The 71,334-nt window shown below is 38.8% G+C and overlaps 5 protein-coding genes across 7 annotated transcripts; 3 read left to right on the forward strand and 2 right to left on the reverse strand.

Annotated features, from left to right (window-relative positions):
- Nucleotides 1-19,237: 19,237 nt before the first annotated feature.
- Nucleotides 19,238-26,181, forward strand: LOC121267275 (type I inositol polyphosphate 5-phosphatase 8-like). Its single transcript, XM_041171124.1, has 10 exons — nt 19,238-19,385; nt 19,526-19,609; nt 19,981-20,059; nt 20,147-20,251; nt 22,032-22,512; nt 23,297-23,493; nt 23,953-24,061; nt 24,252-24,400; nt 25,775-25,912; nt 26,013-26,181. The coding sequence occupies exons 1-10, from the start codon at nt 19,238-19,240 to the stop codon at nt 26,179-26,181; spliced, it is 1,659 nt and encodes a 552-aa protein (XP_041027058.1).
- Nucleotides 26,182-29,356: 3,175 nt separating this feature from the next.
- On the reverse strand, nt 29,357-32,594 carry LOC121266957 (ras-related protein RABE1c-like). Of its 3 annotated transcripts, XM_041170823.1 has the most exons (9): nt 32,443-32,594; nt 32,214-32,320; nt 31,237-31,309; nt 31,040-31,140; nt 30,562-30,627; nt 30,256-30,353; nt 30,118-30,180; nt 29,918-30,010; nt 29,357-29,703 (listed from the first exon to the last, which is right to left on the reverse strand). In XM_041170823.1, the coding sequence occupies exons 2-9, from the start codon at nt 32,284-32,286 to the stop codon at nt 29,620-29,622; spliced, it is 651 nt and encodes a 216-aa protein (XP_041026757.1). In that variant the 5' UTR covers nt 32,287-32,320; nt 32,443-32,594; the 3' UTR covers nt 29,357-29,619. The 3 variants fall into 3 exon arrangements, with proteins under 3 accessions (XP_041026757.1, XP_041026758.1, XP_041026756.1); XM_041170824.1 differs by lacking the exon at nt 32,443-32,594 and having other exon boundaries at nt 29,357-29,697; nt 32,214-32,416; XM_041170822.1 differs by lacking the exon at nt 32,443-32,594 and having other exon boundaries at nt 32,214-32,414.
- Nucleotides 32,595-42,865: 10,271 nt separating this feature from the next.
- Nucleotides 42,866-44,314, reverse strand: LOC121267276. Its single transcript, XM_041171125.1, has 4 exons — nt 44,192-44,314; nt 43,926-44,049; nt 43,617-43,863; nt 42,866-43,055 (listed from the first exon to the last, which is right to left on the reverse strand). Exons 1-4 carry the CDS (start codon nt 44,312-44,314, stop codon nt 42,866-42,868), a joined length of 684 nt encoding a protein of 227 aa, XP_041027059.1.
- A 5,573-nt stretch (nt 44,315-49,887) lies between these two features.
- LOC121266959 (soluble inorganic pyrophosphatase 4-like) lies at nt 49,888-60,350 on the forward strand. The gene is made up of 9 exons (XM_041170825.1): nt 49,888-50,115; nt 51,463-51,607; nt 51,713-51,741; nt 53,200-53,265; nt 53,344-53,451; nt 58,956-59,021; nt 59,089-59,209; nt 59,349-59,430; nt 60,121-60,350. Exons 1-9 carry the CDS (start codon nt 49,903-49,905, stop codon nt 60,161-60,163), a joined length of 873 nt encoding a protein of 290 aa, XP_041026759.1. The 5' UTR covers nt 49,888-49,902; the 3' UTR covers nt 60,164-60,350.
- Nucleotides 60,351-63,122: 2,772 nt separating this feature from the next.
- Nucleotides 63,123-64,094, forward strand: LOC121266960. Its single transcript, XM_041170826.1, has one exon. The coding sequence runs from the start codon at nt 63,259-63,261 to the stop codon at nt 63,853-63,855; it is 597 nt and encodes a 198-aa protein (XP_041026760.1). The 5' UTR covers nt 63,123-63,258; the 3' UTR covers nt 63,856-64,094.
- Nucleotides 64,095-71,334: the final 7,240 nt, after the last annotated feature.

Raw genomic sequence — 71,334 nt, forward strand, 5'->3', positions numbered from 1 at the left:
TAGACCGAGTTTTCTCTCGTTTTCACTGGGCGGAGGGGGTTCGGAGATTAGGCTTCGACCACCTCCTCCCTAGCCAACTCCAGAGGCTTTTTAATTTTTATGCTTTCCTGTTTGACTCTTTTCCCTAGGTTTTTCCTTAGTTTTCTCTCTTTAGCACCGATCCTCGCCGATCTACTACTTTCCGGCAACCTCCGACCAAGACGTGACGCCGATTCAACCTCTCTGATCACCAATCTTCTTGTTCACATAAGAAAAACGTGTTTATGCTCAACACGTTCGACGCACGCGTGGCCCTTGCCGTGTAGGTTTTCCAGTTGCAACCGCATCCTAGAGAGGCATTGGCGGCCACGCGCGGCCCCCGGCTTCAGAGGCCTTAGGTCCTTCAGATCTGCTCGTTGGTTTACCTCTTCAGATGGCGCATGTCCTGCACACGCCGCGACCGCCTGTGTTGACTCGTTGCCGGTGACTCGACTTAGATTCTGACAGTTACCCTATATTACCGTTTTTCCTAACCAATGATCTTGTAAAAGGGATTGTGGACCTCTCCAAAAATTATCCCTAGACAATATGTAACAGTGCACCTACCACCTCTCCTCATCCAGCGAAGGTTCCACTGTCGCCAACGGTAATTCCAACGTTCGCTTTTTTGCAAACATATTTCCGTTTTTCTATAAGACGGCGTCCTTTTGTAGGACAGGGGTAGGGATCAAGAAATTGGATCCAAATAAACTCGTTCACCACTTTGCACTGTTTTCTATTGCTTTTTGGGGAGACTATTGGGGAACCCCACCCCCTCCTCATGTATCACTTTTCTAGTTTAATGAAATTAACTTGCTTAGAAGATAAAAAATAAAAAATAAAGGAAAAGAGAGACTGACTTGCATGGTACACTGCATGCATGATACGACAAGTTCCCGCACGAATTAGCTCTCATCCTTGTCATTGAGCTGCATTTGGTTCCTTGAGAGCTGAGTTCAGATAAGATTTATACTTCTTCTAACATCCAAATACCCAACTCTCAAATCATTAAACTCATTTCAACTCAAAACCTCTTTAGACGTGGGATCCACAACATTTTTCAACTCAAACCTCTTTACATGTGAGATCCACAACTTTTTTCAATTTTTCATAAATACATATAAATTCATCTTATAAACATCCAAACATATCTAAACTCATCTTAGGTGTTGGGGAAATCAACACAGTGAAAGGGATAAAAGCGGTAATAAAAAAGTACACTCTACGCACTCAGTGACACCAAGAATATAACGTGGTTCGACAACTGCCTACATCTACAGAAAAGAGTTTCACTAATTAAATAGTGGTACACAAGTAAATATTATAGAGGAGAAGGATCACACTTCACTCAACTCAACTCTCTTTTTTTCTCTCAGAGCTCTCCTAGCTCTTTCTCTTTTCTCTTCTTCTTAGGTGTGTCTGAAGCTCTCGCATGGAGCTTCAATTTATAGGCGAATGTATATCGCATTACCGTATGAATGCATTTAATATGCATTCAACAGACAGTTGGGCACTGGGCGCTGCGTGCTGGAGGTTGAGAAGCAAGCAGTCATTGTTGACTGCTTGCTTGGGGCAGGGACTTCAACAATCTCCCCTTCCATGGCCATTTACCTAGATGCTCGCCATCCCAGCTATGTCTCTGCATAGTTCAAGCTTCTCACTTGTAACCACCTTCGTCAGCATGTCCGCTGGATTCTCTTTCGTATAGATTTTCACAAGCTTCAACAACTGTTGTTCTATTGCTTCGCATATCCAATGATAGCGGATGTCAATATGCTTGGTGCGGGAATGGTACATTGAATTCTTGCTCAGATCTAGAGCACTTTGACTATCACAATGTACTTTGTAGTCTTCTTGACTAACCACTAATTCTTGAAAAAAACGCTTCATCCACAACATCTCTTTCCTAGCTTCCGCTGCGGCAATGTATTCTGCCTCTGTTGTAGATAAAGCAACACACTTCTGCAATTTGGACTGCCAAGAGACAGCTCCTCCTGCAAAAGTTAAGAGAAATTCTGAAGTAGATTTCCTGCTATCCAGATCTCCTGCCATATCTGAATCTATATAGCCTTCCAAAACTGATTTAGCTCCCTAAAACACAAACACATCTTCGATGTACCTTTTAGGTACCTAAGAATCCACTTGACTGCTTCCCAATGATCATTTCCTGGATTTGAAATGAATTTGCTCACCATGCCTACAGCATGAGCAATATCTGGTCTGGTACAAATCATTGCATATATTAGGCTTCCTACTACTGCAGAGTAGGGGACTGCTTCCATTTCTTTGAAGAATGACACGAGCTCTTGCTCAACTTGAAGTGGTTAGCAAGTGGTTAGCATCTCCCATGTTGAAACGTCTGATGACCCGTTCAACATATTTTTGTTGTAATAGCCACACCCTTTTGACTTTCCTATCACGAACAATCTTCATGCCCAAAATTTGCTGTGCTGGGCCTAAGTCCTTCATGTCAAAGGACTTGGATAGTTCCTTCTTTAGTTTGTTAATCTTGGACCTATCCTCACCAACGATTAACATATCATCAACGTAAAGAAAGAGTACGACAAACTTGTCATCCTGGAACCTTTAAACATAGACACACTAATCTGCAACAAGTATCTTGTAACCATGACTCATCATGAATGAGTCAAACTTCTTGTACCATTGCCTCGGCGCTTGCTTGAGGCCATAGAGACTCTTCTTTAGCCTGCAGACTAAGTGATCTTTCCCTGGAGCTTCAAACCCTTCTTGTTGCTCCATATAGATTTCCTCCTCCAAATCTCCATGGAGAAAGGCTGTCTTCACATCCATCTGTTCGAGTTCCAAATTCAAGCTAGCTACCAATCCGAGTATGACTCGGATTGACATCATTTTCACCACCGGGAAAAATATCTAGTCAAAGTCGATTCCCTTCTTCTGCTGGAATCCTTTGACAACTAGTCTGGCCTTGCGCTCTATTAGCTTTCTTTGGCCATCTTTCTTCAGCTTGAACACTCATTTGTTCTTTAGGGCTTTCTTTCCTTCAAGAAGTTTCACCAATTCATAGGTCTGATTTTTCTGCAAAGAACTCATCTCTTCTTGCATTGCTTGCACCCATAGGCTTCGATCAGCATGAGTTTGAACTTCCTGGAAGCTCTCCGGCTCTCCCTCATCAGTAAGCAGAATATAGTCTGATTCTGGATATCTCCTCGACGGAATCAATAGGCGGCCTCTTGCCGATCTTCTTGGTTGAGCTTCATCAACCAAAGGAGGTTCATCACCATCTAACCCTTGTGGTGGTACACCAACTGCTAGTGGAGAAGGTTCTTGCTCCCCTACTCGACACCCTGAGCTTCTTCTTCTGCTTCTGGATCTAGATCCTGCATATCCTCATTATCTGTGGCTAACTGTAATGGTGCAGGATGTGGAGTATAGGAACTAAGCTCTATCGAGGAAGCTTCAGTTCCTATGTTCTGGTTTTCATGGAACACAACGTCCCTACTTCTGACAATTCTCTTTGTCACTGGATCTCATAACTTGTATCTGAATTCTTCATCTCCATATCCAACAAAGATACATGGAGTTGACTTGACATCGAGCTTCTGTCTCAGCTCCTTGGATACGTGTGTAAAGGCTTTGCACCCAAACACTCTCAGGTGAGAGTAAGAGACATCTTTTCCAGACCAAACCTTCTCAGGAATTTCAAATTCCAGTGGTGCAGAAGGTGATTTGTTGATCAGGTAATAGGCAGCACGAACAGCTTTATCTGTTACCTCCTAATGACTCTTCTTCCATGGGACCACATTTATCAGAGTGTATCAGACTCAACAACTCTGATCCTCTCTTTGTAGAGGAATTAAACGAGACTCTGCATTGTTTTCCAAACAAACAGTACTCACAAGGGCTTAACATTGTTCTCAAGCGTATCCAACCCTTTCTCACCCATGTGTCCGAGTCTCTTGTGCCACAGATTCGGTAAAGCCTCGTCTTCCGCTGCATTGAAGCTATCAAAACCAATCTTCACATGGGTTTTGTACAACGTACCGCAAATGTGTCCTCAGGCGACAACCATGGCACCTTGTGACAGCTTCCAAGTGCCATTGTTGAAGTAGCTGTCATAACCCTGTCGATCAAGGGCTGTTCCCGAAATCAGGTTGAGCCGAAGGTCAGGAATGTGTCGAACATCTTTCAACACCATGGTGCAACTAACGTTGGTTTTTATCTGCACTTCGCCAACTCCCACGATCTTCGAGGAACTGGTGTTCCCAATCCTTACCATACCAAAGTCTCCTACTTTGTATGTAGTGAAAAATTCACTATGGGAAGTGGCATGGTATGATGCTGCTGTGTCTACCACCCACTCAACATCATGGCTTGCAACGTGCAGACACGTCTTGTCACTGGTGGAGAGTATTTTCACATCTCCCGAAAGAGTGACAAGGGTTTCACCATCTTCTTTCTTCAGCTTACTGCTTTGACCTTGCTCCTTTAAAAACTTGCAGCAGTTTTTCCTTATGTGACATTCTTTGCCACAATGGTAACATTTCATGTTACCCGTCTGCTGGATCCTGTTACTGTTGGACCTTCCACGTGGTTGAGACTTCCATCTGTTTCTGCCTCCATTTCTCCCTCTATCATCACCTCGAGGCCTTTCTCTACTCTCAGTGATAAGGACATGAGTTTGATTCATGCTTGTCTCTTTTCGTCTAGCCTCCTCATTAAACAGGGCCTCCTCATTAAACATGGCATCCTTAACCATCGTCATGGTAAGTTTGCCATCTGGAGTAGAGTTACTGAGGGAGACCACCAGCGTCTCCCAACTGTCTGGTAACGAACTGAGAAGTAGCAGAGCTTGTTCTTCATCGCCAAGATTCAGGTTGACAGATCCGAGCTGGTTAACTAGGTTTTGAAACTTGCTAGTGTGCTCGGCAACAGAGGTGTCACTCTTCAACTTCAAGTTAACAAGCCGTCTCATCAAGATGGCCTTGTTTTCAGCAGTCTTAGCTTGATACATATCCTCCAACTTTTTCCAGAGGTTATATGCATCTGTCTCCTGGGCCACGTGGTGAAAAACACTATGGTCAATCCATTGTCTGATCTGACCAATAGTCTTCTTATGCATCTTTTTCCATATTTGACTCGTAACTTCATCTGGCTTCTTCCCTTCATCTTCCAAGAGGTTAGACAGATCTTTACAGTTCAAGAGATCCTCCATCTGAGGCCTCCAAAGACTGTAGTTTGAGGTAGTCAGCTTTATTATGGCGCCTGATGCTGAATCCTCCATGGATTTAGATTGATTCTAAGTACAAAATGCAAGTACAAGATCTTTGAGATGGAATATCGTAAAATGGACAGCACCGTTATGTCCCGAACGCTTGATTTTTTTGGAAACGAGTCTTATTTCGTCAAAATCGAACTCAGATAGCACAAGGAATGAGCAAAAGAACCAAAACAGGAACACTGTCGCGCGTGCAGCGCGTGGCACGACTAACAGCGCGTAGGCGTGCGTTCTTCACGCGCCAGAACCTCACTGGAGCGCATGGAACGCGTAGGCGCGTGTACCTCATGCGCCTCTCTTGGGTCAAGGGCGCGTGAGGCAAGTGGACTTCACGCGCAAGGCTCACTCTAGAGCTCGTGCGGCGCGTGTCGAGAGTGGGGATCACGCGCTCGGGCCTCTCCTGGGCACGTGCCGAGAGTCGGCTCACTCTCCGATCTTCAGACTGTGCATGGTGGAGCGTGCGGCGTCCTTCCAGCCTCTGGTTTTTACCGTTTTTCTTATCTCGATGAGACGAACACAATGATATGCTCAAATTTGAAAACTTAGCTACACACTAAAAATAAGTTTGCTGTAAAAACTCTTCTCAACAATCGCTCTGATATCACTTGTTGGGGAACTTAACACAGCGGAAGGGATAAAAGCAGTAATAAAAGAGTACACTCTACACACTCAGTGACACCAAGAATTTAACGTGGTTCGGCAACTGCTTACATCCACAGAAAAGAGTTTCACTAATTAAATAGTGGTACACAAGAAAATATTACAGAGGAGGAGGATCACACTCTACTCAACTCAACTCTCTTCTTTTCTCTCAGAGCTCTCCGAGCTCTCTCTCTTTTCTCTTCTTTTTAGGTGTGTCTGAAACTCTCGCATGGAGCTTCAATTTATAGGCGAATGTATATCGCATTATCTTATAAATGCATTTAATATGTATTCAATAGACAGTTGGGCGCTGCGTGCTGGAGGTTGATAAACAAGCAGTCATTGTTGACTACTTGCTTGGGGCAGGGACTTCAACAATAAGTAGGCTTCACAAAACTCACTCCACCATCTCAACTCATTACTATTCATAAAGAATTCAACTCAGCTCAACATCTATATTATATTAATGTTAAATACAAATCGTTGTCGTAATACACTCACTCTTTAAGTTTTTGGTTTTGATATTTATCTCTTAAATTATCTAATCAGGAAATAAGCTTTGTCAAATCTTTGGGTAGGTGATTGAGAATACGATTAATTGGACATTCCAAAGGAGTTACCTTTGCTGCCAATAATGCCTTATAATATAATATGGTTAATACATAAAATAATCATTAATTTCCTGCATGTACACATCAGTACATGAATGCAGAAAAGAAACGATCCACTTGGCGTCACTAGAAGAGTTAATAAGTTGTATTTAATTAATTGCTAACACACTACACATCATTCCCCTAATAAAATTAATTGGCCCTTCAAATGGCCCGAACATGCATTGGATGTTCCAGCGATAGAGATTGGGCCAGCCATAAACCCACCATCTATATATGAATTTGTTTTTCCACGTATATAGCCGTTATTGCTCCTACTCAAGAGAAGTTTCCAAGAAAATTAAACATGATTTATGTAATTCATAATATATACTTAAAATTATCATACTTTAATGAATATTATATTTGATTACAGATTGTTCTATTATTCAGTGGCACTAAAAGTGATCTTTGCCACCAAATTAATGAAGTCTTTTTAATTTGGACCACTTGATGTAAGAACAAATTAAAAGGATCTATATTTCATCTATGGATCGATATCTGTATCTTGCTAGTAAGTTTTTTTTTTTTTTTCAAATAGTCGAAGGTCACATGTCTAGAAGTGACTCTCTTCAATTTTATTAAAAGCCCTCCCTTATAGCGGAGTTAGATTATATTTCAATAAAAAAAAGAAACCTACTTCTCATTCAACGAGTAAATTAAACAAGTATGAAGTTAGATTATATTATTATATGGATATAATGTATTACATCAAAATGGGATTTGAAAATATGTAATATGAGAATTCCGCCAACCCATGCGAGGGTGGGGAGCGGGATGATCTCAGTAGGGTCCCGTCCAGTTTCCCACCCCGTTATATAAAAAAAATATTTTTAAATATTTATATAAATAAATTGTATATATTTATATATAAATATATACAATTTCTATATATTTATAAATATTTACATAAATATATATTTGTATTCAAGTTGTTGCATACATATAGTCAGTCACACATTACTTAAGTATGATTATTGTTGTTTTGGCCTCCTATATATGAAAACTGTGTTATTAGATTTTAAATTTTTGTTGTATATATAAATTTTAATTTACGATTTAATTATGTGATAATTTGGGTCTAAATATTTTTTGGAACCAGAAATAGTTTTTAGGCTCAATTGGCCATGGGTAGCATTAGATTAGGCGAGGTGTAGGGTTCCAAAACCATCCCCCACATGGTGCCAGCTGGGGTGCAGGGAAGGGTCCACCCCGCCCCGCAGGTCTACCCTACTCCCCACCATGTGGGTATCACCTTTAGGTATTATAACTCAAATGCATATTGAATACTGAATAATTAATCTAATGTCAAAATGGAAGGTTTTTTAGTTATTTAAGATTTAGTTAAATACCAATAAATTTTAGCCAATCCAATAAAGTAAAGAAAATTTTTATTATTAAGTCGATGTATAGAGCACATCTAGTAAAATACATACTATTTACATGACATAATCTGATTTGAAAAATAAGTTTTAAAATTTGTCTTATAAATCAATTAATCTTCTTATTTAAATTATGTAGATGGTATGCTTTACACACCGATTTAATAATAGAAAAACTCTAAAATAAAATCCTTCACGGTGATCATCATTTTTCGTTTAAAAGAGTGATGCATGATCTCTAAAATAAAACCCTTCGTAATTAATGGTCATCATTTTTCTTTTAAAAAAGTGATGGCACGACGTGGATGGCATTGCATGTGAACCAATAATAAAATGAACTTTGTGGTTTGGGTGCCAAAACTTAGTTCCTCGCGAGTTCTCATTCCAATCAAATGCTATAAAAAGATAAAACCAAACAAAAAAAAAAAATGCTATAAAAAGATTGCAATTAATTTAAGTAAACTAATGAGTCTAATTCTCCATCCCCGCTAATTCGTTGTTTGATAGTGTCAACTTATTCCAATCATATTGGTCCAATTAAATTATAAACATATTCATTATAAACATATTCGTCATTTTATAAACTTCTTAAGTCGATTTATTTCATTTATATATTCATTAAATTATAGTGGAAGTAAGACCCTAAGTTCATTATATATATATATATATAATGAAGAGAACATTATCTTTCTAAGTAAAGTAAATTATCGTTATGGCATGCATATATATGATTGTTAATAGGTATTTTTATTTGCAAGATGGTGCCCTTCACATCACTGATATAATTTTTCAAATTGCATGTCAATTGGATAAAAAAAAATATTTTCTACACGGACTTTATACTATGTGTTAATAGATTTAAATAGCGAGCACGATATAAAATAATCATGTCTTGTATCTCTCGTCTAAGTCCGCACATCAGTACTACAACAGAAATGTCTTTTTTAAATTAAAAAGTATTTTTGTTGTAGTGGGGTGACATCCTAGTCTTGAATGGGATCTTAATTTGGCGTCAGATTTTAATATACAATCAAATCAGAAGGCAATTAAATTGGAAAGAGAGATGAATGCAGACGCAAAATCCACACCTTACCCAGTAACGACCTTTTATCAATCCAGCCAAAACAAAAAAACCTACCTTTTATATCAGTAATTTATATAAAAGCTGGTGGATCATGGACGCAACTTTTTGGAGGACCCGTGGTCGATGAGCCTCATCATGTTTATGTCATGACTCCTAGTAAGTATTTATCATGGAAAAGACGTTATATTAACTGTGAGGTGATAAAAATATTTGCCCTGGGCCAGTAAGGGACAAGGGGGCAAGAAGGCATGTGGAGAGGGCTAAAAGTAAGGGCTACGGGACAGCAGGGGACGTGGGGCTAGAAGGAAGTAGTGGGCTGTCAAGGGGGTCAAGAGGTATGTTGGATGTTGGAGCCTGTCAAGGGGGGAGCGGTAAGTCACGCAAAGGTTGGGCCTTACCTGTAGGGGGCACACACGGTAAAATGCAATCAGACAAATAAAGAGGGTTCTTCTTCTTCTCATTTCAGAGTATTTCTTCTCCAGAAAGAGTTTTTCCTTCTCCGGCTTCTCCTTCGAAACCAGATATGCAGGGAGCTCCAGTTAATAGCTCTTCTCTAGTAAGTTTATATACAGTATCACCACTGTACAGTGAGATGTGAGAGATCATGAGAGACTGTAAACAAGAATATTATAATAGATTTATCTTCCCCAAACCCCGATAGACGTAGACCCGGTACTGAACCATGTAAATCTTGGTGTCATCTCTTTTTTCTCTACACTTATTTTTCGTTCACTGCCATGGACGTACTCCCACCATTGTACAGCCGCATTGGAACACTGTCAGGGGCTCCAAACAACACCGAACAAGGCCTAAGCCTAGAATGACTCTTTTTCCCTTTTCGACCTGTTGAGCAATTTTTACGGCATCAACATTAACAAAATGTCTTATTCTCGTTCGGATCTTTCCCTAAAAAATAATAAATTAGCTAATTCATTCGTCTCTAAGAAAGAAGTAGTTCCCCAGGTAAGGGTAACCGGGATCTCTGGGCACTCAGCCTGCACGCGCTAAGACCCCCCCAGCCTCACTCCTCAATGCCCTTTGGGGAGAGGGGGGGCCTGGTCACTCTGGCAACACTCCAGGACGCGCCCTCTCTGCTTTGAGATTTCCCTGTCAACCTCATCGTGAGCCACCTTTGACCGCTTCCTCTTGTTACCAGCCGCGGGAGGATTCGAGTGATGCTTCTAACCCTGGGGTAATGAGAGGTCGCTCAAGAAGCCCCGACCAAGCACGTATGAGCGATCGGAGACGGTCAAGTAGTCCCTGGTGTTGACATCGGACAGTTGCGACGTGAGGGTGGGCTGGATTCGAGTGACGTTTCTGACCCCGGGGCAATGAGGGATTGATCAAGAAGCCCCGACCAAGCACGAATGAGTAGTTGGAGACGGTCAAGTAGCTCCTAATGTTAACGTCGGACGGCTACGTTGTGAGGGTGGGTCAATACCAAGGATAGCACTATCACTAGCCTGACCTCCTCCCTCCAGGACAAATTAACGGACAAGCTCTTGGACAGGGGGACGTACGACCAAACGGCCTAAACAAGAAACTCCTGGTAGACCTTTTCTCCCTTGGGGTACTCTCATCCTGAGCCTGCGACAAAGATGAACTTCTGGGACTAGTCCTTGATATGCTAGTGGCATGACTCAAGGCTGGCGATATGCCTCTCGGCCGTGCACATCTGGAAGCTACACAAACTCCCCTCAAGGCGTAGCACAATGTACACCGACAAGAACTCCCGAGCCTTCAAGTTGGGGTACTCTTCAAAACTATCATTGAGCACCCTCCTAGAGACGATGCAACTAGCCACCAGGAGTCGCCAGGCATTCGAATGGAGCAGCGCAGGGGCCAACTTCAAACAGCTGAGAACGTTGCGAACGGGGAGGCAGAATGGGAGGCGAAGCCCATTCACGAACATGAGGGGGTAGAGCACCACACAGGCCGCCATCCCCTCAGAATCCACAGTGGGCACTCGACGCCCTAGGACCTCCAGGATCGTCGATAAAACCTTTTGGGGCCATTGAAACGGTGGAAGAGAAGGAAAAGGAGAGGAACGAAGAAGGCTGCGATGATGAATAACTCAAAGAAGAGAGCGACAACAATGGGGGAATTGAAGGGAGAGATAGCAATAGTGAAAATGAAAAGGGAATGGGGCCTTATATAAAGCTGCATGTACAATGAGGCAACGAGAAGCACAACCGATGAAGGACTGCACAGACGTGGGAAGCCACGTCGGATGCGTGGTGAGCACGGGCCAACACACGGCCCGGAATGTTGGGAGACGCCCCCACTGAACCTAACCGTCGAGAAGCTGGAGAAACTGGAGAAACTGAGGCGACACAAGCATTAAATGATGTGGGTAGGTGGCCTCGTGGAACTGGCGTGGATTCATGCAGATGTGGGAAGCCACGATGGGTGCACGGGCCAATAAATGGCCCGAGATGCGGGGAAACGCCCTCACCAAATTCAACTGTAAAGAAGTTGGAGAGACTGTAGAAACCAAGGCAACGCAAACATTAAATGAAGTGGGTAGATGGCCTCGTGGAACCCAGTCGACGTAGATCTACATAGACGTGGAAAGCCACGTCGAGCATGTATGGTGCACGGGCCAATGCAGGACCCAGGATGTGGGAAAATGCCCCCTCCAAACCTAACCATTGGAAAGTTGGGAAGACAACGGAAGTCGAGGTACATTCCCAAGGAAGGCACGTCAAGGATGTTTTGAATCCCACCACACATGTGTGCTTAGAATTTAGGGGGTATCATGAGGGGAGTAATCCCCAGGGCTGGGCGAGGAGGAGTAGGCCCAGCCCACAAGGATTGAACAGTTTCAAGGCCCAAGGACAAGGGCTGGGCCTGACCAGGTCGGCCTGGGAGGTGAAACGATCAGACAACATGCGCTGGCTAGGGGATGGAAGGCAGACTTATCTGACACACTTCTGATCGACATTCAGTGGGAGTCCATGTCTTTGGAACCTGGCTTATAGACGGGCCTAAAGGATGGATGCACCTGATCGGGGCCACGCCGCATTTAATGGGACAGAAACGAGCACGCCACGACAAGGAGCCACACTGGATTTAATGAATCCCGAGGCTGGGCACGCCATGACCTGCCTCTTAGGGTATCAATAGCAGCCACGATCGTGCCTGACAGGTCTGCTGCGCAATAGGGAGATGGCGGGGGCACTCGGCCCGAGTATAGATCGGCACACCCACCATCTTTTTCCTGAGGATTGCCCCGACCAAGTATATATACCCCATCTCTCAGCCAAGGGAGGGGTTTAGACACTTTGACACTTCAATTCATAATTTTTATAAGAAAATCACACTAACTTTAGCATCGGAGGTGTCTCCTACCACCCCGAAGCTCTCATTTCTCTCTAATAGCAGATGGACGAATTGGGCCCCCATGAAGTTGCTCGGGCATTGAAACACGACATCAACAATACTTAACAACCTTTTCAAATTGTTTTGCATTTTTTAAGCAAATTTAATATGCAGCATCAATTGAAAATGGTTGCAAATCGACAACGAAAGAGGCTTTCCCAAAAATATTATTTTGCATCAACACTTTTTTTTTTTTTTTTTTTTTTGGTTTTTACCCTTTTTAATGGTAACCTTAGGAGTGTTTAGATAGTGAGATGAGATGATATGAGATAGTTTTAGATGAATGTTAAAAGTAGGATAAAATATTATTAGATTATTATAATATTGAAAAAATTGAGTTGTTTATTATATTTTATGTGAAAATTTGAAAAAATTATAATAAAATGAGATGAGATAAATTGAAATTGTTTCTCAATAAACGACTCCTTAATTAGTCCAGTTGGGCTCCCACTGCATCATTATTTATGAGTGTCGTGATGAAGAATGAGGTTTAACGTGCAGTCTGACAAAGCAAGTTAAGTTTGTTGTGGTAGTAGTATGATTATGGGCAATAGATCTCCCTATGAGAGCATTAGCCATTGCCAAGTCCAAATTATGACTAAAACGTGAGGTTTTGCCTATAACCAAATTTTTTGGAGAGGTTAATCCACATTGGGTTAGCCATCCTAAAATCAAAATAATGATATAATATTATATATTTTAATTTTTTTTTTAATTTTTTTTTATATTTTGCAAATAAACTTCATATATTAATTAATAATTTAATTTTTACTTAAAACTATTGTTTCTCAACTATTTTCTTCCTCAACTTAATCATCCAACATAATATAGCCCAGTTTACAAAAATCATTTCCTCAAAAATCTAGATATAATATAGCCTTGTTTACTAATTAAAGTTTAAAAAGAACTTAATAAAGCCATGAAGAAATTGTGGAGTAATCTGTCCAAGATAATAACACGGACTTTAGCACACACATTAAGAATGATATTTGTCCATTGTCAATAATTTCAAAATACAACACTTTCAGCAATGCAGTGCAACCCACCAATCTACAAAAATTTACAATATAAACACCCACAGCCTATTCATCCATTTACAAGTTGTGTATCATCGATGTCAAATACAAAAACCAGATTATCCATTTCAACCAAAATAAATCGTCCAGATCTCATAAGGCAAAATAAAAACAAGTCACTTCAACTATGCATCTACCTGATCTCATCCATAAAAATGTGACACATTTAGTTGCTCCACAGCCACATATTTCTCTAGCCCACATCTATCCAGCCAGTTACACAGCTCCATAAGGTGTCCAGCGAGTTCCATGCCTCTAAAATTTCCCTCTGAATATTAAGGAAGTATTCTTGTTGCATGGCATTCATGCCAGCAATATCCAATCTCCCCATCTTTGTCTCGAACTTTTTCTTCTTTAGTTCAAATTCAGCACATCTATCGCAATCTGCCTTTAACACAGCTACTCTTCACTCTACCATGCACCCAATGTCTATCGTCGGTCATTCAAGCTAAAGCCATGTTGATCCCGACATCATAGCCTTCCTAGGACTTTCGCTTCCTCTCCCTTTCTTTCTCAGCATTTTTTGCCTAGGGGTCTCTCACCAAGAACCTCCACATTTTCCTCCATAGAGTCGCCCGCAACTTGACTTTCCTGCTCAATGGCTGGATGTTTATCGTGTGACCTTCTCCTTGTACCAAGGGTCATCATGTGTTGCTACCATTTGGGTTGGTGTCTCAGAAGACACCAGCCGTGCTCCATTGTGAAGTTCTTCTTCTCCATCTCTTTGTACATAAGTTTTGCCTCTCAATCTACAAAAGTGAAGGAATATTGTTAGTTCAGAAATCTTTACTATATAATTGCATAATTAAAGAAAATGACTATATACCTTGTCTTGCTCTGTTACATCACTCGGGTGCAATGATTCTACCTGTACTAAATATGCGCAAAACTTATTTATGCATTTCTGAATACAGAACCAACGATTCATCAAAGGGCCTACATAACGGTTCACTATGTTTAGTTTTTTATATTCATAATAAAAATCTAAAATTTTGTCCCACATTTGAGTGGATTCCTACAAAACTTTGACAGAAGGTGTAATTGTCAACATTATCCTTTAGCCTCCCTTGTGTGTTGACGCTTTGGTTTTAAAGAAACTCTGTCGTTCGAAATTATCATTTCAAGAAACACAAAATTAGAACCTAAAAGAAAACCACTGAAATACAACCACTAAAATCAGTAAAATACAACCAACAACAACAAAGATCAGCACAAAATCAAGTAAGATCAAAGGGAAATTTCAGAAATTTGTACCCTTGCATATATTCAAACTGAAAAAAACAATCTCAGAGAGGTAGTCTGGGGCTTTGGATCGAAGTTCCTCAGAAGGCGTCGTAGCACAAGCTTGAAGGAAGCTAACTGCCAATTGTTGGTGTAGAATAAACACAAAGGGCTGCTGTTTGGTCCTTCACCCAGGTCAACGAAAGGACAATGGCTGGACAGAGACAGAAAGGGACAACGAAACGGAAAAAAAAAAAAAAAAAAAAAAAAAAAGAGAAAAGAAGAGAAATCCATTGACGGATGAAGCTTTACGAGAGAAAGTCAGTATTGGGCTCGAGAGAAAGGAAGAGAAACATAGAGAAATGGAGAGAAAGTGTGTCGGGCTCGAGAGGAATGGAGGGAAAGGGAGAGAGAAGAGAAAAAAATAAAAAAATAAAAGAGAAAACGTGGTAAATAGTTTTATCGTTATTGATTATTTGTGAATAAAATATGGGTTAATGAATGAACAGTATCTCTCCAAGTTTGGAGAGGCCTTTAGAATTACTGTAACTCAAAATCTAAGCTAAACGTTTTTTACTAGTCTAATGCAGGTCACAAATCTAAAATTTATTTATATTTTATATTTCATTGATATTTAGCTAGTCCAATGCCACTGATCTAAGACCTAGTTTCATTGTACAAAGAAAAATGATACTTCCCACATGTCCTACAGTATTTTCTTTTCTTTTTAACTTTTAAAATCATGTTTATTTATATTTTAGTATTGTATTTTTTATTATCTTATAATTTTTTTAAATATAAAAAAAATGCTTTAAAAAAGATTACACTGTCGAATTTGATATCGTCTATCGATGCCCTAACATCATCACCATATATGGAACATAAAGTACTAGAAAATTATTGGATATTTTCACCATACGGAAAAACTACATACTATTTAAAAAAGCCCCCTCAATTATTTCGTATTTTGAAAATACCTCTTAATTATTTGAAAAAGCCCCCTCAATCTTTTCAATTTTACTAAAAAAAAAAAACCACCGAAAAGAACTTGAGTTTCAAGTCTCCTCTCTCTCTCCAATCTCTGTCCAAGTTCGACTCTTTCCATCGTTTTTTCTTTCGGTTTGCAAATTATAGGACCAACAACTTTTTTTTCCTTTTACGAGGAACTCCCCCACACTAATTTGTTCTGCATTTTGCTCTCTTACTTCGATCCTTCTCTGTAAATTCTTCCCATCTCCGTACGTCTATTGTCGATTCGTGTAAGTCCATGCGAATCGCTGCATTTTAACACGGTCAACTTAGGCCTTGTTTGTTTTCGAAAAATATCTCATCTCATCTCATTTTATTTCATTTCATCATTACAACTTTTTCAAATCTCTACAAAAAATAAAATAAAAAATTTAACTTTTTCAAATTTCAAAATAAAAATAATATTAAAAAATATATTCTAATATTATTTTATTTAACTTTTTAATTTTAATCTCATCTCATCTTATCTCATCTCTGAAAATAAATAGGCCTTTATTCTGGATTTGTTTGACGTCTTTGCTCTCACTAAATATCATCTTTGTGTAATTATTGCTGCTTTTTGCCAGTCTTGATTGTATCTTTCTTTTCCATTAAAGTTTCTTAAATTCATCCCTAATTAGCAATGTTGTTGACCCCCTGTTCCGGAAATACATTATACTACGTTCGTTATTTCTCCGTTTCATTGTCCCGCTTTTCTTTTATGAACTATGTCCTTTCTCCTTTTTCTTTGATCTTTGTGAATGACTTTCCGTTTCATATTCCAGTACATTTCAAGTCTTTTTATTTTTTTATTTTTTTTAGTACTTTTTTAATATCTTTAATCACTACAAAAAATTAAAAAATATATAACTTTACTAATACTCAATTTCTTAATCATTAAGTAAAATAAAAAATTTTAAAAAAAAAATCAAATATAAATTGAATAGTAAATAAGTAATAATAGGATAATAACCCTATCATTATTCATTTTGGTTTAGAGCTGGTTTGGATGTTATGAGCATCTCAGCTCAATTTTGGACATCATCTAACATCTAAACACACTTAAATTTTCACTTAAAATAGTTTGAGTAGTGAGAAGTGTCGAGAAAAGTTGTGAATAATAATAATAAAGTAATAATAAAATATCGAATAATAATAAATAGTAGTTGAGTATTATGAAAATACCTGGTTTTTTGAAGTATTCAATACCTGAAAATACCTAAAGTATTTTTAGGCTGCGTTTGGATGTTGAATTGAGTTGAGTTGAGTTGAATTGAATTGAGATGATAAAATATTATTAGAATATTATTTTTTAATATTATTATTATTTTGGAGTTTGAAAAAGTTGAATTATTTATTATATTTTGTGTTGAAATTTGAAAATATTATAATGATGAGTTGAGATGAGTTGATGATCCACTTGAGATTTCGTGGGACCCACTGGCATTTTCTCTCGAGTAAAATGTAACTGAACTCTCACTTTATTTCTATTTCCTCTCAAGATGTTATGGGACCCATTGACAATCTCTCTTTATTTCTCTTTAATTTGTGGGACTCATTGACTCTCTCTATTTCTCTTTCCTACAGACCAAAAGGCATTTCGGCTCCCAAGCGGGAGACAAATTTCTCCAGCTCGATTCTCGAGCGGCTAAGAGCCAGGTCAAGTGAGAGAGACAGTGCTGAATCGAGCGAAGTTCAATTTGCTGGCAATGTTTTTAAAAAAAATTCTTCCACATTACATGGGTTTTTTTATCGTTAATTAAATAATATATAAATAAATAATAGAATAAAATGTGGATATAATCCTGTTATAATTTTATTAATAATTATTTTATTTTGTTTTTATTTTAGTGTAATTTTTTTTACATGAAGGAATTTATGATTGATTCATTTTATTTATTAATAAAAGATTTAATAAATTAATTATTCAATCATTATAATAACTTTACAATCATTGGTGGGCTTCATATCTTTTTCAAGTTCTCATCAATAGTATTAAACTCGTATTGATATCTAAATTTATTTTAGATAAATTTTATATAACTAATTTCACTATCTCAACTCATTACTATTCATAAAATATTAAACTCAGATCAGCTCACGTTCAAATGTAGCCAGAGGCTACTCTATTTTGTTTACACCCAGACTAGTTAACCAGTATCGTCAAGATCTCAATCTTTTTGTTGCGTATATCTCACTTCGAATCCATTATCTCTTAAGAGCATCCTCGGCTTTGGGCCAATGAGGAGGTTAACTAAAATTTAGATTATTTATATAAAAAAAGACTCTATATTGAATTGGCCATCTCTAAAATAATTTAGATTTCTACTACAGTGATTGACTAAATATAGATAACCACAATTGGTTCACTAAATATTAAAATATTAATTTCTCACTCCAACTACATACACAGGAACGGAATAAAACATTGGAATATTTCTCACCCGTAACTCTTTTTCTACTTTGGTTAGTGAATAAGAAATTTAGATAAGTTTAATCTCAATTATTTGTTATTAACATTAAATGATATTTGAAAATATGATTTTTTTAATATTAATTTAATTAGAATATAATTATTATTAATATTAAATTGATAGAATTATAAAATGTGATACAAATAAATTAAATAAAAAAATTATTAATTTAATAATATTTTATTATTATATAGAAAGTGAATAACTAATTTAACGTAGAGATTAAATTTAAATAAAATAAATAAATATAAAAAATATGATATTGATTAAATTTTAAAGATAGATTTGATCAATCCAATAAGAATGCTAATAGTTAAATAAACATCGGCATTTTGATCTGCTTTCTGCTTCTTTTGGGTTTTCAATGTCCTAGTTTCATGTACATATACTTTGTTGCTTGACAGTAGGTAATTTCTGTGAGTCGAAGAAACTCGAAAAGGAGATCTTTTTGACCGAAATTTTTTCCTTGGCTAAAAGATATTAAGAAAGGAAAAATGCCCCCTTCTTTGGGTAGTTTACCTTCATCTTTCGCTCTGTCTTCCTCTCTGTAAAGGGGCAAAACTGATGTTTGTCAAGAAAAACTCCCCGGTCAAAAGGATGAACCTGGCGACTTTCTATATTATATTCAGAACATTTCTTTTCTTTTTTTCCCCTTTCTTATTACTCTCAGAAGCTGTCTCCGTTTTCCCTGCAACTGGGTCTTTTATATTGCCGTTTATCTAAATATTACTTGTTTTCTCTTATCCGAAAGAATCTCAATAAAAATATGTTTTTGCAACCCCTCTGGGTGTTTGATTAGTCACCCATTTTGTTTTTAATGGAGACTTCCAGTATTCAATTGATTTCTTCGCGAAAATATCTTGTCTTATAAAACCTGGATTTGTTCTAATCTACATTGAAATCACTTTCTCGTTTCAGAGACTATTTCGTTGATTGAGGGCTGATTATGATTCGGTTTCAGTCACAGTGAATCACCGATCGCACGGTGGCGCAATGAGAACTGAACTTGGGCGGATCTCCGAGGTACGGAATTGATCTCTTACTATGACATCGTTTTGCCGGCGATATATCGGCATACTAAAACAGGATAATGTTTTACAGCAGTCTTCGTGGACAAAAATCGTCGTGAGAAAATGGCTGAATATACAGAGCAGAGGGGAAGAGTTCCACGCCGATTGTTATTCGATAAAAGGTAACTAAATTTCGAGTTTCCGAGTAAATATATGTGTATATATATTTACACTTTTCTTTTTATGTTTTCACAAACGTCTACGTTTCATATCCGCCATGTTTCTGGTTTCGGTTTTGGATTAAGAAGTTGTTTCAATTTAGATAAAACGGAGATGAGGAGGAGGAGGAGGAGTAGCTGCTGCGCGGACCAGGACTGCTGCGTCGTCGTTCCGAACGATTTTCCAGGTATTTTACTGTGCAGACTGCAGTGGCAGTTTTTATCATTTCGTGCTGCTCTGGTCTTTTTACAGAGCCATCAATGGCGAAATTCAAAATTTATTTTAATTCATCTTATTTTATCTCATCATTATAAATTTTTATACAAAATATAATAAATAATTTAACTATTTCAAATTTTAAAATAATTTTTTTAAATTTTTATATAAAATATAATAAATAATTTAATTTTTAATTTATTATTTATAAATCATCTCAATCTATCTTAATTTATGAATCCAAACGGCTCCTTAATATGATTGGACATGAGAAAGGGATATGACTTGGGATCATCGGGTAGACTTACAAGGCCCCCCCTGATTCTCTCTTTATTTTGTTAGGAGTCTGGTTGATGGGGGCAAACAATGCGTCAGGATTTGAGCCGGAAGTAGCAGCTGCCACAGAACCAGTAAACCTCAGGTAAAGGTGAAATTAATGTTGAATTAGATCTATCTGGGTACCATGATGTCTTGGTAGTAATGAATGGGAATTGTTGGGATTGTGTAGGATGTTTGTGGGGACATGGAATGTTGGAGGGAAATCGCCACAAGAAGAGTTGAACTTGAGAGATTGGCTGAGGTCCACCCCATCAGCTGACATCTACGTTATTGGGTAATGCAATTTTTGCTTGTCCTTTTGTCTTTTTTAACTATAACAAGACGGACAGACAGACATCAGCCAAGGATCTCTATCATAGCATTTGCTAGTTTTGTGTTCGAAAAATTATTTATATCAGCCGTTGTAGCTGCAATATACTGTGTTGAGGAAGAAAAAAAAATATATATATATAGGATGTGCGGAGAATGAGATTTATTTATAGCCGTGCTATTTGTATTCTGCCCTCCCTTAGGACACTGTAGTAACTTCCTTGGACAACAGACAACAATCTTCTGTCTTTTCCAATAAATCTCCTCACTTAACACTGCCTTTATTGGTATCTTGTTATTCACGAAAATAAAAAATTTAGGTCTGAATGGCCAAGAGCATATCATATCTCATTGGACTGTACGATACCGGAGTGCCTATCAAATATCTCATATAGGTTATACGGTGCCTGAGTTTTACCTATCAAAATATAGTATTTTATGATTTAACTCAATTTTAAAAACATCTACTTAAATAAATAATAAATAAATAAGATAAAATTGACAATAAATAGGTTATAATAGTAAATAAACAGTATAATATGACATAAACAGTATATAAGCAATGCAAAATCTTAAGAATTCGAGTAATTTATAAATATCGTGGAATCTACATCTTTTTCAAATCTTAAAAAGTTAAAATTATTTAATCTCATCTCAATATCTAAACATAAATTTTTTTACAAACTATATCATCTCATCTTAACTCAAGATGTCTCACTATTTAAAATATTTTATCTCATCTTATCTGAATTATGTTTCTAAATCGAATCTTTTTGGAGAATGACTGAGTGACGAGAGGCCAGCTTAGATACTAAAGTATTATGAGAATACTCTATTATTATTTATTATTTTATTATTATTTTTTATTATTTTTTATTATTATTTAATATTTTATTACTATTATTTTTTATTATTTACAAAATATCTGAGATCATTTCACTACTCAATCGCAACTTAAATGTATTCATTAAATGCAAACATTAGTACAAATGAGTTTTTTTTAATTATTTTTTAAACATTTTTAATTATTAAAAAATATATAAATTTAGTCATTTTCTTAACTATTAAAAAATAAAAATATATGAGTAGATATATCTTATGAGCATATTTGATAGACATATTATCATTTTTCTTTAGTTGTTATTTAAATTTGAGGCATGAGAAGAGATAGATGATATACAGAAGATAATTTAATATATTTGTTTCGTGTTAATTTTTAAATTCTAACGATAACTTAAATAGCTTTATCATTACACAAATTTGACTTGACGAATTGGGTTGAGCAGCAGACATGAAATACAAACAGTTTATTATTAACATGCACCCAAGACTCATCACCCGCCTCAACCCAAGCGTTCTCGGTAGGATCCAAACAGAGTTCTCTAGTTGCTTAGCTTGTTTGGTTTTAAAAGCACGCTCAATTTACCTTATCTCAATTAATTATTATAATTTTTTAAAATTTTTAAATAAAATATAATAAATAATTTAATTTTTACAAATCTCAAAATAATAATAATATTTTATTTAATTTTTAACTTTTATCTTAAATCATTTCATCTTATCTTACTATCTAAACAAATCTTATTATAATACTAAATTGTAAAATACTGATTATTATAAAAGATACCAGCATATCAGATAAGTACTTTAATTTAAAATTTATTTTTACTGATACTTTTGTATATCTAGCAATTTTTAAACAAGATCTTTAGGTCGTTTCTTTTTGTGTTTTTTGGTTAAAGTAGGTTCCAAGAAATCGTCCCTCTAAATGCGGGGAACGTATTGGGCGCAGAAGACTACGGTCCAGCTACAGAGTGGCTTTCCATGATTCGACAAGTTTTGAATGACCCCGAGCTTTCCCAATGTAACAACAATGGCTCAGGCGCGGAGCATCCGCCGCAAGGTGACCAGCGTGTGAGCTTGAAACCAAGACTCAGCTTCTCAGACTTGCTTTCCTTAGAAGACGAACTTGGTAAAGAGGACTTCCATGAAATGGTAAACTCAAATTCGATTAATGGAAGGTATGGGGAGGGTCTCTTGCCTTCCTCAACTTTCAGGTCGGGGAGACGAAACAGTCCCCCTCAGCGACGTTACTGTCTGGCGGCGAGCAAGCAGATGGTTGGAATCTTCTTGTGCGTGTGGGTTCGAACGGATCTTTACAAGCACGTTCGAAACACGAAGGTCTCCTGCGTCGGCAGAGGCCTTATGGGATATCTTGGGAACAAGGTTAGCTATTTAAATTCCTTTTCACCTACCTATCCAGAGTCAGACAAGACATTTATGACAGACGTAAGAATTTGAGAACTTCAATTGAGAAAGTACTGAAATATGCATGAAGTGGGTTTTTGCGTTATTGATTTCTACTCGACATACTCGGGTAGACTTTTGATCAGACAGCCTTTAATATGATTATGGTTTAAATGGAAGTGTTGGTTTGTAACCATTACGCCATTACGTATGAGCTAGCTAGCTGTGGCTTGTTTGGAGATGAGGTAAGTTAAGATTAAAATTAAAAAGTTGAATAAAATATTATTAAAATATATTTTTTAATAGTTGAATAAAATATTATTAGAATAAATTTTTTAATATTATTTTTATTTTGAAATTTGAAAAAATTGAATTATTTATTTTATTTTGTGTGAGGATTTAAAAAAATTGTAATGATGAAATGAGATGAGATAAGATATTTTATGAAAACAAACAATGCCTTAAAGAAGCCATTTTTGGCACCGCACATAAACCTACCACTCCAGAAAAAAAATAGGATTAACAATCGTGTTAAAGAAGCCATTTGTTAGTGAACAGGAGTGAGGAATGTCGCAAGTAATTCTAGACTTGTGAGAAGTCTGCAAAATCTTTGAGTGGAGAGAAATCTCGGCCTGCATTAGTATAGCAGTTAAATTATATGATGTTCCGATTTATATTGAAATCTCAAGAAAGTTGTCTGATTGTCATTTCTACAGACTGTCCTTTTGATATCCTTTATATTCTTATTTTTTGTTGTTAATAGGGCTCAATATCAATCAGCATGACATTGTACCAAACGACATTTTGCTTTGTGTGCACCCACTTGACCTCCGGGGAGAAAGATGGTGACGAGATCAGAAGAAATTCAGACGTCGCAGAAATTTTGAAGAAAACAAGGTTTTTTCATTCAGCTAAAGGTCCTGAAGAACTACTTCCTCCTGATACAATATTGGAGCATGAGTGAGTCCATTTTCATATAGCTATATATCTATCTAATTACCTATATATATAAACATATATATATATGACGCACTGCTACAAACACAAAGGTATTATAAAAAATAAATCTACAAACTGACATGATTTCATGTGATCTATTAGATTTACTTTACATTAAAAGTAATTTAACAATCTGACACACTGCATTAAGTCACGTCAGTTTGTAAATTTACTTTTGTGTAATTCTTTTGTGGCTATAGTATTTCTCTCTCTATATATATATATGGTTACCTTTTTGGCCAAGCTAGGTCTAATATTCTTCACTTTATCAGTCTTTTTCAACTGTTTTGAACGACTGAAAATAAATTATCTGGCTTATGACTTTCTTAGAGGCAAAATTTTCATGCATGAGTTGCTGCCCTCTTTCCCTATAAAATATCTTTCAAAGCATTTGACTGTCATTTTTTGTTTTCTATTCAGCAAGATTATTTGGCTTGGGGATTTGAATTATCGGCTTGCAGCTGGTTGTGGTGACACCCATGAGCTATTAGAGAATCATGATTGGCAAGCACTTCTAGATAAGGATCAGGTTAGTTAGCGTGCTAGCAGAATATTCTTGACCATATTTGCCCTAGGCTCTTCTCCATTTGATTTTGGATTATTTTCATAGGATGCATATGAAATTGGAATTTACCCTCAAAGACCAACATATATATTACCATTACAAAGCCTGTTTTTGACCAAATCTAATGTACGTGGTGATTAAATTATGTTGGCAGCTAGGGATAGAACAGAGAGCTGGTCGAGTATTTAAAGGGTGGGAAGAGGGGAGGATATATTTTGCTCCAACTTACAAGTACCTCCCCAATTCTAACAGTTATAGTGTCCAAACATCGGACTCTAAAGAGAAACGACGCACCCCTGCCTGGTAAAATCCCAAACCTTCGTTTCTCTTGATCTTCTCCTCTTTGTTAGGAAGTTTTCTATATGAGTAATGATACATATAGTTGTAGAGTGCGCAAGTGTCGTTCAGTCACTTTGAAAAAGTGTAGGATCTATTATTAAAAAATTATTATTTTTTAATGTGAGTCTCGTATTTATTCATTTTTTTCAAAATGATTGCACGGCGCTTGCGGACTCATGACTGCAACTATCATTACTCTTTCTATATATATTCCTATATTATAGTCACCGCTGCTTTTTTTTTTTTTTTTCCCCTTCTCTTTGCTATGGGCTTTGTTGAATCCGTCAGAAAAAGGAGAAAAAACATAGAAGAACAAAACAAGACACTTTAAGACCGGCAATCGATCGGCATAGCCATGTAAATTAAGCTGCCTTAATTCATTGATATCGTTAGATATTCTTGTGCTGCGGTCACTTCACTCAACTGCACAGTTTTGGTTGACTTCAGCTGCTGTCAGCAGTGTTGTATATACTCTAGCGGTTGTCTTGTAGTATTTTGTTCTTATTGCGTGGCGTTGTTTACACATTTCATTTATCAAAACTGAATTAGTCAATATAATACAATTAATACAACTTCAGAGAGGCATTATTTGCTTCATGAATATTATTATCTACAAGTGGATGGGAGAGAGATTTTTCTTTTCTTCTTGTTTAGGCAGAGATAATAAAATAGAGAAATAGTAGTTGCAGTTATGAGTATGCAAGTGCTATACAATCATTTTGAAAAAAGTAAATAAATACGGGACCCACATAAAAAAAAATTAATTTTTTAATAATGGACCCCACTCTTTTTTAAAGTTATTGCACGACACTTGCGCACTCTACGACTATATGTAGCATTACTCAATAAAATAAGTAGGACTGATCTTGTGGTGACGAATATATCGGGGTGGAATATATCCAACCTCTAAGCTAGCTGCCTGCCCATTTGGATACTTAGATGTGAGGTAAATATTTGAATATCTTTCGAGTACAGTTCTATCCATTGAGAGAACTCAGAAGACAAGCAATAGGAAAGAGAGAGAGATTTTTTATTAAATATTTTCTGTTATTAAGACAAATAATTATAAACAATATCAATCTGTACCATTTTTCAAAACCAGTCACCGTCACATAAGATGCTTTCATTCACTATATTTGCAATCTAGTATCGATTATAATTATTAATTATTAACCTCATGCAAGTTGAACTTTAGTTTAATAAATTAGTTAGAACGTGCATTTTTGTCTTATGAACAACTTAATCACTTGGTTTTATTCTATCCAATTAGTAATTAAGATTAGAAAGATTGATACCTATTTTGATGAAAAAATGATTGGTTTGTTTGGATCTTGATAGGTGTGACAGGATTTTGTGGAAGGGAGAAGGACTAAAACAAATCCTGTATTTGAGAGGGGAGTCCAGATTTTCAGACCACAGACCAGTCTATTCACTGTTCGCGGTTAAAGTTGACGCTGCAAATACTACAAGAAAACTGTTTAATTGTAATTTCCCGCAAAAATAACTATTTCTTATTGAAATGGGTATTTTCGTCATAAATAATCATTCTCATTATAAATACTCGTTTTTCTTGTAGTGAAACAGAAGCAAGGAAACCAGCACAGCACCCACGTCCACCAAGTTGCATGAACAAACTATCAGTAAATGCTGTCTTGTTGTGCGGCCAAAATCCAAGCCGAAGAACTTTTGCTATATCCCCATACACAATGCTGCGTGGACATCCCCTCGTCCAGGTTTTTACTTAACTCTGATCACAGCCCACAGACATTAGAAAGTGTGTAGTTTGGTCTGTAACCGCTGACTTCGACAGACAACCTGAAGACCGACAAGCATCCGACGTCTGACAACCGCCGGTGTTCCCTGACATTTTAAGGGGGGCAGGCGTGCAGTGCAGTGCCAAGGGTGCGATATCAATGCATACATTGATGTTTATGGTGAAAGTATAAATAGGAAAAGTTTTTTTAAGTGGCTGGATCTCTGGGCTCTTAGTCATGCGTGCTTATATATACATTTTTTGAAGCCGATGATTTGATAAAAGCCCATAAGGTTCAGTGTTTTTACAGGGTTTAGTTCAGCTTTTGCAGAAGAGTGGTTTCCTTTGTTCTTTGTGTTTATCTTTTGTAGCGAGAAGGTAGAGAGAGTTAAAGTTGGAGCTGTACGTACAGTAAAAGCTAAAAGGTCGATGCATGCATGGGTTTTTTGGCTTTCAGAATTTTCTGAATGATGAAATTCAGAGTGCGTATTATAAATCTACCAACATGATAATTCGATTTTTCGTCTGTTCATAATTGTATCAGATGATGGAGTGCATCTCAGCAGTGGGGTTGGGTGACAAACGGCACGACCTCGAGCCCTCGACTCTAGAGGGGATTGGTCACGGACCATCCTCTTGCAGAGTAGGTCATGGCCACACCCCAATGTGCGGTGAATTGAAGTGTAATAACCTCTACCCTATGCCAATTGGATTCAACATGGAGGCCTGCTCTGCAACCTACAAATTACTCCCTAAGTTTAAAGATGTAATTTTTCATTCAAGTACTCCCAACTTCAACGGATTGCCATGTCATCGCCAATTAAAACGTGTCAAGTGTTGCAACAAATACGGCACTACTAAGTTGATCGGGCTATGGCGGCCACCACCATAGTTGGGAGGGAGAAGGATTTCTGGCATGGTTCAGTTCCCAAGTTATGAAGGAAGGATACAGGGTTTAACGATAAGAGGGTGTGCATGCATGCCTTTTCCTTCTGAAACCGATGGGAAGTTCTAAATTTCTAATGGTGGGTGTTTTAGCTCATGTGTTACGCCTCTTCCCGACTGAATTTGTTTCTGGTTCTTTTCCTCCCTGTTTCCAAGAACTAGAGGGTGATGTTACCATCACAACTTCACTAAAGTAAGTTCAAAGGAACATCGAGGAAATATGGGTGGGCAAAATTTCAGCCCTTAGACCTCCATCCGAGCTCTGACGAGGCTCCGACTCCGATGGAGTTAGAGTTTGCAGAATTCGGAGTCAGAGTCGAAGGAAGTCGGAGCCCATGCGGGCTCCAAAATTCAAACTCCAAACTTCGACTATTTAAAAAAAAAACATATGAACAAAACGACGTCGTTTCATGAAGGAAAGGGGTCCAAAACACAGGACCCGCTTCTTTCCCTCTCACTTTCAACTTTCAAGTTTCAGCTTTGAAGCTTTCGCACACAATAACAGCAACTTTCAACTTTCGCACGAGGAAGTTCACGTTCAGCCACCACTACCATCACCTTCAGCCGCCGTCTGCAACTCTGCCATCACTGGAATAATTGTAAGAATGATTTCTAACTTCCTCCTCCAATAGATTTGTTGTTCCTCCGTATAATTGTAAAATGTGATTTGTGAAATGTGTATGATTTGTTGTTCATTTCAAATTCTTTGTTGTTTTCATTTCAATGATTTTGATTTTTAGGCTGTTAAATTTAAGAATTAAGTGATTTAGATTTTGTAAAAATTGGATTTTTTGTTCCAAGTGAGATTTGCTTGAGTGGCGCTCAAGTTTCGCTCGAGCGAACATCACACAGATTGTTTGCTCGAGGTGGTAGACCCCATCTAGAGCAGCTACCTCTTGTGCAAGTAGTCGAGTCCCAATAGATCTAGAAGACATAGATATGCTTAATAAAGAGGAGTTGATGAATGTTGAGGCCGATCCACCAGCACAACCTAGTAAAAAAATGTCGTGGACATGGGAACATTTTCTTAGGATGACACATATGTACAAAGTTCAAATTTATTGCGGCTACAATGGTATCATCAAAACCGTGCATCAAAGAATATTATGTAATGTAAGTTTGAGGTTGAGCGTTACTTTCTAGAAGACGTCGAGACACCTAGTGATACGTTCTAGATATTAATTTTGTGGAAGGTGAGTTCTGGCAAGTTTACAATCATTTCCCGAATAGTTAGGGATGTACTAGTCATTCCTATCACTACGGTTGCCTCTGAGTCAACGTTTAGCACTGGAGGTCATTTCTTAGATGCTTATCGGAGTTCATTGTCTCCGACCACCATTGAGACCCTCGTTTTGCACACAGAACTGGTTAAGTTCAACGCTTATTGGAGTAGACACCGTTGATGCTGAGAGTTATAGGCTTGAATCAGGTAACTTTACGATTTTAAATGATTATTTACATAATTTTTATGTTTTCATTATTTAATTTATAATTTATATAATTTTGTAGACCTAGATATAAACCCTAAAGTAATTGTGGATGACTGAGAGTTTGATATCGACGTACTGTGGGATGATTACCATCATGTAAAACTCGTCAGAGTTAGAGGTGGAGGTGAGTTCATAATATCACTTGAAGTCTTGCCTAATGGTTTAGAAGTTTATAATTAAATGACTAAAGAAAAGATAGTGCATCTGATCAATACAAGTTAAAATTTCATGCAGGAAAATTGGAAATCACTATCGACTCATCAAGTCATCGACTCAAATGCATGGACTGTCCAAGACTGATGCGAGACATTGGCCATTGTGGCTATTCATATTTAAATGAAATCTATGACATTATTCAATATTTTTGTACTATAAATTTAAATTTATTGCAATTTGTAGTTTTAAATTTAAATTTATGGTTTGCTATTTGTAATTAGATTTTTTAATTATTTTTTTACATTATTAAACAAGGGTTAATATTGGGCCAATAGAAGATTCGGAGCCCATTTTCTCAACAGGGCAACTAGGCCTAAAAAAGCCCAGTTGCTCCTCCGATCGAAGCTCCGAGCTCCAAACTCTGATCAGAGTCAAACTCCGACTCATTGGAGCCGGAGTCAGAGTCGATGTTTTGACCTCCGACCCCAGTCGGAGTCGAAGGTCAGAGGTGGGCACTCCAACTCCATCGTAGTCAGAGCCCACCCGTACGAGGAAATACTAAAGAAAAGAGGCAGGCAGCTACTAATAAACTCTGAGCATCAAAATTACGATTGCCAATCGAATAACTGTTATTTAGATCTATCAAGCACAAGAAGAATACTTCCGATGGTAAATAAATAATATATAATTAAAATACGAGGATCTACCATTCACAGCCAACTGAGCCGTGATTTTAAGATAATAACAATACAAACCGAAGACATAGTTATATGTTTTTCCAATCAAAATGGTTGCCCTGAATTTGTATCCTTGAGATCCCCATCTGCCACACGATTTGTTTAAGATCCACAGCAAGCTGATTTTTGTGCATTTTGAGCAGCCCCTGATGCCGCATCCGGTTGGCTAATTTTAATCGTCTGCGGCTGAAAAGATCAAACAAGTAAAACTCCGTTAGAACAAAATACAAAAGGATTAGTTCATCTGGGCATGGGTTCAATGCCGGGTTTTTATTTAGGTGTGAATTGTTGACAAAGGTACAGATAGTCACTCAAAATGAAAATAACATGGGCATGCAAAGAAAACCCATTTGCATTTCATCTATTTTTCACCATTGCGACTTCAAAGTTCAAACTATACCTCAGCCCTTGAGTCAGTATCTGCCAGTCTTTGCTTAATATCCCTAGCTATTGAAAAGAAAACCTCTTCCACGTTTAAATTTGTCTTTGCACTCTGCCATTCAAAGCTTTTTCAGGGGAAATAAAAGAAGAAAAAGAAAGGAACGAAAGACAAAACCAACTTGTTCGGTAAGTTTAACATAAGTGACAAATGTTACTCACTGTCTCAAAGAACTTGATTCCATATTCATCAGCAAGAGCTTGGCCCTTTGAGGTAGGAACAGCCTGAAAATAAGGTTTTTGTCAACTGAAAATCAATGTCAGTCAAGCAAACTAATAAACAGTCAGAGGAGGACTGACCCTTTTGCTTTCATCCATATCAGCCTTGTTACCAACCAGTATCTTGTTGACATTGTCAGAAGCATGTTGTTCAATGTTACGAATCCAATTCCTAATGTCTGAATGTTAAACAAATTAGTTTAATTATCATTTAAAATGCCCACCATTAATTGAGTATAGGAAGCTCTGGAAGGATGTCAAGTATCAACACTACTGTCTAAAATTCAATGGAAAATAACTCATTCAATTTGAAATATACATTAAAGCAGAAGAGGGACCAATATAATCAGGGCATCTTCAGATATTGATAGTGAAGAAAGACATTACTGTTAAAAGATGACTCGTCAGTGACATCATAAACAAGCAATATACCCATGGCTCCACGATAGTACGCTGCAGATGAAAGGAATAGTTAATCAACCTTCTAGCACTTAAAATCATGGCAGACAACACTCACATGATGTGATCAATAAAAAAAGGAAAGTATTTATCAACTACAGAAAAGATCTGGCTTAAATCCATGCAAATATTATCTTTGAACAAAACATATCACAAAAATGCTAATTTTTTTTCAAAACATTATTATATATATGCAAACACAGCTCCTGCTGCAATGTTATCATAATACCATATTTGTACGTCAAAAACAAGTTTGAATACAAAATCAAGTCTTTCAAAACTTCTGATGACCCGCAAAAAAATGCAATATGAAACTGCACTACCCATAATGTGTTAAGACCATAAAAATAGCATCAGATTACATTCACAATCCTACCTGATATCATCTTAAATGCCAAATACTAACCAGTTGTAATTGTTCGAAACCGCTCTTGACCAGCAGTATCCCAAATTTGAAGTTTAATTCGTTTGCCATCAAGTTCTATGGTCCTTATCTTAAAATCAATTCTGTCAAAGAAAATCCAACCTAGTGACATCAGAATCCAATTACTGAGAAACAAAAAGAAAATTCTGCATATCTACAGAACTGAATAAAACACTTACCCAATGGTTGTAATAAAACTAGTGGTAAACGATCCATCCGAGAAACGCAAAAGAAGGCAACTCTTACCCACGCCTGCCATGTCACATAAAAATGGTACAAGTATAGTTATCCAGGATCCTAACTTGAAATATTCAAGATATAAACGAGAGCCCTTCAATGACCATCTCCCTTTATTCCCACGTAAAAAGCTAAGTGGCTGACATTGAATATCTTAAACGGAGAACAAGAAATAGAAATGGAAGTCAACCCTAGAAAAAAAAACGAGGATGCATGCAATGAGAAAAGATTCAAACAAAATTTTGGCCGTCCTCAGCACAGCAAGCATTGAAGTGGGTCAAAATAGTGAAATTCCGCAATCAACTGAATCTCAATAACAAAGTGCACCACAGAATTTTTGGCATTCTTGGGAAAACATGACAAATGTCATTCTTTTAATTATTTCCTAAGGGCAGACTTACATCAAAACCTATCATCCTCAATCCAACAGCGTCTGCACGCATCTCTCAAGCTCTAATTCTAACTTCTCAGTCACCCTTTTAATTACACTGCGCTGAAATCAAATAGTATAAAAATTTCTGCCAAAGGGGTACTTTGGAGTCGATACCAAACTCAGTTTTCGAAAGTGCATACTTAATAAACAGCCCATTGAACAAACAAATTGCCTAGCTTACAATTAGCCTTCCCCAAATAATCAATCTCAAATGCATTTCACACCACATGTCAAGGTTCCATGTCCATTCCATTAGAAAAAGGACCACAATTGAAATGTAAGATTAAGATGATAAAAAAAAAAAAAAAAGGACCGAAAATACATAGATGATAATTGTGCAACTTATCTCAAAAAAGGAGCAGATGTCGAATCATACCTGAAACGGAATCGTTTTTTTTTTTTCCCTCTTTTTAATATGTGAAATCAAGATCACGCTCCAAATCAAGGAAATTATAGATTCCGAAGGATAGAAATGAAAGAGCGTACCGCTATCACCGATCAGAAGGAGCTTTATGAGGTAATCGTAATCTGCTCGAGCTCTAGCAGGTGGAGCGGCCATTGAAAATTAGCACGAGGATCGGGAAAGCGAACCCTAGACAGAAATTATAGAATAAACAACGAGAAAAGTGAATAGGGAAAAAGAATTTAAAATTTGAAAAATAGAAAGGATAAAATGTGAAAAAAAAAAAAAACCCCAAGGGGCAATACCAGATCAGGAGGAACCAGGAAAGGGGAAGAGTGGGATCTAAGGAGATAGATCATGAGACGAGAAAAGGGCGGGGGGAACGTCCCTGCTGCCACGTCAGCACCGGTCGGACTGAAAATAAAATAACATAAAGATATAGGGAAGGGAAAAATAAAAAAGAGGACGTTTGCATCATTTCATGCATGCCAAAAATTTGTTCTATGTTCATGGCGGTTTGGACAGACGGGTTCGTTGGAGATGTTTGGAAGGGATATTACTCCCTGTTCAGAGGCAGGCCTGAAAAGCATCTGGGCCTGAGACAAGAGTGTGTCCAATCCGGCCCAACCTTCAACAAGGCAGGATCAGGTAAGGATAGATGCGGGTGGGGCCCCAACACAAACCATGCGTGGACATGTTGCATTAAATGCGTCGACATGGTATGCAAGCGGGAATCTCGACAGGAGATTTGGTTGTTGACAAGGGGTTGCCTCATTAAATACGACAGCATAGCAGTCTAAGAGGACAGAACCTTGCGAGGGGGGAATTGGAGACGAAGAAAAAGCAGGTTACTCACTCAATCTTTTTTACTTTCACTTCTTCCTTCGAATTTGGAATTCTAACTTTGGCATCGGAGGCATCATTGCCACCACTAGCCACCTCAAAACACACCTCAACAGTTGCTACCGTCTGTCGAATCCAATATTACTTTGGTCTGACAGCATCAATGTGCCTTTTGTACTCCGACTGCGACCCGCCCCCGAATATCCTACGACGAAGAAACTGCACTGGCTGACCGATAGGACGTATCTATAAAGGCAGAGGAGCGAGCGGCAAACCCCACTCCAGAAGCAGGGGAGCAAGCGTCGAGGCCATCCCCAAGGTCAAAAGAGCTCATAGACACCGAGAGGTTGGAGTGTGCGACAAAACTGACCCGTATTGCACCGAAGGTTCTACCCTGCCCCCCGAGCTCATTGACCAAGAAGTGGGAACTCGAGACAAACAAAACCTAAAACAAGGAGAAACTAAGGAACTCCTCGAACTAGTATCCTTAGACGTCGCCCATTAGATAGGAGAGTGAGAATAGAGACGAGTATGAACAGTGAAATGAGATCTCAGTTAATACCACTCCTCATCGAGCATTAGAACGTATTTGCTTGGTGTCACATAGACATGCATGGATCGATAGGAACATAATTGAGCACTGCCTAAGTGTGAGTCCTGACGCGACGAAAGTCCAACAAAAGAGATGGACCTTCAGCGCAGAGAAATACACCATGATGGCAGAGGAAATCGACTTGCTACTAACTTCGAGTTTCATCTGAGAAGCCCACTATTTGGAATTGCTTTCCAACGTGATCCTTGTGAGAAACTCAAACAATAAATGGAGGATGTGCGTAAACTTCACTAACCTTAACAAGACATGCTTAAAGGACAACTACCATTTTACCGCGCATCGACCTGATTGTCGACTCAACAGCTAGGCACAAGATGTTGCCATGGATGCCTACTCCGAGTACAACCAAATTTAGATGAGTTCGGAAGACGAGGAGAAGACCGGGTCCGCTTTCTTCACGAACAGAGGTCTCTACTGCTATCGACTGATGCTCTTTGCCTAAAAAACGCCAGGGCCACCTTCTAGAGACCAGTCAACCAAATGTTTAAAGAGCAAATCAGTCGTAGAGTGGAAATGTACGTCGACGACTTGCTGGTTAAAAAAAAGGATCCAGAAGGACATACCGATGACTTAAGGGAAGCATTCACAGTCCTTCGAAAGTATGGGATGAAACTCAACCCTATGAAATCCACTTTCGAAGTATGATCGGGGAAATTTCACGTGTTCATGGTCTCGGAAAGGGGCATCGAAGCTAATTAAGAAAAGATTCAAGTTGTAATCAATATGAAATCTCTCTGAACCGTCAATGAGGTATAGAGACTTGTGGGAAGAATTGCGGCACTCCATCAGTTCATTTCTCAATCGATCGACAAATGTGCACCCTTCCTCCAAGTGTTACGGAAGGCCCACGAGTGAACAACGATTGCAAAGAGGCATTCACCCGACTCAAAAAATACCTCACCAACTTGCCCCTTTTAAGCCAAATGGTGTCGGGAGAGACATTGTATCTCTGCCTGTTAGTGACGGCTATTGCCTTCTCGGTGGCGTTGGTCCGAAAAGAGGATAAGGTGCAAAAGCATGTCTGCTATGTCAATCGTGTGTTGAGGGGAGCAGAATCGAGATACCTATCGATGGAATTTCTAGCATTCACACTGGTAGCGACCGCACGCCAACTATGACCGTACTTTCAAGCACACCCAATCGGAGTCCTAATAAAAGCATCGCTGAAAAAGGTCCTGCAACACCGAGTCATGTTTGGGTGCCTAGTAAACCAGTCGATTGAGTTAAGCAAGTTTGATATCGATTATGTGCCTTGAACGGTGGTCAAGGGGCAAGCCTTGTGAACTTCGTCTCCGAGATGAAAGGACCTCCTAAGAAAGTTCCCCCTCTTGCCAGGGGCAATCAGTGGCATGTCTACGTCGACAAATTGTCATGCCGAAAAGGCGGAGGCGTGGAAGTATACATAGTATCTGACGAGGGCAAGAAAACCTATCAGTCGATCCTTATCAAGTTCAAGGCCACGAACAACGAAGCGAAATATGAGGCTTTGTTGGTAGGGCTAGCCATCGTGAGGGCATTGAATGCAGCTGGTGTAAAAGTAAAGTCAGATTCTGAAGTGATGGTGAACCAGGTCAAAGGGGAGTATGTAGCGAAGAGCAAAAAGCAAAAAGCTTCAGCTTTATCTGCAATGAGTATGGGAAGAGTTCAATTGGTTCCAGAGTTTCGACAATGAATTGCCAAAAAGACAACTGGAAGGTGGATCGACTAGCTCGGGCTACTTCAGGTATTGATGATGCAGAACTACCATGGAAGACGGTCACTAGGGAGGTGGAGGTCCTGACCATGGGAGCCGTGATAGCAGAAGTGGGAGATGCCATACCTAAATGGGGTCACGAGATAAGTCAGTTCTTGGCCACTGGAAAGTTGCCTACCTAGAAGAAAGAGGCGAGGAGAGTGAAGAACAAAGCTTCTCGATTCATCTTGGTGGATTGGAAGCTGTACAAATGAGGTTTATCTTCCCCCCTTCTTAGGTGTATCTTCCTAGAGGAAGCCTAGTATGTCATGGCGGAGATATATGAAGGAGTTTGTGGAAACCATTCGAGTGGAAGGACCTTGGTAGGATAGACGTTGAGAGCGGGTTACTATTGGCCCCAAGCCCTTAAAGACGCGAAGGGATTCGTACGGAGGTGCGAGAAGTGCCAGGTACATGAGCCGATCTCACATTGCCCGCCCGAGGAGATGGCATCCATCACTTTCCCCTGGCCGTTTGCGTAGTGGGGGTTGGACATTGTGGGGCCAATGCTGCAAGGAAAAGGTGGTGGTGCAAAGTTCATCTTAGTGGTGGTGGATTATTTCACAAAGTGGGTAGAGTCAGAATCCTTCACAATGATAACTGCCACCACGTGGTTCCTATGGAAAGCTGTGGTGTGCCGATACAGCATTCGGGCCATCGTCGCGGTGATGAAAGACAATTTGATTATGACCACTACAGAAACTGGTGCAGCGAGCTAGGCATAAAGGCCATGTATTCATCTTTGGCACAACCCCTAAGCTAACGGGTAGGTGAAGGTAACTAACAAGACTCTAGTGGGTTCATGAAGAAAAGGTTGGCGACCAAGAAGGGGGTGGGTGGAAGAGCCTAGTGGGGATCCTAGTGGAAATCAACAAGACCCTAATGGAATCCTGAAGAAAATTCGGTTGATTACGTTAATGGCGTATAAAATTAAACTAGCTTCCGTTTAGATTTTCTCTTTGCAAAAATGACATAGAAGAGAAAAGAGATCATGCTAGTTTGACCAAATAAAGTGTAAGTTTTCCTATTTTAAGTGCTTCTCCAACAATTAAAGTGTAACGGCAACTTTTTTCTTGATTGATGAATTGTCTTGTATGTTTGATTAGACTACTAAAAATTGATTTATGTAGTCCTAGTAGACAAGTCTAGTGTATTTTTATTAGAAAAATGGGCAAGCATGATGTTTATATAAAAAATTTATTTTTTCAATGTTGGATCTTATTTATTTTTTAATAAGTATGCAGAGCGTGTATACTTTAAAACTGTATATAACATTGCTCTCTAAAAATATATGATTTTTGAGATAAATTGTCATTTAATTGAGTATGATTCAATTGAGTGTGGATTCAAAATGCACAACAAAAACTAGTAAAGGTAGATATAGTGTAGACAAATTCATGAAGCTACTTCATTATCATGCATTATAAAGATAGATCATGAGGATATAGATATTGAAAATAAAAAAATAATCAGAAGAAGTGGATGGCCATGCATGAAGACTCCATACATAATTGACGTGGTCACGTTCTTTCGGGAATCAACAGGTTTGACCATTGTCCAAATCATAACCCCACTCCGCCCATGCGGGGGCGGGGCTCCCCGCCCCTCATCTAGGGCCCCTAGCGGGGGCGGGTGGCAGGGAGGGCCCAACCTCGCCCCGCATTTCCCCCGCTTATACATATATATATAAACATAAATATATATTTATATTTTACAAATTGTATATATATAAATATATATTACAATTTGTTAGACTTGTTCAAAAAATATGCATTGGCAAATTTAAAAACTATATAGTTTAAAAACTAATACACTACAATTTACACAAAATATGCACTAACAAATTTAAAAATTACATAGTTTTTAAATTATAGTCATATTTACAAAATTTAAATTATAATTTGGATCTAAAAATGTATTTTTAATTACTTTTGCACTTAGAAATAATTTTTAAATAAAATAAATGTAGTGTTTTTTTTAAATGAAAAGAGGCAGAGCGGATTCCTGCACCTTGCCCACCAGGCCAGGGTACCCTGCCCCTGCATCCAGGGGGCGGGGGCGCGGACGGGGGTGAAAACCAATGTTTTGAATACCGTACCGGACAGCGTACCGGTCAAGGCACTGGAACGAAATATTTCGGTACCGGTACCGTTTCGGGATAGCGTTTCGGGATAACGTTTCGGGATAGTCGATCTATAAATAAATTATATATATAAATATATATAAAAATTATATTCTAAAATAATAGTCTATATATAAATAAATTATATACAAATACATATATATATATAAATTATAAATAGTCTAGTCTGAATTGAGGGTTAAAAAATAAGTTTGTAGTTTGAAAAAAAAAAAAAAAAACACAGGCCGAAATATCGGCCGGTACCGGCCGAAATTGAGGGTACGGTACGAAATTTAAAACTTTGGTGAAAACCCCATCCCTCGCCCCATGCGGGGTGGGGTGCGGGGAAAGGGTACCCCCGCCTCGTAGGGGCGGGTAGCACCCCTAACAAGAACAAAGGCTGGTAGGTTTATGAAAAGTCAAAAAATATTACCAACCTTGGAAAGTGTAATGGATAGGCATCCACATCAGTGTTTTAAATTTCGTACCGTACCGGCCGGTATGGCCGAAATTTTTCTTTTCGGCCGTCCGGCCGGTACAGGTACTATATCTGTTCTGTACCGGCCAAAATACCGGCCATACCAGCCGGTACCGGTCGTACCGGCCTGAATTTCGGCCTGTACCGGCCTATATTTCGGCCGGTACCGGCCGATATTTCGGCCTGTGTTTTTTTTTTTTCGTTTTTTCAAACTACAAGCTTATTTTTTAATCCCCAATTCATATTAGACTATTTATAATTTATATATATATATTTATATATAATTTATTTATATATAGACTATTATTTTAGAATATAATTTTTATATATATTTATATATCGACTATCCCGAAACGTTATCCCGAAACGGTACCGGTATCGAAATATTTCGTTCCAGTGCCTTGACCGGTACGGCGTCCAGTACAGTATTCAAAACATTGATCCACATGCAGCTCTTGCACGAATCAATATTTAAATATTCAGGGAAAAAGTTTTTTTTTTTTAAAGCTCTGGTCTACAATTAGAAGAGAGATATCTCGTAATATTTCTTAGGAAAATGTTAGTTGATTTTATGATTTTGTCTCCTCAATCTTACTCTTTATGAATTTTATTTTTTTACTTAATAATTAAAGAAATGATTATTAATAAAGTTGTGTATTTTTTATTTTTTCTTAATAATTAAGGATACTTAAAATATGTAAAAAAAAAACAAAACAAATAAAAAATTTTGAACTAGCGGTATGCCCAACGGTAAAAGATTGGCAGCCCACTAGCATGATCCTATTTATTATTATTATTATTGTTATGAATGTTGAGTATTAAATATTTAAATATTAGAAGATCTACTTTAAGTGCCTATCTTTATTTTTAAGAATCTTATTTGCTAGTATTAGTTTAGTTAATTTATAAGTTGTTTGAGTTTAAGATAAAAAACAATAATAAAAAATAAATAAAATAAAATAAATAAATAAAACTAGACATGTGAAGTAATCTTATTGATTACTCAACGAAATTATATTTAAATAGTTATAAATGTTCTAATTCATTAAAAAGTACCTCTAGTGAATGTTGAAAAGTATCTAGATACAGTCAAGGGTTGTGCGAGTGGCGCGTTCTCATTTTAAAAAAGAGTCGGGTTACTCTGCCTCCCAGAGTAGCCCGTTCTACTTGACCGCACGTTATTTTTGAGTTTTTTTTCTATTCACATTTTTTAATATTTTTAAAAATAAAAAAAAATACAACAATACACTTAAAATCAATTCCTTAATCACTAAGTAAATATGGAATTCACATAAAAAAAACTATAGTTTTAATAATGGTGTTAACATCCTGTTTTGTACGCCTTTATGTAAGATTCCAGCAACTTAGGTCTTCAGAACTTGGGTCTGTGAAAATAGAGAAGAAGGCAACTGGGAAAGGGTGGCATTAGGGCTAAGGAGTCTTCAATGCCAAAGTTAGTAAAGTCTCTTCGAAGTTTGTAAATAAGTAAGAGAGTCTAGGGATCAGACAGAGTTACTCAGACCAGGGAGTTATTATTTATACCGAAGGTCTAGGAAGGGGACATATCATGTTTGCGAATGTGTCATTAATGTGGCGTGTAGCTCGGATGGTGGTGTCGATTAACGTCGGTCTTTTGGATGCGCTTTACCTTGCCTAGTCCTTCCATTCTTACTTTTTGCATTGTTGTGCTTTATTTTGGCATGTAACTCAAAGAGAAGAAGAGAAGTGTCGTCAGTGTCCGTTGGCCTTCGTTCACTTCCTTAGGCTTGGGGGGAATGGAAATCCCCCTACGAGTTAAGCCGCACTAGGGGAGACTCTGGTTGCCTCCTCAGGGGAGAGGCTGAGTAGCGTTTCACTAACCCACCTCTATGCCCCTCCTGAGCAGCACCGTGGCTGCAAAGTTGGATATTAATAGATAGAATTGCTTTTCGCCACAATGATGGCCAAGGAAAATTCTTTGGGTAGTCGTGGGGTTGATCCCACTCTCCATCGCGTGGAGACAAGGCGGCCTCTGGCTCGACCCGTCTCCTTTATCCGCGGGGAGGTAAGCTGTCCTAGTAGTTTGGAACGGGACTCGCTCCCTTCTGTTAGCATTTTGTATTTAATCTCTGGTTGGAAAATAAGGATGCTATCATAATTTTATCCTTAAAGACATGAGTTAATTTCGCAAACCTGGGCCTTTTGGCCTATGTCGCAATGTGTTTGTTGCTTTTTGTCATGTTGCTGATGTTTGCGTTCTTCAGTGAAGTATTCAGGCGGTCAATAGACTCGGGCCGCATTCCATCGGGGAGAGGTCGGAAAGCCTCACGCCAAACCGCCTCTTTGTCCCCCGAGGAGGTAACTTGAATATGGTAGCCTTTGGCTCAACTCGTTCCTTTGTTTCCCGTAAGAGGTAGATTATTCGGGCAGTCTGCTACTAGACCCACTCCCGCTCGTTGACATTATAGGGAATGGTAAGTTTGGGTCAGGCTGGTTCTGATCCCACACTTCGTCGTAGCGGAGGTCGAGGTAAGTTATTTGGGTAGCCATGGGGCTAGTCCCTTTCTCTGCCGCGGGGAGATAAGGTTGCCTTTGGCTCGACCTGTCTTCTTGGTCTACGGGGAGGTAGGTCGTACTCCGCTACGGGGAAACAGGATGGCCTTTGGCTTGACTCGTTTCCTAGGTCTGCGTGGAGGTAAGTTGTTTGGGCAGTCTGTTACTGAACCCATTCTCGCATGTTGACGCTTACGAGGAAGATAAGCCTTTTCCCTTCGGGTAGCTGAGGACTGACCCGCACTCTGCCTCGGGAGGGATATGACAACCTTTTGGCCTACCTTTCCCTTTAGTATCTCGTAGAGAGGTAATTCAGACAGCGATGTGGCTGGTCCGCTCCTCCATAGCGATGGGGGTCGGGGTAAGTTTTTCAGGCCATCAGGGGAGTTGGTCCTTCTCTCTTAGATGAGGAGGTTGGACCTCCTGCTTAACTATCATCCTTCGTGGGGAGGTAGGTTGTTCAGGCAGTTTGGAACTGGACCCATTCCCATCCATTGACATCACAGGAAATGGTAAGTTTGGGTTAGGCTAGCGTTGATCCCACACTTCGCTGTGGTAGAGATCAGGGTAAATTGTTTGGGCAACCTTGGGGCTAGACCCGCTCTCTGTCACGGGAGGGACAAAGTAGCCTTTAGCTCACTCTACCCTTTTGGCCCCGTGTGAGGTACGGTTTTCGGGCAGTTTGTAACTGGACCCGCTTCCGCCTGTTACGCTCACGGGAAATGTAAGTTTTTGTCTTTAGGTGGTCAAGGGTCGACTTGCACTCCTCTACAAGAGGGATAGAGCAGCCTTAGGCATTACACTTGTCCTTTTTGCCTCGCGAGGAGGTAAATTGCTGATGGAGATTTTGCTGATGGAGATTTCATTGATTTCATTGATGGAGATTTCGTTATGTCCTTGAAACTTGACTTTGAAATACAATACTTCTTTTATTAGGATTTGTAGCGTGTTCATGAAAACATGAATTCACAATAATTAAAATAGTCTTACCAATAGAATTTCTGCAGATGTTTGGCGTTCCAGGGATGTGGCAATCCCGGATGATTTGTAGCAGTGACCATGTAGGGGCCTTCCCATTGGGGCCTATCTTTTCCTTGTCCTTCGTTGTTATTCCTATCTCTTTGAGTACGAGATCTCCGACCTTGAATGTTCTCGGGCACACTTGCTTGTTGAAGCATCACTCGACCCTTATTTTGTTGGTCGCGGTTCTTATCTCTGCCTCCAGTTTGACTTCTTCCAACAAATCAAGTTGTTCCTCCAGCCGCCTATCATTGGATTCTTGTTCGAAGTGCTAAACTTTGTAGGTGGGGATTCTGATCTATACTGGCGGCATTGCCTCGTGGCGGTGAGTGAGAGTGAAAGGAGTTTCCCCCTGTCGGCATTTTCATTATGACCCGGTAGGCCCACAAGACAGTAGGAAGTTCTTCTGCTCAGTCCCCTTTCTGTCGTCAAGTTGCTTCTTGAGCATTCCTATCAATGTTTTGTTGGTCGCCTCCACTTGCCCGTTAGACTAAAAGTATCCCGGGGACGAGTACCAAAACTCAATCCCCAATTTCTGACACCAATTATGGTAGTGATCAGAATCAAATTGTCTCCTGTTGTCCGAAATGATAGTGCGCGGGATGCCAAACCTGCAAACCACCGTCTTCCATAGGAATCATGTGATGTTGTTCGCCGTGATGGTTGCTAAGGACTCGGCCTCAACCCATTTGGTGAAGTAGTCCACAGTTACCACCACAAACTTTACTCCTCCCTTGCCAAGGGGAGTGGTCCGACCAAGTCAATTCCCCACTGGGCGAAAAACCAAGGTGAGGTGATTGACATCAGTTCATCCAGCGAGCAGTGGGGCACCTTAGCGTATTCTTGGCATTTCTGGCATTTTCGTGCATACTCCTTGACATCTCGTAGGGCCTGGGGCCAGTAATACCCCGCCCTCAATACCTTTTCGGCCAGCGCCTTTCCTCCCGAGTGACTGCAGTAGATCCCTTCATGTATTTATGCCAACATGTACTGCGCTTCTTCAGGGGAGATGCACCTCAAGAGAGGTGTCGAGTGACCCATCCGATATAGAATTTTCTCAATCAAAGTGTAGCGTTGCTCAGTTTTTGATCTTTCTAGCCTCCTATCGTCCTCGAGCACCTTATTGGTATCCAAGTACTTGAGTATGTCCCTCACCCAATCTGGGACTCCGGCGGGTACTTCAATGGTTCGGATCACCGTCTACTCTAGCAGGGGAAAGTCTTCTTGTCTGGACGCTGCACGTGCCTGCTAATCCTCTTTCCGATTGTCTGCCCTTAACACCTGCTGAATTTGGAAGTACTTGAAATGGGGCCGCTCGGCTTCTATTAGTGCCAAGTATGTTTTTAATTTTTCGCTCTTTACAACAAACTCCCCTCGCACTTGATTGACCACCACCTAAGAGTCAGCTCGTACTTCAATTTCAGTGGCACCCAGAGACCTGGCTACCGCCAATCCCGAAAGCAGCGCTTCATATTCTGCTTCGTTGTTTGTGGTTTTAAATGCCAACTTGATGGCGTAATTGTACTCCTCTCCTTCGGATGTAACGATATGCACCCCCACTCCTCCTTTAGCTCGACAAGATGAGCTATCCATGAAAACTTGTCAGGGCCTCAAGGGAGGTGCATGATCACTCCTTGCTGAGAAACCAGTAAACTCAGCAACGAAGCCTGCCAACACTTGCCCCTTGATGGTGTTTCGAGGTGCATAGTCGATGCCAAATTCCCTCAGCTGTATTGCCCAGTTCATAAGCCGGCCTAAGGCGTATGGTCGTTGCAGGATCTTTTTCAAAGGGGTTTTTGTGAGGACCCTTCTTGGGTGAGTTTGGAAGTACAGGCGTAGTTTGTGCATGATTACTACCAATGCAAAGGCCAGTTGCTCTATGCGGGGTATCTAGCTTCGGCTGGTGTAATAGACCGGTCTTTGGACTTCATCTTCTTAGCGGACAAATGCTGAAAAGACTGCCTGGGGAGAGACTGCCAGGTATAGGGTCAACTTCTCCCCACACCGGGGTTGGCTGAAGAGCATAGGGCTCGTGAGTTACTTCTTGAGAGCCTCGAATGCCAAGTCGCACTCGCCGTCCCATACCTATACCTTTTGCAAAATCTTGAAAAAAGACAGGCATTTGTCAGTGGATCTTGACACGAACCTGTTGAGGGCTGCCACTTGCCTGGCCAACCTTTGCACCTCTTTTATGCTTTGAGGTGGGGCTATGTTGAGGATGGCCTCTACCTTCTCGGGGTTGGCTTTGATTTCGCGTTTCGACACCATGAATCCCAAGAACTTCCCAATCCGATGCTGAATGCGCATTTTGCCAGGTTCAACTTCATCTGGTACTTCCTCAGTATCACGAAAGTCTCCCTCAAATCGTTCAAGTGTTGTTCCGGAGTCCCACTCTTAACCAACAGGTTGTCCACGTAGACCTCCATATTTATTCCTACTTGATTTTTGAACATACGGTTAACTAGTCGCTGGTAGGTGGCGCCTGCGTTCTTTAGCCCAAAAGGCATTGCTGTGTAACAATACAAGCCTCGATCAGTGATGACGGAGGTCTTCTCCTCATTCTTCGGGTTCATGCGAATCTGGTTATACTCAGAATAAGCATCCATGAATCTAAGCATATAATGGCTTGCAATGGAGTCGACGATCTTTCGGGTAGGCCTTGTTGAAGTCTGTGAAGTTGACGCACATTCTCCATTTGCAGTTTAGCTTTTTTACAAGTACCACGTTAGACATCCATTCCAGATAGTGGGCTTCTCGTATGAATCCAGCGGCTAATAGGCGGTCCACTTCCTCAGCTATGGCGATGTTCTTCTCTGCACTGATACTTTGGCATTTTTGCCTCATTCTTTGGCCTTTAAGTCTACACTAAGGTTGTGCTGTATGATCTCGAGGGCTATTCTGGGCATGTCCTCGTGGCTCCAAGCAAATACATCCTGGTGCTCGACGAGAAGTTGCTGCATGGCGCTCCGTGCCTTAGATGTCATTTCGTTGCCGATCATTACCATGGCTTCTGGTCTGTTTGAGTTTAGGGGAATGAATTTCAATTGCTCGTTTGGTTCCACCTTTCTGAGCCTCTGCTCGTCTCAGACCTCGCCTTCAGCTGGTGCACAGACAGGAGGAGGTGGCAAGGTGCAGTCATCCACCATAAGACAAACCACACTTACCCCGCCACTCGGAGGCATCCCATCCTAGGTGTGCTCCCACATTTCTTCCGAGGTGTCCCCTTCGGTCCTACGAGTCTGGTTCTCTCGCTGGTCAGCTTCCATGTTCATCAGCACTATTGGTGGGCTTCCGACTTGTCTGGAACGAGTTGTCGCAGGCATATGAAGTACACACATGATTTATAACAATTCCACAGTTGGCGCCACTGTTAACGTCTTGTTTCATACGCCTTTAGGTTAGGTTCTAGCAACTCAGGTTTTCAGAACTTGGACATGCGAAAATGGAGAAGAAGGCAACTTGGAAAGGGGGTGGCCTTGGGGCCGGGGAGTCTTCGATGCCAAAGTCAATAAAGTCTTTTGGAAGTTTGTAAATAAATAAGAGAGTTTAGGGATCATAGAGAGTTACTTGTACTTGAGAGTTGTTATTTATACCGAGGGTTTGGGAAGGGGACAGATTGTGTCTACCCTAATGGGGTCCGTATCTTTCGTACTGTTCCTTTTATCAAAATTTTTTAATGCGGCATGGCTCTGCGACGACGTCATTAATGTGGCTGTTAGGGACCTCGGTCAAGTCCTTAAACACTAGGGGTGCTACCCGCCCCCTACCGGCTGAGGGCACCCCTTCCACGCACCCAGCCCCGCATGGGGCGGGAGGTGGGGTTTTCACCCCCGTCCCCCACCCCCGGGATGTGGGGCGGATTCCCAATCCGCCTTGCCTCTTTTCACTTAAAAAAAATACTACATTTATTTGATTTAAAAATTATTTCTAAGTGCAAAAGTAATTAAAAATATATTTTTAGATCCAAATTATAAATTTAAATTTTGTAAATATGACTATAATTTAAAAATTATGTAATTTTTAAATTTGTTAGTACATATTTTGTGTAAATTGTAGTGTATTAGTTTTTAAACTATGTAGTTTTTAAATTTACAAATGCATATTTTGTGAACAAGTCTAACAAATTGTAATATATATATTTATATATACATAATTTATAAAATATAAATATATATTTATGTTTATATATATGTATATAATATATATATATATATATAAATGTAAGCAGGGGAAATGCGGGATGGGGTTGGGCCCTCCCCGCCACCCGCCCCCGCTAGGGGCCCTAGATGTGGGGCCGGGGCCCCTCTGCCCACCCCTACTAAACACTATGATCTTCACGCTTAGGATCTCCTTGTGATAACCGAATACCCGTTCCTCTCTTACTTGGTTCTCGAACAAAGGTCACAAAGACGGCAACTTTGGTAATGCGAGGTTAGGTGTTTAGGCTTGAATTGGCGTATGGAATGATGGGAAATATGATGAAGTGTGTGGGCTACAATGGATGAAGGAGGCGCACGACAATGGTGGAAACTAGGGTTGTCGCCACTTAGGGTTTAGGTTTAGGGTTGGATGATGGAAGATGGGATTAGGGTTTAGTGTTGGGCGGCTAGGGTTGGACGGCCACAAGTGTATGGCTTGATTGATTGGTTGAGAGATTTTAGGAAGGATTCCTAAAATCTTGGGACTTCAATATGGAAAGGATATGGCCGGTTATGGGAGAGGATATGATCAACTAGGGTTCCTAAATTATAGGAACTCCAATATGGAAAGGGAGGTGGGCAGCTAGGGAAAATCCAATTAAGGCAAGTGATGGCCGAAAATTGGATTTGAATTCAAATGGGAGTGTGTTTCGACTAGGGCAAACACTCAAGGGGCGACAATCAAGTGTTTAAATGGATCAAATGAGGCACTATGGTGGTCTCAGCAATGAACATAAATGAACACAAGCAATCTCAAGAACAATCCAAGAACACTTTAAGAACAAGGTTTACAATTTAATAAGAACAATGGATAGAAAATGGAAGACAAGAAGATGGATGAAAAAATACTCATAATATTGATAAATCGGATCACACTTATTCACGAATTGCAAAGTGTGACCCTCTCCTTGGGGATTCACAAATTGCACCCTAAAGAGCCCAAGTGCTAAGCACCGAAATTATTGATCTCAAGAACAAAACCGTCCAAAAGGACATTTTTAAAATATGTAAAAGAAAAGACTAAGGATTCTATTTATAAGAGTTACAATTTGGAAACCCCCAATAGGTCCATTGGAATAAATAAATAAATGAAAATAACATAGTGACATGGACCAAGTTGGCTGTGGCATGCATGAGCCCATGATGGGCTAGGATGGTGCATGGTGGTCTTCGGGTTGGTCCATGGCTCAGTGGCACCTCATGGCTTACTGATGGACATGGCATGGTGCCATGCAAGGCCTGCTGATGGTGAACCATGTGTGCGTGCTGCATGGCCCAGGTTGGTGGCCTGTGCGTTGGGTTGCAAGGCATGGGCTGGAGCCATGCGCTAAATAGCATGCTTGATGGGCATGCCACTAGCCTAGCCTGCAAGGCACGGGCTGGAGCTGTACTCTGGATGGCATGCCTGCAAAGGCATGCCACTAACCTCGCTGGCGTGCGGCATGGGGCACCTGCAGGGGCACGCGTAGGGGGCTGCGCGCGTGGCTAGCGCACGCCCCTACGCTGGGCTTAAGGTAGGTGTGCGCGCATGGGCGTGCGAAGGGGCGCGTGCGCAAGTTGGCCCACGGGCGCGCTCTAGGCTGAGTGGGGGCGAACGCGCAGGGGCGTGCGCAGTGCCGCGCACATGAGTTAGTTGTGTGCCTGGGCATGTGCATGGGCTTGCGCATGCCAGGCCGCACGTTGTGCGGCGCGCAGCTGCTAGCCTCGCTGGCCCGCATGATAGGCGCCCCGTGCGTGTCAACGCGTGGGTCAAGCCATGCATGCATGCTGGGCGCCCCGTGCGTGTCACGACACGGGCCAAGGCATGCCTGTAGGCTGGCCATGGTGTTGTCCTTGCCTTCCAAGGGCAGTGCCAAGGCTTGTCTCGGGGCTACTTTTCTTGAGATTTTAACAGTGGCGTGTAGCTCGAGTAGTAGTGTCATTAATGTGGCGTGATTCTCTGATTTGGTTTATCCTCAGTGGTCTGTTGATGTTCCTATGTCATAGGATTGAGGGTTTTCCATCTTTCCCGTTCTATTCTATACAAGTTCCCATGATCAGAGTGTGGCCGAGCGATATCAGGCATGTTCATCATATCAGCCAGTTGATTACTTTTCTTTGTTGGTGCCTTGCTTCATGGGTAAACTTGGACTTTATGGTCGGATATTGGGCCGATGCCCAGTAGGCTTGTGAAGTAGAAAAAATCTCCTTACAAATGGGATATATATATATTTTTTTTAAAGAATTACATGAGACTTGATATTTAGCATTAAAAGTCAAATAACATCTTTAAGGAACCTTTGACCTAGTCGAGTCGATGTGTTTTCAGAGCCGCTTCTTCTAACGTTGAGCCTGCCTTTCCGCTTGTACGCCACCACAAGCATTCTATCATATTATATATATAAATATATATTATATGCTCCTCCACATTCCGCACCACTTCGGCATGACAAATGTCTTTGCACCCATACCATGTGAAAGTTGTGACTTTTTCGAAGTCTATCAAGGTCGTGACTTTGCCACCAAAATTGACCTGGTTCGGTTAATTCTCATTTCTCTCTATCTATTGGGGAATGAAAGCTCGAAGACTAAGAAAAAGCGTCGTCAAGTTTTGAATATTTAATTAATAACACCCTCTCAAAAAGAAAATAAAATGGTCTGATTGGCTCCTAATCCCAGAAGTCTTTTACATGATTTGAATGCCGAGATATCATGATTTTTAAATTGTCTACGCTTCCTATAAGATTATATGGAAAGTTGCTTATTTTAAGAGTATTTTAGTTTATTAAAAAAATAATACTAGATACAATTACAGATCTTAAATAGATAAATTTTATATAAATTTTTTATAAAAATGTATTTCACTAATAAAAAATAGTTTTTTTTATACTTTTTTTTATGATGTGATTCATTTTTTTATAAGAATTTATTTATTTAAAACTTATACAAATCATTTATCTTTTAAAAATATATGGCTACACATAAATCTTACCTAATAGAATTTGCTGATGTGTTATAATTAAATCCATTTGATTATAAATTTTTTTATTATAAAATAAATTTGACGAATTATATTAAAATATATCAACATATAAATATTTATATATATAATTTTTGTGTAGAACTCGCACTTCTCCTAACATAAAAACTAGAGTGGCCAGTTGAAACCCCCACAGGATATGCGTGCACCCGGTCCCCGCCCATATAAATGCAATTCATTAGAAATATCTCGAGACTCTAATATAAACGGCAAGTGATACTCCCACGGAACCTACCGTCCCAGTCTTTTATGATAACGCGGTGGACAAACTACAGCCGTGCGACCGTTGGGAAGGAATTAGAAGCTCTTCCCATCCCGATCTTTCCCTCAAACCAACGTCACTCTTGTCACTTACTTTTCTCAAAAAGTTACCAACTATGGAAGAAGTATTGCTTTACGTCTCGTTTATGGATAAATATAGATACAAATTGTTATTAAGAGTATCTATTTTGTATATATGATGTGGTATCGTTTAGACTATACATCTCCTCAAGTGAGTATTGAAAACAATCAACTAGAAGCAACTATGAAGTGAGTGTAAAATGTGCACTGCTACAATGACTTCTCTCTAACATTACTCCTCGTTTATATTGAGAAGGTGTTTCATTCCTTTCATTTTATTATTATAATTTTTTTAAATTTTTACATAAAATATAATAAATAATTTTATATTTTTAAATTTCAATTTTAAAATAATAATAATATTCTTATAATATTTTTTTTAACTTTTATCTAAAATTATCTCATCTCATTTCTAAATTCAAACAACCCATAATTTAAAGAGAATATTTCGTAAAAATAAATTTATAAAATTTTATTTTAAATTTAATTTATAGGAAAAATAACATTTATAACTTTATTATAAATATCGCATATTTTATTTGAAAAAAATAAGTAAGTATTAAATTTTTGTAAAAAAATTAATTTTTTAATAATAAATTTTATTTTTTTTAAAAAGAATATGTGATATTTACATTAACTATAAATGCATCTAATATTATTCTATTTATAATATAAATAATTTTATAATACGACATGTTAAAACATATTTTTGATAATTTTTTTTTGTAAATTCATTTTTTTTAGTCAAAATATTTCTTAAAATAAAATTCATCAATCACATAAATTAGAGAGAGATTCGACGGTACTCAGCCACCGGCTGGCAAAATAGCTGGAGCCACGTAGTGCAGAATACACGGATTTCATTTCTCTGTATGGAAACGTACGTATTTTTCGCCCAAAAAGAAAAAAAAAAAAAAAAAACGAAACGGAGAGACTTTTTTCCGTCTTTAAGAGAGCGGGAACACGTCGTGCTGCGCCCTTGCTCCCTCTTTCCAGCGTCTTCATCTTCTCTTTCATTCTTCCATTCCATCTCTTTTGACGTCATTTTGGAACTAGAGCTGGATCCGGAGCTTGAACCAGAACAGGTACTTCTCAGGCTTTTTTTTTACCAAATCGTACATAATACTTTTCCAGGTTTCTCTGTTGTGACTTGTTTTGAGATTTTGATTTTGTTTGTTCTCGTGGATCCGCTTGTTCCGCCGTTCTCATTTGTTGCCGTTGATCTTCTAAATTGATTTTGACTTTTTTTGGTAAGTGTCGCGGATGTTGATGTTGAGCGGTATTCATTTTTATGTCTTTGTGATTTTTGAATGAAAGTCTGTTGAAGTCTTTGGGGCTGTTTTCTGTATGTACTGTGGATTCTACTTTGGCAGATCTATGGCTGTTTTGTGACTTTGTCGATGTTTATGTTTTGCACAGTCCATTTTTTCATTATAGGTTTCAAAATGCAATTGTTCTGCGTTTTAGGTGTAACAAACTGGATACACTTTTCCTTCACTTGTTTTCCTTGTCATTTTATATTTGTGTCGGTGAATCAGTGGTTAGTCACGTTGTTAGAAGTTCACCTCTAGAGTGGTTTGGATCCACAAACTTTGGGCATTTTCATGTTATTTCCGTGCTATCTGATCTTTATACCGATTAATTATGGTCTAAAAGGTTGGATAAGCGACTTGACACAAAATAACGCGTAGAACTGGCCGACAATGCCAAAATTTGTTCAAGTCTCAAATCTGAATCGATTCTATCATGTTTGTGCCTATCCGTGTACAAGATTTGTTTAAAATATTGTTTTTCACTTTTATTTTAATATTTTGTCGTTTCTTCTTGAATGTTAGTTGCCATCCTCTTATATTTTTCAGTTTCTTGTAATTTATGATTGAGAAGACAAATAAGTTTTGGAATTAGGGAGGAAAGATGCTTAAGGCTTCATGCGGTGTAATACATCTGTATGAACCATATATGGCACTCTATCAATCTATATCTTTTGAATTGAATTGGAATGATTGAGATAAATCAGTATCTGTCAACTTCTTTAAACGAAATGTTTGCCATGCGGATCAGCCCCTGCATTGCCATGCTAAGGCATAAGTATCCCGCCTGGGCTCTAGAACTCAGTTCTTTTGTTCTATTAAATGCATTTCAAAACATATAAAAGGTTGATAAATTAGCCCATTTATAGTTAATCGGTACCACATCTGGAATTGGACTGAAAATCTTCTATCATCACTAAAAGAGTATATTTGACAATTATTGTTTTCATGTTGCTTCAGTTATTCACACCAAATGCTTTAGGGCCTCCTGACGCTATTATGTCCTATGTCTTATGCTATGAATACTTCGATGGTGTAGCTTGAAAGTAAAATGCTAGAAGAAACATTATTGGCTTTATATCAAAGTAGCTGTGTTTTGAAATATTCTTGCATGCATTTTAGCTTGCAGCTATGGTTCCACCAATTGAAACCACAAACAAGACTTCTGATGCTCATCGTGCCCCACATACACCTCTTAACGAGAGGATACTTTCATCCATGACCAGGAGATCTGCTGCTGCACACCCTTGGCATGATCTCGAGATAGGTATGCAATGTTGTAGTAAACCATGTGGAGTTAATGCTTGATTGTTATTTTCTATTCAATCATTATGGTAAACCTATTATGTAATCTTCTTTCTATTTCAAATAGGACCTGGAGCTCCAAATGTGTTCAACTGTGTAAGGATACTCCACCTTTCTTGTCATCTGTTCCATCTTTCTGTGTTGAATGGTTGTACAATTTCTTATGGTTTGCGCTTGCTTGACAATTGATTCCTGCAGTGTGTAAATGTTAAATTATGATGACCATTTAGTGAACACATAGCTATTGGACAAACTAGTTGGAATGGTAGATTGGATAAATTCATATCAAAGAAACTTCATATTAAAATTATCCCAGGCCTGTGAAGGAACTAAATTGTGACCAAAAGGGGGTTGCGGCTTTTTCTAAGTTTAGAAATCCTCTATGTTCTTTCTTGTTTGGAACAGAACTTCCTATCCTAAACTATGATATGCATGTAGGTTATGTGGGAAAGTTGAGATTTAAACAAAAATAGGGAAAGAGAAAGCATATGCATCATATTTAGGTTGCTTGATTTAACGGTTTCAATCTTAAGTTTTAGTACCACATACTTTTACCAACTCAATGAGGATTTCTTTTAGCCTTTAGTACTGAAGTGCACACGGAAATGAAAATACTGAACCCTGGAGCTACTTCATCCACAAATTTTCTGCCACCAATGCAACAGGCTGATGTTTGACGTGGTTCCCACATCTTTTTTCTGCCTTGTGAGCTGATTTCTCCACTGCTACATTCATGTATGGTTTGTAAATCTAAGGTCTCATTTGTTTTCACAACTCCTCTCAACTCATCTCATTTAATCATTACAACTTTCTCAAATTCCCACACAAAATAAAATAAATAATTCAACTTTTTTCAAATAAAAATAATAATATTAAAAAAATATATTCTAAAAACATTTCATTCAACTTTTAACTTTAATCTCAACTCATCTCATCTTATCTTTGAAAACAAACGAGGCCATATAAAGACACATCTTGATTTACCTGCCACATTTTTGTGTGACACTGCTCAACATAAATCTTTATAATTAGCTTTTCGATATACACTACTTATAAAAAAAGAAAAGCTTTTTGATATACACTAAATTGGTTCACATACTTTTATTTTTATTTTTTATTTTTATGTCGGGGAACCTCTTCAAGGCAGGGCCCTTCAGACCACTCCTGCAGAGTAAATCCCGGTCCCGTGCATCGCACCCTCGGAAGTTTCCCTACACAGAACTGGTTAAACACTGGCTTTTCACCAGGGGGTGTGGCCCCAAAAGATTATTTGCACTCATGAGGTGTTGAACCTTAGACCTTGAAGGGAGTGATACCCCAAGACCAAGGTCTTCACCACTTGGGCCAACCCCTTGGGGTTTACTTTTAATATCTACTCTAGAACGTACTACTATCTTAGAATTTCTTTGAATATGTTCTTTTATGTTACTTTATCAGCCGCAGATATAGCTTGCAACAGTTAGAATCATTATTATTTGTGAAGAATAAGGGAAAAAATTATGTATTCAACATTTTGGATTGACTGTTGTTCTTGTTGATGGCCAATTGATGCAGGTAATTGAAATAGGGAAAGGGGGCAAGGTGAAATATGAACTTGACAAGAAAACTGGATTGATTAAGGTAATGGAGTGTGCTATGCCTTTTCGTCATCTTCTCCACATATATAAATCGCTTTCTAAATGGTATATAAATGTTCAGGTCGACCGTGTGCTCTACTCATCAGTTGTGTACCCACACAACTATGGCTTCATTCCTCGTACTCTTTGTGAGGACAATGATCCCATGGACGTCTTGGTTATCATGCAGGTGTGCACAAATCTGTAATGATTGTCAAAAGTTCTCTCTTTTTCTACTTTCATGTTTGCAGCAATCATATGTATATACTTGAAAGCACCAAGTCTCCTCTCACAATTTTGTCTGTTCGATGCATTGAAAATTTACCGTAACTCACAACCATTAGAGTAGGTATCATCAATGTCTTTTGTATCAGGCGCATGTACATACATATATATATTTTTTTTATAAGTAAACAATTGCATTAATAAAAATAGGCATAGCCCAAGTACACAGGATGGTATACAGAAGGTAACACTTATCTAGGAAGAAAAAATAGAAACAAGAAAATTATGAAAATCAAGGCCATTGAAATCAACAGCTTTGGCCCATAAAAACAAAGTTCTAACAAAGAATATCTAAGCTCCTCTAATGAGCGTTCCTTGTCCTCAAATGTCCGGTCATTACGCTCCTGCCATATGCACAACAGAATACAAATAGGTACCATCTTCTACATAGCTGTGATTTGTGGAATAACGCCTAGATTTGTCTAACTGGCCAAAAGCTCAACCACTATAGGCAGGCATAACCCAGACTAGCTTTAATCGTCTGAATACATCTTCCCATAATGCTCTAGCAACCTTACAATGTAGTAGAAGATGATCCACAGTCTCATCACTGCTTTTGCACATACAGTTCCGGTCCATTATAATCACCCTGTGCTTTTGTAAGTTATCCATCATCAAAATCTTACCCAAAGAAGCTGTCCAAGCAAAGAATACCGCTTTGGAAGGCGTCTTATTTCTCTAAATCCTTCTCCATGGAAGTGATTGTTTAACGATTGTGTGAGAGATTTATAGAAAGAGCGAACCGAGAATATACATTTACCTGCGGGTACCCACCACAACGTGTCAGATCTTTGAGGGCTCGGTTTTATGGAGTACAAGAGTCTAAAGAAATCTTTGAAGCTATCAACCTCCCAATCTTGGGCCGCCCTAGTAAAGCTAACGTTCCATCGGACTAGGTGACCAGATATCTCCATGAGTTCAGCCACTAAAGCTTCGTTCTCGCCTACAATCCTGAAGACTAAAAGAAATAGTTTTTGAGGGCATTATCTCCACACCATAAGTCGTACTAAAATTTTATTCTTAAGCCATCTCCTAGCACAAGTCTAGTGTGACGAGCAAAAACCCTCCACCCTTATCTAATGTGCCTCCAAACTCACACTCCATACGCCCCTTGTACCTCCATAGTGCTCCACCTCCCCCACATTCTTCCATCCTTGCAGTCAATCATCGACTTCCATAAAACTTTCGGTTCCTTATTGTATCGCCACAACTATTTTCCAAGAAGGGCCCAATTGAAAACCCTCATGTTTATAATACCCAACCCACCAGAAGAGATTGGGGAGCGTACCTTATCTCACTTAACTAGATGGAACTTGAATTCATCCCCTAGACCACTCTAAAGAAAATCGCGATGAAATTTCTTAATACAGGTCTCCACACGTTGGAATTGGGAATAAAGATAGAAAGTAAGTTGGTAAATTTGACAGGGGGCTCTTGATTAAGGTGATTTTGCCACCTTTCGACAAGTACAATCTCTTCCAACCTGCCAATCTACGTTCAATCTTCTTAACTACTTTTAGATATGTATAGCCCTTGAGGCGGCCCCCCAAGGAAGACCAAGGTAATTAATGGGAAGAGAGGGAACCATATTCACAAGACTAATGGGCCGATAGTCCTTCACCTCCAATGCCCCAATCTTCTTGGGAATAAGCATAATAAAAGTGGCATTGAGGCTTTTCTCAAATTTCCCAATTGGAAAAAATTCTTGAAACACCTTCATTAGGTCTTCCTTCACCACATCCCAACATGATTGAAAGAATCATAGAAAATCCGTCTAGACCAGGGGCTTTGTTTTTGACCATCCTCACTAAGGGTGAATTCGGTCCGGTCCAATTGGGTGTTTTTAGGACCGGACCGGACCACTTTGGTCCACCCTTTTCCCACCCCAGACTGGATCAAATTTCCTTATGAATTGGATTGGGCCATCAAGGATCGGTTTGTTTGGTCCAACCCAACACCAAATGGGCAGTTTTATATTTTTTGACTCAACTGACATTTCTAGTTAGATTTCAGCCCAAGTCCTAACATTTCATCCCATTTTCAAACCCCAAGTGGTGAAGGCTTTGGTTTTGGGGTATCACTCCCTTCAAAGTCCAAAGTTCAACACCTCGTGGGTGAAAATGAGAAAAAAAAAAAGAAGTTTATCCTATTTTCAGCCTAAAATCATTTATATACAAAAAGTAGAAAAAAAAAACTTGAAAAAAAATTAAGTGTATCTGGTAGAGTATGTATGAATGTATGATGTATCTACATATGATATAAATTATCATATGATTTATGATATATTATTAATTGATAGCACATCATTAATGCTTGCTTGCAATTTAGGTATCTTAAAAAAATTACCTAATTACTTTAATTAAGTGTAAATAGTAGAATATGTATGAATGTATGATGTATTCACATATAATGACATAATTATCATATGATTTATGATATATTATTAATTGATAGCATATATTATTTAACATTTTATATGATTAATGATAATAGATTAGGAGAAAATTACATAATTAATTTATACAATTATTATATAAAATAATATATTATATATAAAAAATATATATTGTTCAGTTGGTTTCGGTCTGGTCCAGTCCAAAAATCACAGACCTTGGAACGAGACCGAAACCCATTCAGTTTCACAAATGGAGGACTGAAACCGACCAAACAAATTTTTGGTCCGGACCGAAAATTTTACACCCCTAATCCTCATCACACCATGAATCTCCGTCTCCTCGAAGGGCCTCTCCAGCCAAGAAACATGTTGTTGCTTGATGGACTCAAAGGCTAGTCCATCAAGCTTGGGCCTCCACCCCACCTGTTGAGTAAGCAAATGTTCAAAGAAACCAACAATATGCTCTTGAATCATAGGAGCCTCCATGCAAACAACACCATTTATGTTTAGCATCTCAATGGTATTAGTTCTCCTATGGGAATTGGCCACTCTATGGAAAAATTTCGTGCTTTGATCTCCTTTCAACTACAATACTCAAGATTTTTACCGCCAAGAGATCTCTTCCAATAAGGTAACCCTCACTAAATCTAAAATTAATTCAGTCTGAGAGAATTCTTTCTTAGAAAGAACCCGACCCTCTTGTACCGTCTCTACCTCTTATAGCTCTGCCAACATGGACTTTTTATGTTCGCCTATATCACCAAAGGATTGGGCATTCCAATGCTTTAAATCTTTTTACAAAACTTTCAGTTTGCCCACAAAAATGAAATTTGGGGAGCTGTGAATCTGGTATGAGGACCATCATTGCTTGACCCTCTCGACAAAACCTTATGTTTTTAGCCACATATTTTTAAATTTAAAATACCAAGTGCCTCATTGAATACCACCACAATCCAGCAAAATAGGGAAATGATCATAACAAAGGTGAGGAAGTCTTTTGACAGCTCCAAATAGTGCATTTCCCACTCCAAGAAGCCTTATATAGGCACTAGCATCTATGAGGACCCTACATCGACACACGCCCATCACTCCCAGCCTCTGTACATAGCACTCGGGCCCCATCCTCCTGTTGAAAACCCTTTGTTGTTGGGTTTGTAGAGCCTGGTTTGTTGGTATGTCTGACTCAACCCCACAAGGATGTGTTATGGTTTTTGGCGGATTTTCCAAGAGGCTTGGGCTCAAGCAAAGCTTAGGCATAGAGTTTGCTCAAGCCTCACTAATAGGTTGCTCAAGCGAATGTCTGACAGAGTGTTCGCTCGAGGTGCGCTCGACACTCCGCTTGAACGAATAACGCAAAAAAGTGAAAATTAGGGTTTTTGTCGTGCGCCACTATAAATATGTACTTAATGAATAGTTATGAGGTTCTGAGTATTTTGAATAGTGAAATTTCGCCCCAAAGTGTATTTTATAATTCCTCAATACAATAAATCCTCTGCAGCTCGTGGATGTTGGCACGTTGTCAAACCACGTTAATTTTGTGTCGTGTGATTGATTTGCTTATGTTTGCTTTTGCTTTGTCTATCATAGTTTTTCACAACAGGTGCCACCTGAAAACTCTTCATCAGCGTTGTATGTCCATGCTTTGTCGTAGATTTGACGCTCGGCGGTAAGGGAACGTCGGAAACCATTTTTGGTTTAGCTGTCGTTGACTTCACCATCGGGGCTCAATCGAGGGTTCCTCGATCTTGCGAGTCTGTCGGAGCCTTCTTTGGCGAGGTTGCTTGGTTTCCATCGGTGGAAGGCCTTGCATCACCACCCCCTTTGCTTCTCCACATAGCTGGATCTCAATATTTTCCTTGCCTCTTTTTTGCCCCATGGGCTGAGGCCCAAAGGAGCGGCCCATTCTTTGCCCAGCCTTATGCTACCCGTCAGCTTTCAACGGCCCTAAGAAGCCACTTGCCTCCAAGCCCATCCGATTACTTGACTGATTAGGACCATTTGCCTCCAAGCCTAGGCCCATGTCATAATTTCCCTCAACGCACTGTATTAAGGAGTCCACTTTCTCCTACAGTGCCATCAAATGTGATGTCACGTCCAAAAGTGTTCTGTGCACGCCATCCTCTACCAGACTGACATGGAGCCTGCCACCACCTCCTTTCCATTGAGTACTTGTACCAGCTATATAAGGAAATTTTCCTGTTCTATAGCCATTGTTGTGTCTTACGGTGTCTCCTCTCTGAGCTGCCATAACACCCATTTCTCCACCCTTGTTCTGCTCACGGGACTGCACTAAGGCCCTGTATGAACGAGCTTGCTGTTGATTCACCGCCACCAACGGCCTCAAAAATACCCCACCTGTTACGACTTCTATTTCCTCCCTCTTCTGCGAACTCCCACAGCACCTCTGCCATCCTCCTCCATCCCTAACCCTCCCTCTCTTCTGGTATGAATATAAAGCTACGTCTACCACCACCACCGTACTCCACTTAAGCCATGTAGTGACTGCGGGCATTAGAACACCTCTGCACAATGAAGCTTCAGTTCCCCTCCCTTGCCGGGGTGTAAAAATCCTTTTTTTCACCTTCAGATGGCCTTCCAATGTTTTGGAGAACCAGTGCACTGTGGACATTGCCAGCCTCATCTCTTTCACTACCTTCCAGCTCCTCTCAGTGATAAACATGGAGCTTCCATCCTTCGACAATGCAAACACTTTTGATTCTATCACTAACTGTTTTGGGATTCCCATAATCACACTAATCTCACCTAAAACTCAACACAAGCCGTAATCTCGCCATTAAAACCCACCATCCATCTTTGAAATCTTGGTTGTTCGGAGAGAAAAACTGAACTCAGACACTTCTGCTGTACATACATATATTATTATTCATGCCTGTTTGTTCATATGTAGATAGAACTGAACATAACTGTTGGACTCAACGTCGAAACTAGCTTTCAAAATAATGGTTTTAATGTTCAACCTATCTGATATATTACTGCTTGGCAAACATCGACAGGAGCCTGTTCTTCCTGGATGCTTTCTTCGCGCCAAAGCTATAGGCCTCATGCCTATGATTGATCAGGTAAATATTCCAAGACAAAAGTAAAAGGTTGTTATCCTTCAATGGAGTGTTAATTTATTTAGCACAGGGCGAGAAAGATGACAAGATAATTGCTGTTTGTGCTGATGATCCCGAGTACCGACACTACAATGATATCAAGGAGCTCCCACCACATCGTTTGGCTGAGATCCGCCGCTTCTTTGAAGAATGTAACCTTTTTGTCTTTCCCAGTTCCAGTTTTTAGTAGGCACTGATTGTGAACATCTGCAAACATAAAAATTATAATGTTCATTTCATTCTGTGAAGCCCAAATAATGATATCTAACGGTTCCTTGACAAAATAATCAGACAAGAAAAATGAGAACAAGGAAGTTGCGGTTAATGACTTTCTGCCTGCCTCTGCTGCCAATGAAGCAATTCAGTACTCCATGTAAGCAATGCTCTCACTTTACTAGCTCGCATGCACGCACATACACAAAATTGAGAAGGGAGGGGTAGGGGCCTCCATTCAGATTTAGCTGTCATTTGGTCTTTTGAAGTTTCTTCTTCTTATTAAACTGGCCAATAATATGATAACTTAGATAAGAAAAATTCTATGTAGTATGCCCCCATCAATACTCATATCCTACTTTGTTGATAATCATTATCAGTCAATAATTAGATTTATTAGTTTAAAAAATTAGAGCTAATCTAAAAGGTTAATAGGCAATTTCACATCAACACAATGTAATGAGAATGAGATGAGACTGTAATGTATATAACATAAATCTGTAGATAGAAGGGAATGTTTCAATGTTTTCGGTCCAGAAGATGTACTGATTTTTGGGTAATTGACCTAGATGTGAAATTTATAGCAATAACTGTTTTAATGGGTATTTCTACTTCGTATTCATTCTTTGGACTAACGTCTATCTGACATCCATCATCCCAAAGTGCAAGTCCATAGACTTTTGTTCTTTTGCCGTTTAATAATCTAAGCATTTTTTCCCATCTCTTATGTATGTATGCCCATCCCAGGACTCGTAAAATGTTTTTTTTTTTAATTTTCTTTTCAGTAATTCCTGTCTGGAATGTTTACATCAAAATCTGATTTCAACCATTTTTTTATCTTCTGGTGAAGGAATCTCTATGCGGACTACATAGTGGAGAGCTTGAGGCGGTAGTCGTTTGTGCAAAAGTAATACATTCTGGGATGTGATCCTGTTACCCAGGAAAGTCGCTGTTATATAAGTTTTTTTTCTCTGATCCAAGGAACCTCTATATATATCTTGCTGCTGTGCATGCGTACGTTGGCCTCACAAATGTGTGCGCTAAGACTGCAACATCTAAATTGTTTGGTTTTTATTTTTATTTTTATTTTTATGATGCTTGGCATACGTACCCAGGGAAATACTTTTGTTGAACGGGGAGGGGAAAATTAGTATGCTATTTAGAGAGTATGTTACTTTTTGTATGGCTTGTCTTTTGATCCTCAACTTGTCAACATTGATTTTTGTAGGACCCTTGAATTTATGCTATCAAACTCTTCTAGTTAAAAAAATATCTAAGGGACAAGATCTTCCTAATTTTTATTTGAAATAGATATTATTTTGTTTTTGATTAAGAAGTGAAATAATTAAAATATCTGGTCATTTCATCTGTTTTATTTGTCCCATAAATATTGAGTTTCTCGTTAATTAGAGGAGCAGGGAATCAGCCAACTCTTTTTAACCCATTTCAGTTTAGCTGGATTGTTTCCATCATGTTGTACTTTAAGGATTGGCTTTTCCTTTTCTCTGGTCTCAGTCCCTCTGAAATAATAGCTATTATTTTAATTTTTGTAGAGTGAGAAACTCGCCATTACAATGCTACGAGTTTCAGAAATTTTTTCCATGGAATCAAATAGAAACTTGGATTAAAAACGACAATCCTATATCATGCCTCCCGCAAAAGGGATAAATAATCAATCAACCATCGAATCAATAATAATCACAACTCAAGTGTTTTTCAAGCTTACTGGACTATTTAAATTAATAATCAATCAACCAACCAATGAATCGAAACACGAGAAATAATCAACACAAAAATTTCGGTCATGAAGTAGAAATTCATTTGAAAAACGTAAAATTTAAAACTATTATGGGTGTAAGATGGTACCTAAAATCTATTATAAAAAGAACTATTCTTCTTATCAGTCATTATTTCCTTCCTATATCCCACACCTTACATGGATTTTTTTTTTCCCAATCTCTTCTTCCTATTAATAAAAATGAGAGAGAATTTGACAAAAATGAGAGAGAGGGGTCTGATGAGACGAGAGAGAGTTTGAGGAGAGAGCTTGATGAGATAGAGGAGTTCGATGATATGAGATAGAGTGAAATGATAGGTGAAAATGATGAGAGAGAGAGAGGGAGTGAGGAGAAAAGAAAAAATTGAAAAGAATTTGAAGAAAGAGTGAGGGGTCCAATGAGATGAGAGAGAAATGATGCGTGAAAATGATAAGAGAGAGTGAAATGATGAGAGGGAGAGAGAGAGGGGGTGTGATGAGGAGAAAAGAAAAAATTGAAAAGAATTTGAAGAGAAAATGGGAGGTCTGATGAGATGAGAGAGTTTGAGGAGAGAGAGAGAGAGCTTGATGAGAGAGGGGTCCATTAAGATTGAGGAGAGTTGAGGAGAGAGAGTGAAATGATGGGTTGTTTTGTACGAGGTGTGGGGTGTTTACAGTAGTTGATATGTAGAATTACTCTTATAAAAATTTAGTTTTTAGGTTAATTACATTTTGCTCTCTTGAACTTTAACTCAATTCACAATGTACTTCCGAAACTAATAATTGCATCAAAGTGGACTCTTGAACTTTCAAAACTTTCAAATCTAACGGAAATTCATTACACGTGCTGCTCATGTGCATAACATTTATTGTAAAGATGAATTTTCATCTAATTTATTATCATTGACCATATAAAATATAAAATAATATATGCTATTAATTAATAATAAATCATAAATCATAAATCATTAAATAATTTTTTTTATTAATTTATATATAGTTAATGAATATCAAATAATTTCATTGTGTACATAGATTATTCATACTTGCTTGCAACTTAGGTATAAAATAATGTTAATCCCTAAGTCTTGCCAGAAGAACATGCCAACATATTATTTTTACACAACAATATGTTTTAATTAAATATATCATTGAAGATAAATCATAAAGAAATGAGTTTATAACAATTAAATATATATAAAATACAGCTTTACTGCATATAATAAATGTATATAAAAATTACGAACTCAAACAAGTCTATTCAAATCTACATGAATTTTGTATAAAATAATAATATTTATGAATAGTAATAAAATAGTTTAAGTTAAATTTTTTTTATTAAATTTTAGAAAAGAAGAGAAAGAATTAAATAAAAATACTCTAAAGCTAAAAAATTATTCGGAAATAATTTTTTAGTATTATTTCTGTTTTTAAATTTAAAAAAGTAGTATTGATTTTTGTATTTTGATTGAAAATTTGTAAAAATTATGTAATAATTAGATGAAAAAGTTACAAATTTAAAATTAAATATGTTGTGTTTGAAGAATAATGATAACCTTACCACTTTTCTACTACTCTTTTTAATTTTTAAAAAATCTTTCTTTTACTTAATTGTTAAGAAAGTAACTATTAGTAAATTTGTATATTTTTAAATTTTTTTTCTTAATGATTAAAGATATTAAAAAAATACTTAAAAAAAAAATACACTAAGAATAGTAAATTGATGGTAAAAGGGTTGTAAATCAATCATTACCAGTATTTAAATGATATTTGAGAAGAAAATATATGAAAATATTTGAGATATGTTGTGCTGCCAAATGAGACCTTACCATATTAGCAACAAGATTAAGTATAGAGAAATGCTACCGAATCACGAAAACATTCCATGAAAATAAATTGATAAATATAAATTTTCGGAGGAAAATGATAGATATATAACACTTTTTATAATCTTTTGCACAATTATATTTTAAACGAAGAATATTTTTTATAAAATAATTTATAAAAATAACATCACTTAATATAAATATACTCATTTTAAAACATAATTATATAAAAAAAATTATAAAAAAGATTGTACATCATTATCTTCTCGGAATACCCAGTAATTTGCGGGGGGTAAGAGTCAAGACTGCACGGGCCAGAATTCACTCTCTCCACAAGCCCCGCACTTCCTAAAACCCCTAGGCAAGTACTCTTTCTTTGTTTCTCGGAGAACCAGAATCAAACACCATGAGCTCGTTCAACAACACCACCAATTTCGACAACCTCCTCCTCCAAACTCTGATGGGTCGCCTCCAAATCCGCCCTCCGACCAACCCGTTCAACTCCCAGTCCCTCGAGGACCTCCTCTTCGATGCCGCCAATCTTTCCGACGATAACGACGACGATAGTAGCAACAAGACCCAGCTCGCCAAAGAAGAATCCAAGCTCGAGAAGGAAATTGTCCGGGTAATCCTCAGCGGAAATACTGATTCCCTCAAACCTAACTCTGGCCAGGCTGTCACCATCGGCGAGCACCATATTTGCGTCGGGTTTCACGAGGATACAGGTTCGGATTATCGAGTATGGGAGTGGCATGGGCATATAATGCTCTTTGATGAAGAGAACGGATACACGCCTGAGTATATATATGGAAATTACTTTGAGAGGTTGTTGGTTAAGTCGCGTAGTGGTGAGGAGGAGAAGGAGGAGGTGGAGGAGGTGGAGGAGGAGAAGGAAGAGCAGGTGGGGATCTTGGGGCTGAGGGACTTGATTGATGGTGGGGATACCGGTGGTGCTCGAATTCTTCATCGGAACTTGAATTCTGGTTCTCCAAGGTTTATATAAGAAACCCTTTTCATTTTGATTGTTCTTTTCAATCTTTTTTGTCGAACTTTTTGTTGGGATTTGTTGGTGTTATGGGATTTGCGGCTTTAACTCTATTTAAATTTCTGCGAGGTCTAGGCTTTGTTTTTGGTTGGTTTAGTTTTATTGTTCTGGGTGTTAGAATTGAGAAGCTGCTCTGCTTGCTTGTTTTTGCACTTTTTTCAGCTTGATAATGCTACGTATATGGTTGTTTTTTTCCACCATGCATATGCTATGTCCTTGATTTTCAATATCATCTTCTTGTGTGAGCTCGTGGACTGCAGAAGGATTTGATTGAAAAAACTTTGGTTTAGTATACACAATTGTTATTCAGGTACTAATCAGAGAGAGTTTTAGCGTGGCCTAAAGTAATGGTGGCTTCTGCAAATTATAGCGCTGTGGCAAGCTGGAGATTGTTTTGGTGAGGGAGTCGGGGCTTTGGCAGTTCTTATGACCTGTGATAACAACTGTAAATTTGTTGTCCATGATTGCTTGGCTATGGTGAATTTGCTAATTATGTTTGGGAGTGGTTGGTTGATGTGTTGGTGGTAAAGATGCCTTTTAGTCTATTTCGTGTTTACTCGTGCATTTGTAGTTCAAGCATGCCAGATGACTTTGCTTCAAATGTAAGAGTGCTGTCTGTGGACTAACGATGGAAAGGAAACAAATATTGATCCTATGGTTTGCCATTTAAGATTGAAGTATCATTAGACAATCTAAGATGCTTGACTTGTGATTTAATTTCCATTGGAGTTATGATTCTTGTATAATCACTTATTAGAGTCAAAATGATATATAAGAATTTGTTTTGCTGATTTGCCATGTGGTTGGGATTTAGGTTTGTTAAGAGTACTTTGTTTGTGTTTTGAGGGAATAATTTATTGAGTAATGATACATGCAGTCGTGGAGTGTGTACCAGTGTTTTAAATTTCGTACCGTACCGGCCGGTACGGCTGAAATTTTTCGTTTCGGCCGTCTGGCCGGTACAGGTACTATATCTGTTCCGTACCGGCCAAAATACCGGCCATACCGGTTGGTACCGGTCGTACCGGCCTGAATTTCGGCCTGTATCGGCCTATATTTCGGCCGGTACTGGCCGATATTTCGGCCTGTGTTTTTTTTTTTTTTTTTCATTTTTTCAAACTACAAGCTTATTTTTTAACCCCCAATTCAAATTAGACTATTTATAATTTATATATATATGTATTTATATATAATTTATTTATATATAGACTATTATTTTAGAATATAATTTTTATATATATTTATATATATAATTTATTCATATATCTACTATCCCGAAACGTTATTCCGAAACGCTATCCCGAAACGGTACCGGTACCGAAATATTTTGTTCCAGTGCCTTGACCGGTACGGCGTCCGGTACGGTATTCAAAACATTGGTGTGTACGCACAATGCAGTCGCTTTGAAAAAGAGTGGGGTCCACTATTAAAAAATTAATTTTTTTTTTCATGTGGGTCCCATATATTCACTTTTTTTCAAAGTGATTACGCGGCGCTTGCGCAATCACGACTGCAACTATCATTTCTCTAATTTGTTATCCAATTTTTCTCAATGAGTAAAGACTTCACACCATCACTCTTTTGTTAGTTTGTTAATGTCTTTGTTAATGTCTTAGCTAGCGTTTAGTTGGGCTTGACATTATAATAGGAAGCACATGGTGATCAAAAGAACCCAAATGTAGCCATTGTGTTAGGGACCTCGGTCTAGTTCCTAAACACTATGTTGTTCTTGTCTTGGTTCTCCTTGTGATGACCGAATGCCTTAGCCTTCTTGCTTGGTCTTTGAGCAATAATGGCACGTATGATGGTAATGATAGGTTCCTAGGTTGATGAATGTATGGTGTTTAGTTATGGAAATGATGAAGATGATGGGTTGGGTGATCTAAGTGATGAATATGAGTGTTTGATGCAACATGGAACGGCTTGAAGGTTGCCCTTGATGTTGGATCCACTTGGATGATGATTAGGGTTGGTATGGTGAAGTGTAGCTAAGGTTTTATATGGTGGTTAGGGATAATTTCGAGATTGAGAAGTGATGGACTAGGGTTGGAGTCTAGGATAAGTTGCTAGGGTTTGGAAGGATGTGGAAGAGTGAGATTAGGGTTTGGTTGCTAGGGTTGGCAGGATATGGTAATGATTATTGGGATCCCTAGATTGTAGGATCAAATATAGGTGGTTCGGTTTTGGCAATAGGAAGAAGGTCTTGGTTGACTAGATGGATTGAAGGGTTTGAGAGATTTAAGGGATTGAGTGATTTGAATGATAAGAGTGATTTTATGGATTAGATTTAAAAGATGAGATGGAGTTGGAATGAGTCTAGGGCTGTTCCTTGATTTTAGGGATTCAGTGATTCTAGAGAAGTTCTTAGAATCAAGGGATGTGATTAGGATGAGTCAACTTTTCTAAAATTAAGGAAGTTGTCAAGTGGGACTCTTGAGGGACGGTTAGGGTTTATGGAAGGTGGAAGAAGGCTAATTTTGGTAAGTGGTAAATATGTGAATTAGGGGATTGGCAAGATGGAGGCTTAGGGTTTCGGCTAGGTCAATGGATGGATGGAGGGTAAATGTGGGAGGTGGCCGAATATGGAAAGTGGTGCAAACACTTGTGGTAGTTGAAATATGGTGTGGGAAGATTGAATGGATGCAAGACAATTTATGGATGAACAAGATGGATGAACAATATGGATGAACACGTATCAACATTCAAGAAAACAATGATGAACAACTCAACACCAATTCAAGAATTTCACAAAGATGAAAGGAAATTTCTCATATATTGGATAAACTAGAATCACACCTATCTACGAATTTCAAGGTGATGAAACAAAGATAGATAAATGGACAACACCTTTTCACAAGTTGCAAGGTTTTGATTCTCTCCTTGTGGTTCACGAATGTCACCCAAGTAGCCCAAGTGCAAAAGCACTGAAGTGTTCACAAGAACAAATCAAACCGTTCCACAAAGGAAAAATGTTAAATGATCAAAGATTCTAAATTAAGATTCTAAGGGTCCTATTTATAGATATTACAAAGTGGAAACCCCCAATAGGTTACTTGGAATATAATTAAATAAAATAAAAAAAGATAATAAAATGATATGGTCTTGCATGGCTAATGTGGCCTGTCACTCATGTTGGCCCTTGGTGGCCTAGGCTGGCCCATGGGCATGGCTAGCATGCTGGCAGGCGTGTGGCTGACATGGTCCAGGCATGGCCTGGGCGCTGGCCTGGCTGGCATGGCCCAAACAAGGGCTTGGGCGCTGTGCGCACTAGGCTGCTGCGCATTGGGTATGTGTGCTAGGCAGGCTGGGCGTGTTGTGCGCATTGACCTTGTCACTAGCCTCATTGGGCGTCTTGGGCATGTCATGGCAGGGCCATTGCATGCCTATATGGCTGTTGTGGTGCTATCAGGGTATGTCAGCAACAGTGTCAAGGCCTTGTGATTGGGGTTGTTGGGGCATGTCAGCAGCAGTAGTAGTGTCGAGGCATGGGTCTTGGGGTTGTCTAGACTTGTCAGTAACAACATCAAGGCATCAACCATGGGCCCATCTAGGCTTGTCATGACATGGTTGGTAGCTTGGCCCAAAACATGGGGTTTTGACACATTGACAATACTCTCGGGTGACACAGATTTTAGCCATATCTAGAGTATTGTAGGTTATTGTTTCAAGATCTTATGGAATTCTCGGTGATTATGAAGAAGTAACCAAGCGCTCCAGGCTTTAAGTGCCAAATATTTCGTTACGGTGCCAGATATCTTGACTAAATAAGTTAATTCCAAATTGACTTAACATTCCAAATCTGATGGCAGGCGTTTAGAATTAGGATGTAGCTAGAGGAAGAACTGTTGGTCCCAAAGGAAATAGACAAGGATTCCAGATTACCTAGTTTTCATCGACCAACCAGCTGGCCTGATTTGTGGGTAGGCTCTCTTGTTAATATCAAGGTCTAAATCTTTTATGACCATGTTTATACCTTACTGGTGATTGGTTGCCACATCCTTCTTTAGAATGTCGTCTGTAGAGATAGGAGTTGACGCCATAACCAGTCAAGATAAATGTGCCTCACGAAGGAGCTACGGACACAAAAGACAGTAAAGCTACGGAGGAGCTAGGTGGCGTGTGTTCTATATGTGCTGGTCAAAAAAGATCCGGCCATTGGACATGATGGATTTAGATGAGTGGAAGTCAACGATATAGTGTGTGCTTGATAGGAGGTAGATGAAATTAAAATATAAAATCGAATTAAAAAAATCAACAAAAATTAAAGAAAAATGCGTAAATGCAATATATTTGGTAGTATGTGTGGCTCCATGCACAATGTGTAGATTTATGTAAAGGAAAATGATTTATACGCAACATTTTTCACAATATATTTCATAACATTGTGTTAAATGAGAGATAATTTTGTAAAACACTTTATAAAAGTAACATTACTTTTAAAAAATACTCTCATCTTATAATATTGTTGTGAAATGTGTTGTGTTTGTATCAATACTCGTCTTATGGGAGACAACTAATGGTAGCATAGGTGAATAGATTGGGGAAGAAGAGTTTTTATGGTGGGGCGTGTGGAGGTTGGTGGTGACTAGGATGATAGTGACGACGATTAGATAATGTCAAGTGTCAAGGTTCCTTATTTCTTTCATTGTTATCCACCTTAGCTTCCCTTACACTATGGATGCTCCGATGGCTTTCGTTCACCAATCTAGAGGTCCACCCAAACCAGAACATGCTCTACTCTACTCTATTACTTCCACTATGTTATTTTGATAATTCAATAATGAGAAAACCTTGAGCTCGGTTAGGTGTGAAGATTAATTTCATACCGGCCAATCAACAAATGCCATGTAGGCATCCCAAAAAAAATTGAAATGGATCCGCATACGCCCGAAACCTCTCCCTCTCCCTCCCCATCTGCACCCAAGATGTGGCTAGCAGACATATCTACCACCATTACCATATTATTCTCCAACCTTTTTGTTGATTCATTTTTTCCTCAGTGTCCATGATTTTACTTTGCTCACCTTCTTTATCTCCCTATCGCTGCTTCTTCTTCTTCTACCATTTCTGGTCTTTCTTGTGTTTTGTGCATGGTTCTATTAAGGTTTGTATACTCAAAAGAGTCAAACTTTAATACCCACGTGCTTAAATTCATTCTTGTTTGATTTCAACAAGATGGGGGTGGTGACGTAGGTGGATTAGATTGAGGAGGAGGTGATGTAGGTGCCAATGGGGGTGAAGTTCCAGAAGCTGGGGGTGGTGGGGCTCGTGGGGGTGATGCTGTGGACGGAGGGGGTGAAGTTGAAGGTTAGGGTCCTGTGGATCAGCACGGGTTTGAGAAGGTGGGGAAGTTGTAGAGGGGACTGGAGGAGAAGCAGTTTGTGGGGGTGGACTAGTGCTAGAGGATGGTTGTGGTGGTGACAAAGTGGTGGGGGGCGGTGGAGAATTGGTTGAAGGAGATATAGTGGTCGAAGGTGGTGGCACGGTGGAGGGAGATGAGTCCGGAGATGGTGCTGTGCTTGCCATCTAAATCTTTCGTATATCGAAATCGTTCATGAATTCACAAAATCTACTTAATTCTCACTCAAAAGCTAAACTTTAATCCAACCTCAGCGATTAATTTCCAATCTTACGCCAAACCCGAGTTTCATAACTTGAAGAAATTTTCAAATCACCGAACTTTTACCAACCAGACCCCAAAGGCCACGCACTCTCCACTCTCAACTCATAAACTTCGTCTACAACAAATCCCAACATGTGTGGCTAGGTTTTGAGCATAAGTCCGATTACCAATCACTTCTAAAAGCAAACACAGATGGCCTGTTACTTCCAAAAGCAAAATCCAGATCGTCAAGGAGGGTTCTTGCTCATCAATGAACTCAAAAAAGTAAATGATATTCTATAAAAAATTATCGTAATGAACTGATTTAACTTAAAAAAAAAATGATTATACCTACACCTAAGGTTTATCCATGAACACTCGAAATAATGAAAATTAAGGAGAGGGAGAGAAAGAAGAAGAGGGAGAGGTTTCGGGTGTATGTGAGTCCATTTTAATTCTTTTTGAGATGCCTACGTGGCACTTATTAATTGGCCGGTGTGAAATTAATCTTTACACCCGACTGGCCTGGAGCGCCACTTTTTCAAATGAGTAACATTAGGCTTTAGTTTTAAATTTATAAAAAGAAATTCAAAATCTTATTTGTAATAAAAAAATTCTACTCAATATCCCTACATAACATACTACACATAATTTTTTTTTCCTTACCAAATGTGTGGTATATGGATGATGAGTAAAAAAATTCTTTTAATTTAGAAAGAATTAAAAAAAATAAAAAATAATATGTGATGTGTGTTGTAAAGATGATGAATAGAAAGACTTTGTAATATCCTAAAGAGCAACGTTTATTTTAATCCAAGATTTTGTCATTATTGGTATCACATAAATTAAGTCACAATCTATTTCACCTTTTTTTTTTTTTTTTTAAAGCAATCTATTTCACCAGTTGGTGCAATATATTTCAACTAACTATCAATTTAAATAGTTAATATATAAAATTATGTTGACTAATCCAGATTGTTAACGTTGTATTTCGCGCGCCTTTGGATTAGGTTCCAGAAACTTGGGTCTTCAGGCTTTTACCTGCACACTTGAGCAAACATGGAGAATAGGGGGCCTTGGTGGTGGTCAAGGGGTCTCCGATGCTAAAGTTAGTAATCTCTTTAGTAGTTTGTGCGTAAGCTTAGAGGAATCAAAGAGAGTTCTTTGTACTTGAAGATCGGCTTTTATACTAGGTTTTTGGTGGGGATCACTTGTCCCTGACTCTGAGGAACCTATGTCATTTTCATTGTTCCTTTGTTAGAACCCCATTAATGCGGCGTGGCTTTCTGGGGGCGGCATCATTAATGCTACGTGGAGTCTTGGTAATGGTGTCATTAATGCGCCGTGACCTCTTGACTCGCTTTACCTTATAGACATTCCTTGTTAAGCCCATCCATACCTGTTGTCAGGAGATCAAGAGTCCTCCCTATCTTCCGCCCACTTGCCTACTCAAGTTTAAAGGGATAGGGTGCCCTCAAGGAGGTGTCAGGGGCGAATCCCATCTGACCATACTGTCCGCTTTCCCCATGCGTGGGTTGCTTTGGCGAGGGGTTTCACTCATGGGCCGAATATTTTACAAAGGCCCACTGACTCCTCTTAGAGGAGGGTTGTTGGTCCCGGTCGGGCTCTCGAGCCTACTTCTTTGTGACCCCTCGTGGGCTTGTTCTGTGGGCCGATAGAGAAAAAAAAATCTCTTTATAGTTACCCCGACAATTCTCATCGGACTAGTCCGATGAGAATTCTTTTTGGCCTCGATTTTCATTGTTCGTATCTTCCCATTGTATCTTTGAGATCCTCTTCCATTGAGGCGGGTGTTTATTATTCTGGTCTCTTCT

The sequence above is a fragment of the Juglans microcarpa x Juglans regia genome, chromosome 5S, assembly GCF_004785595.1.
Source record: "Juglans microcarpa x Juglans regia isolate MS1-56 chromosome 5S, Jm3101_v1.0, whole genome shotgun sequence".
NCBI classification, from domain to species: Eukaryota; Viridiplantae; Streptophyta; class Magnoliopsida; order Fagales; family Juglandaceae; genus Juglans; species Juglans microcarpa x Juglans regia.

What these genes read in the sequence shown, in the direction of transcription:
- LOC121266957 (XM_041170823.1), bottom strand. Translation starts at nt 32,286, where the DNA reads ATGGCCGCTCCACCTGCTAGAGCTCGAGCAGATTACGATTACCTCATA. An exon ending in CCTTCTGATCGGTGATAGCG is followed by an intron (nt 31,310 to 32,213) that starts GTACGCTCTTTC and finishes GTGACATGGCAG; the next exon opens with GCGTGGGTAAGAGTTGCCTT. An exon ending in GAATCAAGTTCTTTGAGACA is followed by an intron (nt 30,011 to 30,117) that starts GTGAGTAACATT and finishes TTTGAATGGCAG; the next exon opens with AGTGCAAAGACAAATTTAAA.
- LOC121267276 (XM_041171125.1), bottom strand. Translation starts at nt 44,314, where the DNA reads ATGAGGCAAAAATGCCAAAGTATCAGTGCAGAGAAGAACATCGCCATA. An exon ending in TGGAATGGATGTCTAACGTG is followed by an intron (nt 44,050 to 44,191) that starts GTACTTGTAAAA and finishes GAGTATAACCAG; the next exon opens with ATTCGCATGAACCCGAAGAA. An exon ending in CTACCAGCGACTAGTTAACC is followed by an intron (nt 43,864 to 43,925) that starts GTATGTTCAAAA and finishes CTGTTGGTTAAG; the next exon opens with AGTGGGACTCCGGAACAACA.
- LOC121266960 (XM_041170826.1), top strand. Translation starts at nt 63,259, where the DNA reads ATGAGCTCGTTCAACAACACCACCAATTTCGACAACCTCCTCCTCCAA.
- LOC121266959 (XM_041170825.1), top strand. Translation starts at nt 49,903, where the DNA reads ATGGAAACGTACGTATTTTTCGCCCAAAAAGAAAAAAAAAAAAAAAAA. An exon ending in TTGGCATGATCTCGAGATAG is followed by an intron (nt 51,608 to 51,712) that starts GTATGCAATGTT and finishes TATTTCAAATAG; the next exon opens with GACCTGGAGCTCCAAATGTG. An exon ending in TCATGCCTATGATTGATCAG is followed by an intron (nt 59,022 to 59,088) that starts GTAAATATTCCA and finishes TATTTAGCACAG; the next exon opens with GGCGAGAAAGATGACAAGAT.
- LOC121267275 (XM_041171124.1), top strand. Translation starts at nt 19,238, where the DNA reads ATGACATCGTTTTGCCGGCGATATATCGGCATACTAAAACAGGATAAT. An exon ending in CGATTGTTATTCGATAAAAG is followed by an intron (nt 19,386 to 19,525) that starts GTAACTAAATTT and finishes GTTTCAATTTAG; the next exon opens with ATAAAACGGAGATGAGGAGG. An exon ending in CGTTCCGAACGATTTTCCAG is followed by an intron (nt 19,610 to 19,980) that starts GTATTTTACTGT and finishes TTATTTTGTTAG; the next exon opens with GAGTCTGGTTGATGGGGGCA.